This window comes from Hyperolius riggenbachi, chromosome 1 (assembly GCF_040937935.1).
Source record: "Hyperolius riggenbachi isolate aHypRig1 chromosome 1, aHypRig1.pri, whole genome shotgun sequence".
Taxonomy (NCBI): domain Eukaryota; kingdom Metazoa; phylum Chordata; class Amphibia; order Anura; family Hyperoliidae; genus Hyperolius; species Hyperolius riggenbachi.
The window spans coordinates 513921870-513993958 of NC_090646.1; the positions used below are offsets into that span (position 1 = coordinate 513921870).

Consider the following 72089-nt stretch of genomic DNA (forward strand, 5'->3'; position numbering starts at 1 on the left):
CTACCTCTGATGTGGCGAGAAGCGTGCGGAATACATTGCAGTAAATGGGACAGACCTCCCAAGCAGCAGCAGAGAGAACACCGCACGGAGGGACTCAGCCAGCTTCTCCTGTTTCCGCATGCATATGACAGCCTAACGCACGCCTATCACAACTAGAAACATTTTTATGAATTACCACCCTGAAGGCTGAAATACCGACAGCGGTGTTTCCCCGCTCGACTTTACCTTACCGACAGCACTTTTATGAATCGAGGCCAATGTCTGTTTACAAATTACACGTTTCCAAAGTGTCATTTATCATACCCAGAAAGCTGGCATTGCATATTATTCAAACTGCTTTTTATTATATATTAACATCTTCTAATGAGCTTTTCTTAAAGCGGACCCAAACCAAAACATTTTTTCATTCAAAATATTATGTTGCACCACTCTGACACATACAAAGATAAATAAACTCTCCTTCAAGCCTATGATCATTTCAGTGCATGCTTTTCACCCTTCTCTTTTCTCAACTAGGGTTATACAGGTGGCAGCCATTAGCAATTCCTCCTTTGGCAGACACCTTCTACTCAACCAGTTTGCCGGATTCTGTCCCGGCAATATGAAAGGAAGGGAGGGGTTCCTCCAATAAATGTAAAATATTTTATATTTGTCATCATGCAGCTGAAAAAAGGCTGCTATTTATTATTATAATTTAGAAAATAGATTTTATTTCTGAAATCTTGTATTTTTAATTTGGGTCCACTTTAACCACTTGAGGACCCACCCTTTACCCCCCCTTAAGGACCAGCGTTGAATTCTGTGATCTGTGCTGGGTGGGCTCTACAGCCCCCAGCACAGATCAGGGTGCAGGCAGAGAGATCAGATCACCCCCCCTTTTTTCCCCACTAGGGGGATGATGTGCTGGGGGGGTCCGATCTCTCCTGCCTGCGTGTGGCTGGCGGGGGGGCACCTCAAAGCCCCCCTCCGCGGCGAAATTCCGCTTCCCCCTCTCCTACCTGGCCCCCTGGTGATCGGGGCTGCACAGGACGCTATCCGTCCTGTGCAGCCTGTGACAGGACGTCCCCTGTCACATGGCGGCGATCCCCGGCCGCTGATTGGCCGGGGATCGCCGATCTGCCTTACGGCGCTGCTGCGCAGCAGCGCCGTACAATGTAAACAAAGCGGATTATTTCCGCTTGTGTTTACATTTAGCCTGCGAGCCGCCATCGGCGGCCCGCAGGCTATTCACGGAGCCCCCCATCGTGAATTGACAGGAAGCAGCCGCTCGCGCGAGCGGCTGCTTCCTGATTAATTAGCTTGCAGCCGGCGACGCAGAACTGCGTCGTTGGTCCTGCAGCTGCCACTTTGCCGACGCGCGGTATGAGTGCGCGGTCGGCAAGTGGTTAACTGTGTGTGTGTGTGTCTGAAGCACAGAGAGCTCCTTTCCACTTGTTACACTGTGTTTACACACATTGTACCAACATTGGAATGTAATAAAATATACTGTTATCTACAGTTTGGATGCGGATTGAAGCTGAATAGCAGGACAACGTGTTTTTGTTTAACCACTGCAGTGATGTTCTCAGTTATGAGGGGAAATGTTGGTGCTAAAAAATATTGTTCCCCTCCAGTAGTGACCTGGATATCCCCCCCCCACCCATAGTGGCAGTTAACATCGACAAATATTGAGGCTCCCAATCTTCCGCACCCCACCCCCCCCATATTTTATGGATATTGCAGCAAAGGTATTGTGGATATTGGCTGTGTTTTTTTTTGGGGGGGGGGGGGAGGGGAGGAGGTGGTTGGGTAGAGTTATGCTTGGGTTAGTGGTTTGGTTAGGGTTAGGTATCGGTGGAGGGAGAACTTATGTGAAAATAAGGTCAGGCTTAGCATTAGTAAAATATTGGTAAAATTTACCAATATTTTACTATCAGAATTACCACTACCCAATAGCAGTATATCAGTAATTTTAACGATATTCTACTAGCAGCAATATCCATGTTCCTACAATTCTCCAGTGCACTTTTTGCATGTACGCGGTTTGGTCTATCCCTGATACCCATTATGAAAATCTACAGTTTTTCACCACCACTGACTCCACTCATATAGTATCTGTGTAAAATGTACAATACCTTGTCTTAATAATATTTTCCAGGGCTCCACACCAGTCAGATTGTTACTCACATGCATGGCTACAGTCTAAACAAAGTGAGATAATTATTGACTATTTTCATTCTTTCAACCTGTGTGATTTGTGAAACAATAAGGAGTTTACTGACTGCACTGTGGGAAGGTAGAGAAAGTAAATCAACACCCTCTGATCTGATCAGGCCTGTTTGTTCCACCTTAAACGATGCTTGCTTTGAGAACAGATTGCACATTAAGTTCTAAAAAGAACTGATTCATTACATTAAAAAGAATTACCGGATAACTAGCCTGTTTAATAATAGTATTTGTAGGTTAATATATGAAAGCCTATCATGCTCATTTTACAGAATAGTGACATTAATCAGATTATACCACCCACGGCAGACATCTTATTTCAATAATAACTAGATGTGCCAATATACAGAGATAAATGTCATGCCAGGTGATGTCTGAAACCGAGATTAATCCCTAATTATACTTGGCAGGATGTTCCTTGGCACGGAAATGTATTAAGTATATTTTGCATATAGGATATAACTTTCAAACCATGCACGTTGTGAAATCAGGTTAATTGCCAGGTATGCAGAAAATGATTACAGCAGCTTTGTATAGTTTCTGACTCGTGATTAAATTTTTCCTAATGCTATAAGATTAGGAAATGTAAAGGAAACACTACAAATGGTGCAGCATAAGTATACTGTAATATTTTTAAAGTTTATCTTTCCATTGCAATTTGCAATTTCCAAAACTGAAAGCAAGCTCAAATTGCCCTTTGGCAATTATCATGGCAGTAGTGCTCTTGTTTGGTATAGGCTAATGGTGCCAATAAAAACGTTCAATTTTCCTGTTTAGTCTACCAAAACGATCATTTTGAATGAAAGTTGAAAGTAATCTTTTTCTTCGATCAAGAAAAGCAAAGGATTAGCCTATTTTGTTTTCAATAAAAATACGATTGGATGAGTTGGAAAAATCTTTATATTCGATCTAATGACATAATTAAACAAAATGATCTAATTGAAAAAAGAAAAAAAATTGTACCATGTATGGGCACCATTACACAATTTACACTTTCTATAGAAGAGTTAAAAATGTACTTTTAATAAATATATCCCGATCAGTCTGATTGTCTGACAATCGTTTAAATGCGCTCTGGGAGGGGATAAAGTAACAAATGATATGTTAGTATCTCGTCAATTAGAACAACCAGTATGGTAAAACCCTCTAGCCCAGATCAGAATAATTTTTACAATTATGAACATGTCACCCCACTACAACCCAATATGTTTCACCTTATATAAAAAGGGGTTTCATCAGGGGTACACATAAACAAACAGGTGCTAAAGTGCTGACGAAGCCCCATTTTATATGGGGTGAAACATGTTGGGTTGTGGTGGGGTGACGTGTTCATAATTGATAACATTATTCTGTTCTGGGCTAGAGGGTTTTACCATACTGGACGGTCTAATTGACACTATACTGATACATGCTTTATTACTTTATACCCTCCCGGAGCGCCATTTAAGTGACTACTGTCAGACAATCAGACTAATTGATTTTAAGTATATTTATTAAAAGTTAATTTTTAACTCTTCTACACAAAGTATAAATTGTGTCAGATTCAGAATCAGATTCTGTGTTGTTGGACTGGAGTATAGACTTCTTAGAAACCATTATCTTGAGATTTTATGGAAGAGACAGTTTGGGTAGATTCCATTCTACTTTATATGACTTCAGGCTTGGTGGACCCTGTATCCTGCTCCAGTGCTCTTGCATTGATTTATGAGTGTGTACAAGTTAAAATAATGCTTGCCATTAATCCTACAGCTTTATAGAGCGAAACCAACATATTTTAATTGCTGTCAACAAAAGTGAAATATTCATTTAAATTGCACTAACGTCTAAATGGCAAACGCTTCTTTTAATGAAATTTAGAGAGCCCCATGTTCTCCCACCAAATACAATTTTTCATGCGAAACACATTTTTCATTTTTTTCCAAACAAAAATACGCCCAGACACAAAATCTCAGCAGAATCTCTCCGTTTGAAAGTCTATGTAACTCAGACCCATTATGCAAAAAAGTTCTCTCCATCCTATATGTGAGCTAAAACTGACCCCCTCAAGCAATTAAACACAAATATATGTTACGTGGGGGAAAAGAGGTCTCACTTAGGCTTCTACATAGAACCTAGTACCTGAACAGCTACGCAGACTGGATCCATCAAATTCCTTTCTATGCTTCTGCTGTTATGTAACGACATGTACTCTTTGCCATACCCAACTGTTACTAGGCGATAAGACCACACACATGAGATATCTGACTATCAAACAAACTTTATTATTGCAGCGGCAGCATAAACCACAAAAACAGCCCAATGGCTTCAAAGTGAATTGAGTATCTCTTGACTTATCGAAGAAAAAAACCCCCACAATCATGATTAATGAAAAGATTGCCACTATGACTAATGATAGCATGCCACATTTGACAAAGATTTGGACTCTTTGGATTATCTAAACAAGAGGTCAAAATATCCCGTCTAAATCTAATGTCTTCTATAACACTATGCCAAAGGCCCGTGAAACACAGTACCATTCCACTCAGTGTTGTTTCCCCCTACTGTACTTAATTTTGACTACAAAATGGTGCTATTTCACTGTATCTGTACCATGTTGTTCTTTCTAGTTATGTTACCGCAATGTTCAATTGTTGTATGTACCAATAGAAGGAATTTGGGTAAGTCCATAATAGCTAGCTATATAAACAGTAAAATGCTCAAAAAATTATTTTTAAAACTAAAATGCACTAACTTTCCATTGGCACTCATAAACATAAGAAAATTTCTTAATTCTCCACAAAATATAAACAACGAGATATATAGATAGATAGAAGGCCTAGAGGCTTGCAGGCTCTGTTGCTATGGAGAAGGAACAAGGAAAGATGCACAGCGCAGCGCTGGGCAAATTCCGGTGGCTGGCATAAAAGAACAATGAAATCGGGGGTCGCTCAGTCATCGGGCTTCACTGAAGATCCAACATTTCAGACCCTTAGATGATGTAAGGGGGTCCCCATACAAGTGGTAGGATCTCTCTCAAGGCAGTCTTTAAATCTAGTTTAATCCAGCATGTGTACTAGTCAGTGGTGTAGCTAAGGAGCTATGTGCCCCGGTGCATGTTTTACATGGGGCCCCCCCCAAGCACTCTATACATAACAATTGATATGGCGCACCAAATCTGCCAAGGACAACCACAGTGTCAGAGTTGCAAGAAGGGGAGGGAGAACAGTGTGTTAAGGATTACTACTATTCAAAGCATCTATAGAAGTGATTATTACAAGCACAGGACCAGTAGAGAGTTAATACTGTGATAGAGGGTGGACCCTTCGGGGTCCCTTTGGCCCAAGGGCCCCGATGTAGTGGCTACCTCTGCACCCCCTATTGCTATGCCACTGGTACTAGTTTAAGGTCCTTTTCTGCAATTGTTTGCACCGACCTCATTCACCTGTATAGTTTCACTTTAGCCTTAGCCCTTTAGATGATGCAACAGTACATTTCTGTGCATAACTAGCTGTATATTTGGTGACTGTTAATTTGTAAAATTTGATCTATACATGTTAAATTCATTCTTTCCTTCTGAACTCAAACAAGTTTATATGCTAAGCAGGTCTAGTCCTACTTTATCCAGCAGACTGCATTACTAATCCGAGCCACTCACCACATTACGCCACCCACTGGGATAAGCATGGTAAAACAGAGGTGTGCCCCATTTAAAAATCCACTATGAGTTCCAACATAAACTTCTAACATCGTTTGGCCCATATTAAATCCATACCTCGTCTGACATTTTCTCTCTCTCTATCTTGGCACTGTATTTTATTATAATGTATGTGTTTTGCTGACTTCTCTTACGGATCAGAAGACATTGTACTGTTTTTCCTCTATAATTAAGTCAGCGGAATACTGTGTTTGATTAAAGCTCAAAATCTCACTTGTTTGACTTCTTTTAGAAAGCTGCCAACAGGCTCTGTCCTTAAAATTAACTCCTAATGAAATTGAGAAGATTAATTACCAGCTTACATGCAGCATCTGTTTAATGACATCTCTGTCAAAACTCTTACCATTTCTTGATGAATCAAAGGGGAAATAAAATAAACAATGCTGTATCTTCTACAAGCTAAAGCTGATTTATGGGGTATTCAGCACTGGAGACAATATTATGCAAAGTTCTTAACGTACTCTAAATCCAGATTCATTTGTGAAAACAGCAGGTTTTCATTTCAGAAAGAACAGATACGGGTTGAAACCTCAGCCTCAGCTCCATGCGACCTTGAGTTACCATGCCTGCGACACTTAAAGAGAACCTGTACTGAGTAAAAATATTTAAAATAAACACATGAGGTAACTTCAAATGAACATAGCACAGTTACTTTGCCATCAGTTCCTCTCAGAAGCTTACCATTTTCTTCTGACAATGATCCCTTCCAGTTCTGACAATATTTTGTCAGATCTGAAATATATCAGTTGCTGTCAGTAAAATATCAGTTGCTGTCAATTATAGCTGAGAGGAAAACTGATGTACCAGTAATGTCCATGTTTCCCTATGGCTCAAGTGGGCTATGTTACAGTTCAACTGTGTGCTGACCAGAAAGCTGTTATGGGTAATGATCATTTTCAAAATGGAGGAAGGAAAATTCCCTTGATCACAGTGAACAAATAGGACGCGGGACAGGAGAAAGAAACTGAGGAGTAGACCACAAGGAAGGTAAGTATGACTTGTGTATGCTTATTTTGACTTTAAATTTTCAGTTCAGGTTTTCTTTAAGGATAACTGTAACAAGAGAGATATAGAGGATGCCATATTTATTTCCTTTTAGGCAATACCTGCTGCATGGCTATCCTTCTGATCCTCTGCCTCTAATACTTTTAGCCATAAACCCTGAACAAGCATACAACAGATCAGATCAGGATCAGTTTCTGACATTATTGTTGTTGTTGTTATTGCTTGTTCCAGGTCACTGCTACAGCCAAATAGATCAACAGGGCTGCCAGGCAACTGGGATTGTTTAAAAGGAATTACATATGGCAGCCACCACATTCTTCTCATTTCAGTTGATCCTTTAACACACATGATGTCTTAATGCAAGCTCATGGTGCCACTAGAGATGAGCGTAATGGCGTAATTACGATTTCGCGAAATTTCGCGTAATTAGTGTAATTACGTTTATGGCCGTAAGTACATAATCGTAATGAAGAAGGATTTCGCGAAATTTCGCGTAAGCGTAATTTTCGCGTAATTTTCGCATTGCAACGGGTATTACGAAATTAATGCGTATGGCCATGCTCCCGAAGCGGAAAAGTTGACGCATGGATCAATGTTAGGTAGCCGCCGACTTTAAGGGTTAATAGCAAAGCCCTCTTAAATGCTAAGAGCCTCAAATTTGGAGAATATATTAAGGAGATCAGAAGGAATAAGAGGAAAAATTTTTTTTTCAAAAAGACCTTATAGTTTTTGAGAAAATCGATGTTAAAGTTTCAAAGGAAAAATGTAAACATTTAAAAACCCGCCGACTTTAACGGTTAATAGCAAAGCCTGCTTAAGGTTTAGGAACACCAAATTCCCAGGGTATATTAAGGGGATCAGTGGGAATAAGAGGGAAAAATTTTTTTTCAAAAAGACCTTATAGTTTTTGAGAAAATCGATTTTTAAGTTTCAAGGGCGAAAATGTCTTTTAAATGCGGAAAATGTCAGTTTTTTTTGCACAGGTAACAATAGTGTATTATTTTCATAGATTCCCCCAAGTGGGAAGAGTTTTACTTACTTCGTTCTGAGTGTGGGAAATATAAAAAAAAAACGACGTGGGGTCCCCCCTCCCAGACCTCTTTAACCCCTTGTCCCCCATGCAGGCTGGGATAACCAGAATGCGGAGCACCGGCCGCGTGGGGCTCCGCACCCTGACTATACCAGCCCGCATGGTCCATGGATTGGGGGGTCTCGGAAGGGGAGGGGCAGCCAAGCTTTCTCCTCCCCCTCCGAGCCCTTGTCCAATCCAAGGACAAGAGGCTCTTCTCCACCTCTGATGGGCGGTGGAGGTGGAGGCCGCGATTTCCTGGGGGGGGGGGAGTTCATGGTGGAGTCTGGGAGTCCCCTTTAAAAAGAGGTCCCCCAGATGCCCACCCCCCCTCCCAGGAGAAATGAGTATAGAGGTACTTGTACCCCTTACCCATTTCCTTTAAGAGTTAAAAGTAAATAAACACACAAACACTTAGAAAAAGTATTTTAATTGAACAAAAAACATAACCACGAAAAAAGTCCTTTAATATTCTTAATTAACCACTAATACTTACCTGTCCCTTTAAATAAATGATCCCTCGAAATAGCCTCGGAAATGTTCTATCAGTTACAATGTAACAAAGTTATTACAATGTAACAACTTTGTTACAATGTAACTACGCCGCACCCGACGTCACTCGCCGCTCAGCCGCCGCAGCATACACTTACGCGTCCGTGCAGGACGCTAAGTCCCCGCAGCTCCCGCTGTCCACCCCGCCCACATCTGTCACCCACATGTGGGTGACATGTGGGTGACATGTGGGAGAGGCAAGGAGGGCAGCGGAGCCGGCGGGGACTTAGCGTCCTGCAGGGACCCGACAGAGCTCTGAGCTATATAGCTCAGAGCTCTCTAAAGCATCTTTGTATTTTGGCTCCAAGGAGCCCCATTGGTCCTTAGCAGACCAATGGGGTTCCTTCTGATTTGAAGGAACCCCATTGGTCTGCTAAGGACCAATGGGGCTCCTTGGAGCCAAAATACAAAGATGCTTTAGAGAGCTCTGAGCTATATAGCTCAGAGCTCTGTCGGGTCCATGCAGCGCAGACGCGTATGCGGCGGCGGCGAGTGACGTCGGGTGCGGCGTAGTTACAATGTAACAAAGTTGTTACATTGTAATAACTTTGTTACATTGTAACTGATAGAACATTTCCGAGGCTATTTCGAGGGATCATTTATTTAAAGGGACAGGTAAGTATTAATGGTTAATTAAGAATATTAAAGGACTTTTTTCGTGGTTATGTTTTTTGTTCAATTAAAATACTTTTTCTAAGTGTTTGTGTGTTTATTTACTTTTAACTCTTAAAGGAAATGGGTAAGGGGTACAAGTACCTCTATACTCATTTCTCCTGGGAGGGGGGGTGGGCATCTGGGGGACCCCTTTTTAAAGGGGACTCCCAGATTCCACCATGAACCCCCCCCCCCAGGAAATCGCGGCCTCCACCTCCACCGCCCATCGGAGGTGGAGAAGAGCCCCTTGTCCTTGGATTGGACAAGGGCTCAGAGGGGGAGGGGAAAGCTTAGCTGCCCCTCCCCTTCCGAGACCCCCCAATCCATGGACCATGCGGGCTGGTATAGTCAGGTTGCGGAGCCCCACGCGGCCGGTGCTCCGCATTCTGGCTATCCCAGCCTGCATGGGGGACAAGGGGTTAAAGAGGTCTGGGAGGGGGGACCCCACGTCGTTTTTTTTTTATATTTCCCACACTCAGAACGAAGTAAGTAAAACTCTTCCCACTTGGGGGAATCTATGAAAATAATACACTATTGTTACCTGTGCAAAAAAAACTGACATTTTCCGCATTTAAAAGACATTTTTGCCCTTGAAACTTAAAAATTGATTTTCTCAAAAACTATAAGGTCTTTTTGAAAAAAATTTTTTTCCTCTTATTCCCACTGATCCCCTTAATATACCCTGGGAATTTGGTGTTCCTAAACCTTAAGCAGGCTTTGCTATTAACCGTTAAAGTCGGCGGGTTTTAAAATGTTTACATTTTTCCTTTGAAACTTTAACATCGATTTTCTCAAAAACTATAAGGTCTTTTTGAAAAAAAAAAATTTTCCTCTTATTCCTCCTGATCTCCTTAATATATTCTCTAAATTTGAGGCTCTTAGCATTTAAGGGGGCTTTGCTATTAACCTTTAAAATCAGCGGCTTTTTTATATTATGCGGAGCGTTACGGTTTAACGCGATATTACGGTAGCGTTTAATGCGAAATTACGGCATGAACGAAACGCGAAATTACGCGTTGAAAATTACGCTTACGGTATTTTCAATTACGATTTTAATGGCAATTACGCTACTGTAATTTCGCATCGTAATCGCAAATTTCGCATGCGTAATTTTAGTAATGCGAAATTACGAAAATTTCAGCTCAACTCTAGGTGCCACCAGGATAGGTTGTGAAATGTAGGAATAAGAGGCCAGTGCCCGCAGGATTATTTTAACAAACTTTCAGGGAAATGGCTGTTTTTTTTTACATGTGTTTATATTCAAAAGAAGAAAAAGGAACAGCCATTGTGGTATGGCAGACTTACAGTTGTCATGTGCTTCTGAGGCAAAACCAGCTACATTTTCTAAAAACAATATCAACCCACAGACTAATGGGAAAAGACTGCCCGAGGGATGTCAATTTTAAAATGATAATTAAGTGGACCACAACTATCACTGATGACTGCAAAAATCAAACAACAAAACAAACTGCAACAAAAATCACTACAAATATAGGTTGTTTAAAGAGGAACTGTAATCAAGGATTGAACTTCATCCCAATCAGTAGCTGATAACCCCTTTCCCACAAGAAACCTTTTCTGGAATAGATCATCATGGGATTCAATGTGAGCTTTATGTAACTAGCAGCCTGTGATTCTGCACCCCCAGTGCCTAAGTATGGCAGTCATCACACCAGCAAAACATGGCCGTCCTTTCCCTACTCACAAACACAAGGCCTATAGAGACCTCCCTCAATCGACCAACAAAATGTTATGGAGTCATAGGCCCTTTTCACACTATTAGATTTGGACATGTTGTATTTGCGGGAAAAGTAGATGTGCTTGCTTTTATATTATTATTATTGACTTATAAAGCGCGAACATATTGCGTGGTGCTGTACAGAGTGGGAAACAAACATGGGGTACATGATAATACAGACACAGGTAATTGTCACATGATACAGAATGTGACAAAATATAGGCATTGTCACATGATACAGAATTGGTAGACATAGTTATTATAGTGACAAAAATAACATAATGAACAAAATGTATAGCAAGACACAAAAGGGTGTGAGAACTCTGCCTTTATGAGGTTAAAAGCTAAAGGAACAAGAAGAGAAAATGAGGTGGAGCAGGATACAACATTTATACCTAGAGTAAATTTGTCATTAGGTTACACAGTATTTACTAAGGAGTAGTGTCTGTATTTGAATTGGGAACCACGTAGTTTGGCACCCGAACAGCCGCATTCAGCACCAAACAGCAGGACAGGCAGGGCTGGTTTTAGACAGGCACATATGAGGGAGCAGTCAGAAATGTGAAGGGAGCTTCATGTGTACACATGTTCGATCACATTTTTTCCCCATGTGCTTGGTGTCGAGGAAAGGCACCCTGTATGTATTTAGAGAGTTTAGTCTCAGCCTGTCTAACTCCCTCTCATCTGTGTCTAATCACAAGTTGTAACTCTCGTGTCGCCTGCCTGCAAGTCCCATAACAGATAAGCTCATTTGAAAGCTCAAGATGTTAACAATATGTCTGATTCCATGAAAGCAGGAAGTAGAAATACTGCAGATTATTGCAAAATTTGTATCAGCTGTATCAAAGAAATGTTTTTCTTTAAAGGTTATTATGCTGTTTGCTGTGTATTTTTTTAGAGCAAAGAAGAAGTTCTGAGTTCAGGACAGCCAAGTTCAAGTAAGGACATACAGCAGGTCCACTTTAAATCATTTCAGCAGCGGCACCTCGGCCGGGGAACAAACAGACTACTGGACTGGTCTGTCTATCAGGCAGCAAACAGAGTGGTGGCAGTCTAGCAGACTAGAGGGCATAGGCGGTGGCGCCCATGTGACTGAGCACAAATCGGAAGCCGCAGCACAATGCTGATTGCCCTTCTCTCTCTCTCCGTCTGTGTGGGACAAGCGTAGGTGCGCCGCGCGTCATTGCGCATAGAGGAAGGAAGCCGGCTAGTGGTCATGTGACTGCTCAGCGAAGCAGCTGACGTCTCTCGTGTAACTGCGTTCCAACTTCCCGGAAACCGGCAGTGCAGCGGCAGAAGATGAGCAAAGTTTGCACCCGTTATATTTGAGGGGGCGCTGCACAGGGAGCATTTCATTTAGGTACAATACTTCTTGCTTCCTTCCATTGGATAGGAGGTCCACTTTTTGAATACATTTTTAGCAGCAAATAGATTTTGTGCGGATAAAGCAATGCTGCCCTATTTCTGAGACTGGGCTCACACTTAGCTCTCACTATCCTTTATAAAGGATAACAGCTTGTGCAACATCGCCATGTAACTTTTTTTTTTTCTAGTTAAATTCATAGATCTTTGAAAAGGCTTCAGCTCCAGTTAAAAGATGTGAAACCTACTCCAGAATGTAAGTATCTGCCTCACTAGTGTTCTGTAGTATACCATAGCAGACACTTTTTTGAATCAGGATGCTAAAGCAATCAACCAGATGACCATTGACCCTCATGCAAATGACTGCGATCATTTAAATAATTATTCATGTCCAGTGTGTTTCAGCAATGTGTAGTTTTGAAAGACGGATCGGAGAACGTTGCCTCATTGGAATCAGGGCTGGGTGACCCAGGATGCCGAGTTAGGCAGGTTCCTCAGGCAGCAATTGGCCCTGGGGTGGCATCCTGACCGGCCCCTCCCCTCTCCGAGGCATCCTGCCTGCGTCCCCTCCCTCCCCGCGGCCGCCCCCAGCTCAGAGCTCCTCTCCTTGGTGGAAGAAGGGAAGGGGGAGCGGGAAGGCACTGGGGGAAACTATACTAGCTACCTATGCTGGGGGGGGGGGGGGGGGGGCATCATCAAAAGTTTGCCTCAGGCGGAAAAAAGTCTAGAACCGGCCCTTATTGGAATGTGCTTATGCTTGTGTAGACCCTGATAATCAGCGCTGTGGTTTACTACTATAAACTTTTTGTAATTGCTCAAATCATTAATCTAAATAATCACTGAGATTGCCCCCCCCCCCCCATCTGACTTGGGAATAATGATCATCAGTATTGTCTATTTGCTCATTACTTCCTGCCAGACCATCTTCTCAGATCAATCTATCACAGGACAAGTAACATCAAGATTCCAATCTGATTTCTGCAGATACCTGGACATTGCTTTATCAAGTGCAGAGCTGCTCTGGTCTTTGAAGCGGACTCTAAGCATTTAAGTACGTATAAAGATATTTAAATCCACCTCCCAAATCAAATAAATATAATATGTATTTTTTTCTAATTACTTTTTACTTTTGCTTTGTAGTAATAGAAGCCTATCCATGTTCCCTACTTGTTTCATAGCTTCTGCAATGTGGCGTGGCTTGTAGCCCTTGTTGTTGAACTGTTTTAGGGGTGGATTATTGCCTGCTACGGTATACTTTCTTCCAGCCTCTAATAATAATACCTGCATTATTGTCATGTTCATGCCATTCCCAAATTTTGTATTCCTGATTGTTATTTTTATTATAGTTGTCTCTAGCTTTTATACCTCTGGCTGTCCCTGCCATGTTGGGGAATACATTTAAAGCTGTATTTGTATTGTTTTATGCTACCAGGTTTCAATACACTTCTTTTGAGGCTAAATAATGAAACAGTCCATGCCTTAGGGCCTGAGCCCACTGCCAAATTTGTATCCGCTTCTGTCCGCTTTTTAGCATCTCTATCATTGATGTGTAAGTGAAAAGCGGACACAACTGCACCAGTGGGCTCAGGCCCTTAACCAATGCTGGGAATACACAATGAGGTTTTTTTTGGCAGATAGATGGCTCGATAGATAATTTACGACAGGTCCGATCTGATAGTCTATCTTTTTCTTATTGATTTGTATAGAAGTGATCAGAAAATTGATCAGAAAAATGATGGAAATCAGATCGGACCTGTTGGGAATTATCTATCGAGCCACCAATCTGCAGAAAAAACTCATTATGTTTTCCCAGCATTACACAAGTGAAGAACTGCAAAGTCTAATAGGTAATTGGATATAGAAAATACCCCAATTGCTAAGCAAGCACTCCCCAGCAAAAAAAAATGTGGAGATTCTTCTGGTCACCCGGGGGGATTTAATAAGCAGCCACTCCAGATCTTGCCACAATCTTAGGTTTCCTAATAAATATAGCACATCACCAATTTTACAGAACTCATATTCTTACTTATAGCCTTCTTATTTATAGGCTTGATGTGACTGGTGCCACGCCCAATGGGCACATGCTTATTAATATAACTGAGCCTGGAGAGGAGCTCAATACTCACAGGGTAGTAAACAAGGAATTGTCTGCTATCCCCAGTCTATCAAAATCCTGCTACCCAACACAATTTACTGCAATACTCTTTTAATGCAATGTTATTGAATTGTGGATAAAAAATTTGTATGGATCCCCACCACACTTGAAAGAGAGTGATACATTTCTCATACCTAATTCTGCTGGGCAGTGGCATCCTGATCCTGACCCTGCCCACTGCTGCTGGTAAGTGCCACCTCCAAACCATTGCTGATTAGGGACACCCCCCCCCCCCTACACACACACACACACACACACGCACACACACGCACACGTGTTAGCCCTTAGCCAGTGATATCTATGTGACTTTCATAAAGAGTGATGGTTGAAAGAAAAAATTATAAGAAAAAAAATTGTATTATGTGTAATAAACTTAAAAGAAATTGGACTACAACTAAGCTTTTGTGATTTCTATTGAGCTATGATATCCTTATAATGTAACAAGTGTTCGTATTGGGTGTGGTATTGTGATGCTCAGGTACTCAGGTACCCCCAATCACGGATTTGAATAAATCCGGCCACGGCATTCCCAAAATCTGGATAAACCGTGATTGTGATCCGGATTTGAAACTGGCTTACAAATTCGACTTGGATTTTACCTGTTATTACCTGTAAAATCCGTGTTCATGGCCATGATCACGGATTAGACTTTAACGCTAATAGCAAAGCCCCCATACAGGCTACAATCGCCAAATTTGCATAGAATATAAAGGTGATCAGTGGCTACAAAGTAAAAAAAAAATATTCAAAAAGACCTAATAGTTTTTGAGAAAATCAATTTTTGAATTGCAAATTACAAAAGTATTCATGATTAAAAACATGCCGACTTTAGCGGATAATAGCAAAGCCCCTTTACTTGCTAGAAACACCAGATTTGCAGGATATGTTAGGTAGAACAGTGGGAATAATAGGAAAAAGGAAAGGTCGTTTCAAAGGAAAAAAGTATACATGTAAATGGGTTAAATACGATAACTGTCATTAAAGCATTTAAATGTATACTATTTTCCTTTGAACCTTTAAAATCGATTTTCTCAAAAACTATAATTCCCACTGTTCTGCTTAACATATCCTGCAAATTTGGTGTTTATAGCATGTAAGGGGGCTTTGCTTGTAACCACTAAAGTCGGCGAGTTTAACCACTTTACCACCCGCGGTCCGAATTTCTCCGTCCCTTTTTTCCCTCCTAAAAAACCAGGGACAGAGAAATCCGTATCTTCCGCGCTACCACCGCTGTCTGCGCTCCCGCCGCTCGTGCGCGCGCTCCCGCCGCTCGTGCATGCCGCCGCCCTCTCGCCCGGAGATCAATGAACGGGAAAATCCATTCCCGTTCGTTGATCTAAGGCCCCGCAATGATCCGCTGCTTCTATTAGAAACAGCGCGATCATTGTGATTTATCCAGCCTCGTACTGCTTCCTGTAAGCGTCCTTCCGGACGCTTACAGGTCGCATGTAAACAAACACACTGTGGCCATCTTGTGGCCAAATAGTAAAACTACACCCTATAGCATTTTACATATACAAACACATTACTTTTACACAATAAATTAACTCATTACCTCCCACGCTCCCCAATTTATTTATTTTTTGTAATAAAAAAAAAATACAATAAAAAAAACATAAATAGTAACCTTAGGGACTGAACTTTTTAAATATTTATGTCAAGAGGGTATAACACTGTTACTTTATAAACTACGGGCTTATAATTAGGGATGGATGCAAAACTGAAAAAAATGCACCTTTTTTTCCAAATAAAATATTGGCGCCAAACATTGTGATAGGGACATAATTTAAACGGTTTTATAACCAGGACAAATGGGCAAATACATTTCATGGGTTTTAATTACAGTAGCATGCATTATTTAAAAACTATAATGGCCAAAAACTGAAAAATAATAATTTTTTCCCACATTTTTTCCTATTTTCCCACTAAAACACATTTAGAATAGAATAATTCTTGGCATAATGTCCCACCTAAAGAAAGCCTAATTGGTGGCGAAAAAAACAAGATATAGTTCATTTCATTGCGATAAGTAATAATAACGTTATAGACGAATGAATGGAAGGAGCGCTGAAAGGTGAAAATTGCTCTGGTGTTCAAGGGGTAAAACCCCTCAGTGGTGAAGTGGTTAATCATGGATATTTTTCCGTGATCACGGGCCGAATACGTGGAATAACGGCTGAATCCGTGATTGAATTCCGTGATCGATGCCCGATCACGGATTAGGATCACGATGTCGGATAGTGAAAAAATGCTCGAGAATAACGGCTAGGCCGTGATCGTGGATTGTATCCGAGCAACACTGGTGCGGTAGATCACCTTATAACAATATAGGGTTTTTTTACTTTTCTGATTCTTAACAAAAGAATACCTCACAAATATTATATACTAGCTGAAGACCTGGCGTTGCTCAGGTATGTATTTGGTTGTTGTTGGTTCTGCCCACTTTTTCTAACCTTGACACAAAGTCAGTCAATGACCAAGTTTATGAGCTTTGGAGTCCTTGGCATCAATAATTTGACAATGGAAGCAGATTAAATCTTTTCATCAAAATCAATGACATCAATCTGATTGCCTGTTTGTTGCTCCACCCCTTTTCTGAATTTGAACTCCAATCACCCAATGAACGACTGTAGCAGGTTTTAGTCCTTTGTCGTTACCAGTGTAAGAATGGCTGCAATTTAAATATTCTCTTTAAAAAATTAATTAGTGAATATTGATTGGATTTTGTAGGCTCCACCCACTTTCCTGAATATTAATCCTAGTCACCCATTGCCCAACTGTGCCAAGTATTGAGAACCCTGCCATTAGCAGTGCAAGAATATGTGCAGTTTACATTTTCCTGTTGAAAATGAATTGCTGAAATTTCCCTGAAATTTTTCACCTCGGTCACCAAGTGACCATCTGTGCTAAGTTTTGGGACTCTGGCTTTAAATTAGTAATTTTTTACATTGATGTGAATGGGTGTAATTTGATTGGTTATTTGTGGTTCCACTCAGGTGTACTGGGTAGAAGCAAGACCCCCAGAACATATCTTCTCAGGTAGTAAGGCATATGTATACAAAGTTTAATGAAATTGGTCAAGGCGTTTTCGAGTAATGGCAATTCATACACACACACACAAACATCCGATTTTTTATATATAGATTATCAGATTCAGTAAGGCCTTTTCCACATTGAGTGCGTTCAGAAATGTTGAAAAACACATGATAAAAAACACAAGCTTTTGTGCGCGTTTCAGTGCGTGTTTCAGTGCGCTTTTTTAAACATGTTTTGCTTATTGTAACAGTTGTCAATAAAGATTTGTTTTTGCTTTTCAGCTCAACACACAGAAATGCATGCAACACAACGTTTTTGTAACGCAGCTCAGCACAGTGCATAGATGTACATAAGGCACATTAATTACATGGGTAAATCAATACCTTGCAGAACGCACAGCGCAATGCGTTCTGAAAAGCGCACAAAAACGTACCTAGTGTGAACGAGGCCTTACTGGTAATCCACAGTTTCAGCAAACACCCGAATAATTTGCCATGGTACCATAAATATCACCTAATTAAACTACAAAACTATCCTCATCATCTATGCTCTTAATTCATTTTACAGCTATTATTATCATTTACACATCTATCTATCTATCTATCTATCTATCTATCTATCTATCTATCTATATATTCATCTTTTTACCTATCCATCTTTCTACCTGAAAGCTATCTAAGCTAGGCAGACACACAGCAAGCAACAGCTTTGACGTGAGACTTTGCCGTGAGGACAGCTATAGCACCTGACCAGCAGGTGACTGACAGTTATGGCAGTTGGAGAATTGCCAGCGAGGAAGAAGCCAGGGATTTGGAGGACTCCTCACTAGGATAGATTTTTCCAGCTTTCACTGCGATTTATTTTAGCTTTCACTTATAAAAAAGCAGACAAACACACACTAGGAGAGAGACAGACACACAGGGAGGAGCAAGCGCGTGCACGTGCGAGCTCACACATCTGTGCGTTTGCACACATACCGGTAGGTATACACAAACACACACACACAGCTCACTGCCGCTAACATATTACTATCTTCTAGGACTTCTGCCATCTTGCTAGATCGTATTACAGCGATGGCCTTCAGGTAAGCAGAAATTTTGGTTATGGGAGGCTGAAGGCCTGAGCCCACTAACGCACTTGTGTCTGCTTCTGTCCGCTTTCCAGCATCTGTAACATTGATGTGTAGCTGAAAAGCGGACACAACTGTGTTAGTAGGCCCAGGCCCTTACAGATATTTTATAGTGGCAAATTTGGTCTTTGTAAAATGATGGTTGCAGTCTGTTCATGGTCCCACCTATCCTTTCTCTAGAGGGTTAAGCCATATTGAGGTCCAACCTATCCTTTTTCTAGAGGGTTAAGTCCTATTGAGTCTCATTCCATCCCTAATACATCCTTGCTACTCAGGTGTCCCTCTGCCAGGTCTTATGTACTGGTTGTTACAGGTAAATCTATTAAATACATGCTGATTTATTAAAAGTGGCACAAGAGGAGGCAGAGGAAATGTGAAGCCGTTGCAAAGGGCAACCAGTTAAAAAACATATTGGTTGCTCTGGCCAGCTGCTCCAATGATGTGTGCAGCAGTTATTATACATTAGATCCTGTGATTTTTTTTTCCTGGTATGTTTGCTTGGCAGATGATAACCACTGTAGACAGCGATAGAGATCTCTAGATTTGCTTTCACATTTCTGAGGTGGGTGTATGTTTATTATATCAAAGGGTCACTACCATGAAAACCTTTACATGTAAAACACACACACACACACACACACACACACACACACACACACACACACACACACACACACACACACACACACACACACACACACACGTATATGTATATATATATATATATATATATATATATATATATATATATATATATATATATATATATATATATATACATATATATATATATATATATATATATATATATATATATATATATATATATATATATATTGATAGATATGTATATATATGACATGAAAATTATAAGAGGTACATACTGTATGTCCTAGAGTGAAATGCACTATGCTGTATTTTTGCCTATATAGCCACTCACAGTAGGAAGTATTAATGTGACCAGTGACGTATCTAGGGAAGATGGTGCAAGCACTGAAACTGCGCCCCTTTGGGAACACCTGCTCACATGCATAGCAATAAGGGCTCACACCCACTAAGCAGCCTTTTCTAAGCTCTAGTGATTTTAAAAACCTCTTGCTAATGGAATGCTAGGGGAGATTTTTATAAGATCACATCGCTCAAGTGGGCTCACACCCATAGCAGTACATTAGCAAGAGCTTTTCAAATCACAACTGCTTAGTAATGGCTTAGTAACGTATTGCTAGTGGGTCTCAGGCCTAAGAGATAATCAATGAGATGCAAATCCTTTTGAGATTATGCCAGTTTTATGCAAATTTACAGCATTTATGGCCTGTTATTCCAGCCAGGGTGTAATTTTAACTACTCTCACCGCACGGTCCCGCCGCTCTCGCGGTTCCTGATACGCTGACGGAGCTCCGCTGTGGGGTGCGCTCAATTCAGTGATCACAGCACAGTTTTTCCCCTCAAAAAAGGTCTCTGATCCCTAAGTAGCCAGAGTCCAAGTCCAGTCCTCAAAGGGTTAATAATAGAAAAATCAAATACTGTATAATAACTTTTTTTTCAGGCCCAGTTCTTAGTTGCACAAAGGTGGCCATTAGCAATACAGTCCTGAAGCCAACTAATAGTTTCTTATTGCCATGGTAATCGATTGGAAATAATCGGTTGTGCCCATTAAAGGCCAAGTTCACGCTAACCAATCTGATCAGATCAATGGATTCTATCTGAAGAATGGATCAATTCTATTAATCTGATCAAATTGATTAGTGAGAATTTGGCCGTTAATGGGCGTGACTGATCACTTTCGATTACCGGTTTCAACCGATTGGTCACAGGATTCTATCATTAATGGCCACTTTAACATGTGCATCAATTCCAAACTATCATCATCTCACTCACCATCTCGAGTAGAAATGGTCAGTGAGATGGTAATCATTTTGTCTTGCATGCAAATTTCATACAAACTGTCTGCTGTTTAGAACTGGGACAATCAAATGTACTTAAAATGTTTTGATTGGTCACACAGTTTGCATTAAATTCGCATGCAAGGCGGAAATATCTATCTCACTGACCAGCTCTTATCTGTAATGGCGATAGGATAGCGTATAGTCTTTCCCAGATTGCAGACAGCCTGCCCCCCATAAAACAACCATCCCCATTCCCTACAAACAGCTAAGCAGTAAAATCAATTCAGCCAGTATATATATATATATATATATACATATATATATATATATATAGTCCAAAAATAGCCCCAACATAGAAAAAACTTGATGATAACCTTCAACTATAAGTTTTACACACACAGTACATCCCCAGCATGCACTCTGTACCCCACTCTCATGATGAATCCTCTACTCCCCCCCTGAACCTCAGTCACACAATACTTCTCCTATTTGTTTCCTCCTCTGCATGATACTGAACACACACCTGAGACTTTCCCTATAATGTTGTTCAAAAATAATCTGAGTAGCAAGCAACATTTCCTAACCTGAGAGTGTACTTGCAAAGTCTAGGTAGTTACCGGTACTAAGAAAAAAAGCAAAGAAAAAAAGATAAAGTCAAGAATAGAAGACAATACTAAAGGAGGAGTGTGAGAGAGAGAAGAGGTACAAAAAGAGGAGAGAAGAAAAGAAAAGAAGATTCGGGGACAACACTGAAAGAAGGAGGAACCGCTGTCACCAAGAGGGGCCCAAGGGCCACCCATATAGTGAAAGAGTAACGGTGGCCACACATGTTACAATTTTTCAGTTTGATTTTACTCCAATTTGATTAAAACAATCGTGGGTGTGAAAAAATCAAGAGAATTTTTGATTTGTCATTTTTCTCAATTAAAATATTGTATATTGGAGGGTAGGAAAAATAAGATAAATTTTGTCAGAAATGTAATGTTGTGTGATGGGGGGCTGCATGGCACCGCCAAAAACAGGCCTGCGGCAATCCCCATCTGGCGCACATCCAAACAAAATACGGAAGTGCACGGAAGCGCATTGTAAAAATACGCTTCTCTGCATGCGCACCACCACTGGCATCGTTTTTTAAATTCCTGCGTCGCCATGGACTAACATGACTTCCAGTCCGTCGCAGGTCATTGCAGAGGTTGCGCAGCAACGTCGGTATTCGCTTGCGGTAGATCGTTGACTTCCGGTGCACCGCACCACTTGCTGTATGAAAATGCCCATAGGCTTTCAATAGCATAGCGGTGAGGTGCAGTAAAATGACCCACCGCACCACATTAGTATGAAAGGCCCCTAAGGGTAAAAGTGGTTACAGTCAGTGGTAGACTTTTATACTGAAGGGAAGGGGTAGTGGGGAGCCATTAAGTGTGGGGTGGAGCCCTTCAAAGATCTCCCCTAGTTACACTCTTGCAGTCACATCAAGCAGATGCCCGGTCACAAGTGCTTTGCTTAGAAGACTGGTTTGTCCTGTCTGTTTAAAGGGACCTTGAACACAGGATAAAAATAAGCTTCCCCCAGGCCCCCCGTACAATGTGAGGTCCCTCGGCGTTTTCTGGGTCCCCTGCGTTTTCTCACCCACAGCTCTGGTAGCGCGTAACGCCAGGTGTTGTGCACAGCTGCGCATGCACGCCCCATCCACGTGCCCGGCTCGATCACACACCTGTCAACGTACGTGTTCTGCGCAAGCATGGTTCATTCTTTTCAGAACGCACATGCGCTGAACGCTCATGGCAACAGGTGCGTGATCCTGCAGGGTGCTTGGATGGATTGCGTATGTGCGGGTGCGAACGACTCCTTCCACTACCGGAACTGCCAGCAGGGGAACAGAGGGGACCCAGATGATGCTGAGGAAGCCTCAAGTAAGTTCAAATACTATTTTTACCCTGTGTTCAGGGTCCCTTTAAAAGTAAATGTTACCTCTCCAGTTAATAAATAATTCGGCAGTTGTTTTTTACCTTTTACAAGCCAAGAAATGCAATGCTTTAAACCAGTTGTTTCTGTCCATTTTGATGACCCATGCCAGGCACCTTTTGCCTGCTTCAATCTTGTGAATAGGAAGGCCATAGCCTACACTGATTAGTTTTGCCAGTATCAATGAGAAATTGAAAATTTATATACAGTATATGGATACAGAGGATCTGATTTACTAAGACATCTACTGAAATTAAACATCCTCTGCAAATGGAAACTTCAGAAGTGACTCAGCAGCAGGGTTGGATTTCTGGAAAGGCCACAAAGGAGTCCAAGGGGGCACCTGAACACGAAAAATGGGTTGTTACCAAAATGCAGGCAACCATGCGCTGCGATTCAGTGGTGAATCACAGCGCATGTATAGAAATATCAGAGAGCACAGTGTATGCACTCTCTGATGTCCCTGTGATCACTGATCGCGTTTCCATAAGCGCGACTGAAAGCGCACATATGGAAACAAGCCCTAATGCTGTTTATGGGCCCTGTTGTGCTTAAAGACTGGGTTCCACAACTCCTCCAAGGTTAATATACTTTCAATTACTGTATTTTAACATTTACAACAGACTTCATGGTATGTATATATTGAGTGGGGTACAGCACTATACTTGCTGGGCCTATTTTTAACATGGAGTCTCAAGCAACCAGAAAGTATTTTGCCTGATATTCCTATAAAGGAATGCCCCAAAAAATTAAAATCGCATTGCAAAAATCACAATCGCTAAGCACTCAACAATTGTGATTGCATTTTGCAGTGTGAACTAAGCCTCAAGATGGTAATAACAGTGTTGGAAAGTGATTTCAAGGCTGGGTTCACACTGTGTGCATTGCATAATATATGTGTCATACATGTACTGCAATGGACTCTGGACACATTATAATGTGTGTTTACTGCAATGGACACTCAATTAGTAGTTATAAAAGTATGTGTATGGCAATGCACACGGCATGCATTATAATCACCTACTATTGAATGTAAGAAATGCCGGTTGACACGTAATACACTGCAATGTAAAATGCGTCTATACTGCGCTGAGTTGTGTGCGCAATAGTAGCTGATCAGCAGTTAGTAGCCAATCAGTTAATATTGGGCACTGAATAGTGTATTATCTGGCAACCGAGACGTGCACCTAAATGAACTGCTTGGTTATAATATCGAGCTGTGCATGGTGGTAAATGATCCATTCCAGGTGGACAGGATAGCAATGTTATAGAACATCTTATAATGTATGCCTACCTTTAGCCATATAAAAGGGGCTGCATAGATGTACATCTTTATGTGTATACACTGATTGTATAGGATATATGTTTACCTAGCTTCTATGATGAGATTTCATATGTGAACCCATCAGTTGTATCATGACTCCAACGCTATCCACTTGCTGGATACACACAGTTCTGGAGCATGTGACTGGCCTTCCCTCTCCAGCTCCACTGAAAGAAATAGGACCATGGTGGTGTAGTAAAGTCTGTATTATAAAACACTACTGTGAACAGTCATCATTTGCTTTAACATATTCTTTAAATCACCATTAAAAAGGTTATTAGATCTATTGTTCTATACTAGTATATGAATAGTTTCAGATAATTGTGAGTTGTACTGAACATCATATGTCTTCCTGATACAGGACTGGAGGAGAGGACGCCTGCCCACCGGAGAGGTCCAGAAAGCGCCCAGCTCCCAATGACACTGAAGAAAGACCGTAAGTACAAATATCAAATATTAATTCCGCTCGTTTATTCTATGGTCCTCCCCGCCGGTATCGAGCGCGGAATCGATCCGGCGGGGTATCGGACACGTCGGAAATGATCAATTGAGCCATCAGCGGCTCGATTGAGAAGAAGAAACGCACCGTGTTTCCCCAGCATTACACTAACCTCCCCCTTTTCTACACCTAACACTTACCTTAGGTTATTATCAATCATAGCAGTGGCGTAGCAATAGGGATGCAGAGGTTGTAACTGCACAGGGCCCTCCCTCATCCATCTTATTAGCTTTTCATTAGTGCTATGCTGGTAATGAACACCTTCATATGTGCATTGCATAGTAGTAATCCTTAAATAACGGTTTCCTTACACTGATTATACTTCTCTGACACTGCAGATGTCCTTGGTAGGTTTTGAAGCTCTATACCAATATAGTGCTTGGGGCCCCATGTAAAAACTTGTACTGGGCCCCAAGCTCCTTAGTTATGCCACTGATTGATAGGGATACCCATACAGCTCAACTTGACCCAGAACCCCCTGGGTGGTCACTCATGTGACTCATAGGGCTCAATACACAGTAAACAACAGACCATTAAATACCACATTCAGTATGTTAGACTTTTTATTCCAAAATTACTCAGATTTTAACACGTGATAATATAACAACAACAGCATAACATTTGTAAAGCGCTTTTCTCCTGCAGGACCCAATACAGTAAACCGCATTATCCAGCACCAACTGGGATTGGCTGATATCACATAAGTGAAGTTCCTGGTTGCTTGAGAGTCAATGTTACAGATAGGCCGCCTAGCTAAAAAACAGTGCTATACCCCAATTTATATAAATACCATAAACTTTGTATTCATATTGAAATACAGTAATTAAAAACAAATTATGACAAAGGACTTCACTTCATGTAACAAAGGTTTATTACTGTATAAAGAATTGTAAAAGTAGATTTATGCATCCTGCAAGGTCAGGGATTTTTTTTCTGATTGCTAGAGACTTCTGGTAATCTGGTTAACTGAGTTCCGGATAACGGGGGTTTACTGTATACTGTGTATACTGTATACACAGATACAGACTTTATTTAACACTTATTTTGCTTCCTTTAGGCCCAAACTTCTGTTCACCAGCACAGGCTACATATGCATAGCTTCCCTCAAGTCTACTATGGCTTTGTTGTACCATTCCAGTTATTTGTATACTGTTCTCAAATGATGTATCCAGTTCAATCGTAGAGGGCTGATTTTGTACATTTGGAAAATGCATGTCTTCCATAATTCTTTGTTACCATTACTCTTACAGAGAGAAAAGATGGGCGAGCCAACAGCAGCAGCCAGTGGAGCCAGAGGTCTGGGCGGCTTTCTGTGGGATCCTGGAGGATGACTGCATCCAGCGATTCCTGTCCAGAGACCGGTGCCTTAGGATCTCAGACAAGTACCTTTTGGCCATGGTACTTGTCTACTTCGTTCGTGCTGGCCTGAGGATAGAGGAATTCAAGGGACACTTTTTTGCTGCCCTGTAAGTATTGTGCTTGTATTTTTTAACTACAGGGAGACTACATGATCTTGGCCAGAGAATGCAGCTTGAGTATTTCTAAGGCCTTGTCACAGGAGCCCTCAGTGGCTGACCGCCCTTAGCCTTCTAAACGGTGCCAGCGCACAGATCGTGCGAACTCTGGTCGCAGTCAATGCGCAGGAACCGTTAGAATTAGCCGCAGACAACTCAGAAGGGAGCCTGTGAGTCACGGGTAATTACAACGTCACCTACTGGTTCAGAGTAAACTGCCACCACCGCGGTTACTATGGGACCGTGGGGCCCACTAACTGACTGACTAATCCTGCGAATAAAACGGTTAAACACACGATATTCTGTCTAGCCAACAACAAACAAACAGTAGCGTATCTTCAGAGACCCGGGATCATTTCTGTGTGTGCTGATAAGCAGGGTAGCGAAACAGTGAATGACTTGGAGAAAGTCGTTTATTCACGCAATATAAATAATTAATATATACAGACAATTACTAAAAATCACAATTATTAAGACAGTAATAGCCAGTATGAAAAATAAAAGAAGGGAGAAAAATACTTATGGTTTGTGGAAATATGTCCTTTTGTGGGAAAATCGTCAAGTTCAAGCAAAACGGTTTCAAGTTCTTAGAGTTCTTTGTTGCAGAGTAAAGTTCAGCAAGATTTAGAATCCAAACAAAATAGAGGATGTCCTTTGTTTTAGCTCTGGCAATAGGGCCACCACTTGTTCCTCATAGTGGCCGTGTGTCCTGAAGATGGTAAAGGGAGGAACTTCTTCCCAGGCAGCTCATTCACTTTTAATGGAGCTGAGATCAGAGGCGGGCTTCCAGAGTCGGCCCCCCAGGCCGGACTATGGTAATCACATCTGGGCAGGGGCTTTAGCAAACTCATAATCCTGACAGGTTCCCTAGGCAGACCTGCGCGGCCGGCACACAGATAATAATTACATATTCTCGATCCCCAGAACCTACCGATTAATATGATATCAAACTTGGGCATGTTTGCATGCCCGGTTAAAAAAACGGTGGAATTCCCAGCGTTCTGGTTAGGCTAGGGGCCCAAATTTAATATCAAAACACTCACAAGATCCGGACCAGCAGAATGATATAACTTCCACATTTCTCCGATGTATGGTACTTCTAAAACATGCATAAAGATCATAACTCTATGTTTCCCTATCCTGGCTGAATGGTTCCGCTAAGTCTGCCCCCTGCTGGGATTAGCTTCTTTGGCTCTGAAAAGACTCCTGGTTTGTTAATTAACATCTGAGTGTTACCCCTCTGGCTTCATTAGCAAGTCACAGGGCACAGGCTTCATGAAAAGAACTAGGCTAACTATTTCTCTGAAGACAGCAGAGACCCCCCAGGCTGGACTGCCTGGTGTCCACAGACATGAGATTCTGATTGGGGCAGCGCAACGACAACCGAGGCAGGAAGTCGGTTGCGGCTGCGTTTTCTGCGCACTGACGGCTCGCCCGTCACACCTCCCCTTTCTGATGCTGTGTAGGGGGTTGTCACCAAGACATCCTCCGTAGCAGCCATTGGCGGTGTTGGGTCTAGTTCCCCCTGACACCGGGACAGCCCATCGGCGTTTTGGTGTCGGCTGCCGGGACGGCGGGGAAACCCATTGGCGCCTGCGGCTCGGTTCACCTGGACAGGTCGCTGTCCGCTACCCTCAGGGTTAACCCGACATGGACCGTTCTGGACAGGGCGTTTGCGCCACTGCAGTCGGACGTGGTGTCTGCCGGGACTGCTGACAACGGGCAGTGGGTTGGTTAGGTCAACAGCCAGCCCACGCAGGGTTCCCCTGCTAAGTGGCTGTGGACCTAAGGGAACCCCGCGGGAATCCCTGGACCTTCCCCGCTCCTGACAGACGGCACATGCCCTGCAGTAGTTTGCTACATCCCTGTTCATTCGGGGCCAATAAAACTGGTTCCGAATACCGGCAAGTGTCTTGCGGACACCCGAGTGCCCTGTCAGAGGATTACCATGTGCGGATTTCAGCACATGTCCCCTGAACGCACTCGGGACCACAAGCCATTTGGTATTCGCGTGGGATCTACCTGTAGGGGGCTGTACAGACTCACTGTACAGTCTTCCACCTTCCCAGTACACCTTGAAAGCGGCCCCGTCTGCGAGGGGCTCAGCGGCTAGCTGCCTGAGCACCTTCAGGCTTGGGTCACTTTGTAGTGCGGCTGAGAATACGGCGCTGTCAGTTTCAGCCAACTGGCTCATGTCACACGAGGCCAGCGGCTGAAAGGTCTCATCCCTGTGGTCAGAGAAGGGGGAGGAGGCCGGAACCCCCTCCACCTGTTCTGAGCTCGGGTTCTGAGCAGTGCAGCTGCGCGGTACTGCTAGCACAGGTACACTGTCAGAATGGCACAGACGGACATTACTCAAATCATCATTGCATGCAGTAATGACATTGACAGGTATAGACATTTTTTCATTACAGACAGGTTGTACAGTAAACTCAGGTACAGTTACAGCATCATCACAACAGACAGTCTGTACATCAAACTCAGGTGCCTTTGAAGCAGGCACTATTGAACCTGGTACCCTTGAACTGGGCACATTCAACCCACCTCCCCCTGGTGCTCCCCCAAGTGTATAAAGTACCTGGTGGTGGGTGGAGAGTCCGTCTCCTTCCGTGAGCGACAAGGCGGTCGTGGCAGGTTCATAGTAGGACACAAGCTTGCCCAAATCAGTCCCCAGCAACACAGGGACTGGGAGATCCTTCATAACCCCAACAACCCTTTCTTGGATTCCTCCCACTCCCCAATCCAGCTTCACTGTCGCGTGGGCTATGTGAAAAAGGGTGCCCTCTACTCCAGTAAGGGCAAGGGATCGGCTGGAGCTGATGCTCTCCTTTGGCACAAGATGTGAGTGAACTAACGTGATGTCAGCTCCGGTGTCTCGAAATCCGGTGACAACTTTGCCGTTCACTCTAACAAGTTGCTGCTGGTCGGTTCGGTCGCGGATTTCCTGTCCGCGTGCAAACAGGACAAAATCTGATGATCCAGGCTGTGGTTCGCTGGCGGGTTGCCTCTGCTGTGGGTGAGGTACAGGTGATGCAGATGATCCAGGTGCTGGTGGTGTCTGTCTCCGCTCCGGACAGTCGAATTTCATGTGTCCGGGCTGGCGGCAGTAGTGACAGGTGACCTCTCCAGGCGCTGCAGGCCTGGGTGCAGCAGCTGCGCTGGGTGGCCTCTGTGGCGGACGGCTCACAGGGGCAGGAGGGTCTGCCGAGGTATTGGGCTGACCTCCTCTCCAGCTGGATGGGACAGTTCTGCGGGTATCAGCCACCCGGGTAGTTGCAAAAGTCTCAGCAAGGTCTGCAGCGACAGTGGCTGAAGCCGGCCTGCGTTCTAACACAAACTGTCGTACATCAGCAGGGCAAATGTTCAGAAATTGTTCGAGGACTATCAAGTCCTCCAGGACGCCATAAGACCCTTTGGTGAGGCCTAGCGTCCACTGGCGGAGTGTGGTGAGCAAGCTGCTGGCCACATCTCGGTACGAATCAGAAGACTTTTTCTGCCAGGCCCTAAACTTTTTCCGATAGGCTTCTGGCGTCAGCTGGTACTTAGTAATGATAGCGTCTTTTATAGCAGCATAATCATTATCCTTTTCCGCAGGCAATTCTGCGAAAGCATCAAGCGCTTTGTAGCGCAGCAAAGGTGTCAGATGTCTGGCCCACTGGTCTTGGGACAGATGATACTGACGGCATGCTTTTTCGAAAGATCGCAAAAACAAGTCAATGTCTGTGTCTTTCTCGATATTAACAAATTTAAATTTTGCACTTACGGGTGGTGCAGCTCCTTCAGCAGGGAGGCTGGGCGGTGAACTCCGGCTGGCCTGTTGCACTTTTGCCATGTTTAGCTCATGCTGTCGTTGGCGTTCCCGCTCAGCGGCATCCCTCTCCGCGTGGCGTTCAGCAGCAGCAGCAGCTTGCCGCTCCCGTTCCTCCCGCATTTGGCGCTCTTCACGCATGTACTGCAGGTACTTGTCCAGGTCAGTGTCCATCAGCTTTTGTAACGCCTGCTGCATTCGCGGATCAGTACAAACGGACAGTCCAGTACTGGCCGGTTCCAGGCGAGTACTTTCAGAAACTCTGGGATTGGGGTCCACACTGACATTCTCCGGCGTAACTGTTGATGCAGGGCCCTCAGGATGCACAACCTCTGTACGGTCAGGAGTCTCAGTCTCTGGTTCCCCTCGATTGTCAGATGGGCTGGTATCCACTTCAGCGGACACTCCCGGCTCCCGCAGTTGCTGGGTATCCCATTGAAACAATTCCGTTACCAGGTCCTGTTGTTTCTTGCGGCCGACCTCAATGCCTCTCTCTTGGCAAAGATTTTGCAGGTCCGCCAGGCCCATTTTCTTGTAGTTCCCGGACATTTCCATGCCAAATAAAATAAAACTTTTGGGGAGGGGTACTGGCTACACTGTCTCTCTGTATATATAAAAAATATATTGCCTTCCAGCTACACCAACGAATTAGTTCGTTTCTCGATAGCGCTAGCGCTATCGTAGATACTTTCAGCACAACACAGGTCCCAACCGCTGCCTAACACTGTCACAGGAGCCCTCAGTGGCTGACCGCCCTTAGCCTTCTAAACGGTGCCAGCGCACAGATCGTGCGAACTCTGGTCGCAGTCAATGCGCAGGAACCGTTAGAATTAGCCGCAGACAACTCAGAAGGGAGCCTGTGAGTCACGGGTAATTACAACGTCACCTACTGGTTCAGAGTAAACTGCCACCACCGCGGTTACTATGGGACCGTGGGGCCCACTAACTGACTGACTAATCCTGCGAATAAAACGGTTAAACACACGATATTCTGTCTAGCCAACAACAAACAAACAGTAGCGTATCTTCAGAGACCCGGGATCATTTCTGTGTGTGCTGATAAGCAGGGTAGCGAAACAGTGAATGACTTGGAGAAAGTCGTTTATTCACGCAATATAAATAATTAATATATACAGACAATTATTAAAAATCACAATTATTAAGACAGTAATAGCCAGTATGAAAAATAAAAGAAGGGAGAAAAATACTTATGGTTTGTGGAAATATGTCCTTTTGCGGGAAAATCGTCAAGTTCAAGCAAAACGGTTTCAAGTTCTTAGAGTTCTTTGTTGCAGAGTAAAGTTCAGCAAGATTTAGAATCCAAACAAAATGGAGGATGTCCTTTGTTTTAGCTCTGGCAATATGGCCACCACTTGTTCCTCATAGTGGCCGTGTGTCCTGAAGATGGTAAAGGGAGGAACTTCTTCCCAGGCAGCTCATTCACTTTTAATGGAGCTGAGATCAGAGGCGGGCTTCCAGAGTCGGCCCCCCAGGCCGAACTATGGTAATCACATCTGGGCAGGGGCTTTAGCAAACTCATAATCCTGACAGGTTCCCTAGGCAGACCTGCGCGGCCGGCACACAGATAATAATTACATATTCTCGATCCCCAGAACCTACCGATTAATATGATATCAAACTTGGGCATGTTTGCATGCCCGGTTAAAAAAACGGTGGAATTCCCAGCGTTCTGGTTAGGCTAGGGGCCCAAATTTAATATCAAAACACTCACAAGATCCGGACCAGCAGAATGATATAACTTCCACATTTCTCCGATGTATGGTACTTCTAAAACATGCATAAAGATCATAACTCTATGTTTCCCTATCCTGGCTGAATGGTTCCGCTAAGTCTGCCCCCTGCTGGGATTAGCTTCTTTGGCTCTGAAAAGACTCCTGGTTTGTTAATTAACATCTGAGTGTTACCCCTCTGGCTTCATTAGCAAGTCACAGGGCACAGGCTTCATGAAAAGAACTAGGCTAACTATTTCTCTGAAGACAGCAGAGACCCCCCCAGGCTGGACTGCCTGGTGTCCACAGACATGAGATTCTGATTGGGGCAGCGCAACGACAACCGAGGCAGGAAGTCGGTTGCGGCTGCGTTTTCTGCGCACTGACGGCTCGCCCGTCACAGGCCTCTTTTCCATGCTAAACTGCTTTTCTGTCAAGCAGTTCAGCCACCTGTGTGCCGGCCACAATTACATGCAGGTGAATGGCAGTGTTTGGTAACACCACATGTCATGTTTGACATGAGATGATATTGCCCCGTGGTGAAAATCCATCTCATGTCCCATCTGAGCACGGAGGCAACTCCATGGAGTGCCGCTTGGCCACTGCCTGTGCTGAGCTCTAGCAAGTGCTCGTCCGGTATACAGAAGCAGCTGACTGGCTGTGAATTCACCGCCTTCAGCTGCTCATGGAAAAAAGTATTGTCATACCATAGTACTCATCTATAACCTTTGTGTTAGCGTGAAGAAAGAACTGCTCTGGCCATGATCCTGTACCACCAATGAATTAGTGTGGTCTGTATGTATAAATCTATTTTAATTTACTCCTGTTGTCATTTCATTATTGTAGGTTCTTAGCCAACCAGGTGGAGGAGGATGCCAGCCACTACCGGCAGAACATCTATCCCTGGGCCCTGGGCTGCATGTGGGAGGAGAACAAGGACACGCTCCACAAATGCCGGGATGACCTCCTGCGCAGGATGAAACACCAGGCCAGGGTGTCTCGTAAGATGTGTGACCAGGTATGGGAAGATAATCAGAAAGAAGTGTGAAGTTATGTGTGTAAAGGGTTAAATCAAACCTGTGAGATCCATACATGTAAAATGTAGATACTTACATTGGTAGAGGGAGGCCTCTGGATCCTCCAGTGGCTTCCAAAGTCCTCCTCCCGACCACAAATCTAGCACTGGGACTCTCAGAAATTAGAGGCTGTGCTCCCATACGCAAATAACGTGGCTGCACTGCGCAGTCAGGCTCCATGCTACCGCACAGGTGCAATGCAACTGAGCTCTGTCAATAAGCCCTTGTCCATGGGCTTCAGGGTGGGGGGCCCCAGCACTGGAACAGTGAGGAGGAGGATGATGGGGAAGCCTCCGGATTGTACAGAGGTTTCCCTATACTCCAGCTAAGTACCCATGTGGGGCACTTTTTCCACTATAAGTATGCGTCATATAACCTGGGGGAAGTATTAAATTTTTATGGGGAATTAAAGCAAGCGTCTTAAAAGTTAGGTTATCTTGGTAGGGTGCTTTATATTGGCACCATTGTGTTGCTGTTGTTTAGCCCAAATGCTGGGCACTGAAAGCAAAAATAACCCCAGCATATATCAGTTAGGGTTAGGCCCGGTTCACATTAGCGTTCCCTGTCCGGATCCGCCTGATCGGATCCGGACCGTATACTGTACAAACGGAACGTACGCTCCGCATAGCAATGCAAAGTCTATGCGGACGTTCACACGCGTACGTTCTGTACAGAACGAAGCCGGATCGGATCCGGACTCCGGACACTTTTCCAACATGCGCTATTTTTCGGGTCCAGATCATCCGGCCCACGCACCCGGACCGGAGCCTGACTGCACCATCCGGAAATAGAAACCTATGGGGAACGGAAAGCACAGAACAAACAGGATACAAACACCTGATGTTCTACCCCACTTCCCATGCGTATTCTAGCGGCCATTTCGGATGGGGACACATGGGCAGCAGTGGAGCAGGCAGCAGTGACCTTACGTGCTGGAGCTGTTTGGCAGATGTCGGAGGTGGAGGTGAGGCCTAAACAGCGGAGGACCTGATTCTACAGGTGCACCAGTTGCACCTTCTTCTGACCCCAACAATTTTTTATTTTATTTCGCTGTTTTTACCACACGGATCCAGATGGCAGCCTGATGCATGCCTGATGCAAATGGACCGGATCCGGATCGGATCCGGATAGGAACCGTACGGTTCCGATCCGGATCAGGTCCTGATCCGATCTGGATCCGGTCCGTTTGCATGCCAAAACGCAAGTGTGAACGGGGCCTTAGGCAAATGTTCGGAGAGTTGGCCATACATCTATAGACTTGGCGGCCATCAGATTCAGTAACTATTATTGAATCTGATTATAATCGGTGCCACCAAGAGCATACCCAATCAACAATTCTACCAATTTTGGTTGGTAATAGTTTGAATGTATTTATTGGAAAATCTTCTGGAAGATTTTGTTGAGTCATGCTTGATCAGGTGCGCGGGAATGTAACATTGTGCGATAATTGCAAATGCAAATGCAACAAAACCCCCAGCTGCTCTACCCCCTAATATTTTATGTCCCCCCACCCCACTCCATGGGCAGCACGGTGGAGTAGTGATTAGCGCTCTCGCCTTGCAGTGATGGGTCCTCGATTCGAATCCCAGCCAGGTCAACATCTGCAAGGAGTTTGTATGTTCTCCCCGTGTCTGCGTGGGTTTCCTTCAGGCACTCCGGTTTCCTCCCACACCCCAAAAACATACAGATAAGTTAATTGGCTCCCCCTAAAGACTGGCCCTATACTAGAATACATGCACTACATGATATATACATACGATTATGGTAGGGACTAGATTGGGAGCTCCTCTGAGAGACAGTTAGTGACAAGATAATATACTCTGTACAGCGCTGCGTAATAAGTCAGTGCTATATAAATACTTAATAATAATAATAATCCCACTGCCCTGCTGTTATACTTTACCTGTCACACCATCCGCACTAAGTGTCCATGCCCTATTTTCGCATTTGGGCCCCACATGACTACCGGCATATAGCATGTCAGAATGAAGGGTGGAATCGATATTTTTCTGATCTTTTTTCTGAACAATTTTCCAATCACTTCTGTACAAAATCAATGAGAAAAACGGAAATCTGATCAGATCTGTCATAAATTATCATTTCGACCTGTCAATCTTTTGGGAAATTGCATGGTGTGAACTGGGCTTTAGAGGCAAAGGATCACAGCTAGGCAATTTGCATTACTTAAAAAGAAATAAATATGGCAACCTTCGTATACTTCTCACTTCAAGTGTCCTTTAACATTGGGGAGAGGTAATTTGAGATTAAAGACGTACAGAATATACTCAGGTATAAGTTGACCTCATGTATAAGTCAACCCCACAATTTGACCCCTTAACAAAGTTATATAGGTAGGAGAAGAACATGAATTCTAACTGAGCTGTTTGTCTCATTCTAGCTCATCGCAGAACATCCGAGCTACTGGGCCTGGAAGAGGTGCCGCCTGGATCACCATGGAGGAGCCATCCGTGAGTATACAGTAACTATTTTAGAAAAGCTCTTGTATCCCGCAGGTCCCAGATTCGTGCCATGCCCATTCTGTGACTCCTTCACACTCCATGTCAGCCAGTGGAGAAGATGCTGCCCCTCCTCCAGCCAGGAAGTCCCTGCAGTCATCGTCCTGGATCCATAGGTCAGTACTGCACCATTACCATCTCATGTGCAGCACACACACATGGTCGGGGGGTTGTCAGGTATTATAGCCTGGGTTTTAAGGGATGCACACATCGTCTTGTGTGGGGAGGGTGTATCTCCCACAGCAAGGCCAGCGTCACTACCAGCCAGGCCAGCATCACCATCAGCCAGGCCACAACTTCACCACCAGCCCGGGCCAGCTTCACCACCAGCCAGGCCAACATCACCATCAGCCAGACCAGCATCACCACCAGCTAGGCCACAGCATCACCACCAGCCAAGTCAGCATTGCCACCAGCCAGGCCAGCATCACCACCAGCCAGGCCAGCATCACCACCAGCCAGGCCACAACATCACCACCAGCCAGGCCAGAATTTTCACCAGCCAGGCCAGCATTCCCACCAGCCAGACCAGCATAGTCACAGCTAGGACAGCATCACTACCAGCAAGGCCAGCATCATCACCAGCCAAGTCACAACATTACCACCAGCCAAGCCACAACATCACCACCGGGTGGGCCAGCCTCACCACCAGCCAGACCACAACATCACCATCTGCCAGGCCAGCATCACCACAGCCCAGCCAGCATTTCAACCAGCCAGACCAGCATAGCCACAGCCAGGCAATCATCACCACCAGCCAAGCCACAACATCACCACCAGCCAGACCAGCATCACCACCAGCCAGGCCAGCATCTCACCTAAGCCAGGCCAGCGTCACCACAGCCAGGACAGCATTTCCACCAGCCAGGCCAGCCTTACCACCAGCCAGGCCAGTGTTACCACTAGCCAGGCCAGTATCACCACCAGCCAGACCAGCATTTCCACCAGCCAGACCAGCATAGCCACAGCCAGGCCAGCGTCACCACCAGCCGGGCCAGCATCACAACCAACCAGGCCACAACATCACCACCAGCCAGGCCAGCATTTCCACCAGCCAGACCAGCATAGCCACAGCCAGGCCAGCATCACCACCAGCCAGGCCAGCATCACCACCAGCCAGGCCAAAACATCACCATGAGCCAGGCCACAACATCACCACCAGCCAGGCCAGCATCACTACCAGCCAAGCCACAACACAATCACCAGCCAGACCAGAATTTTCACCAGCCAGACCAGCATTTCCACCAGCCAGACCAGCATCACCACCAGCCAGGCTGGCATCAGCACCAGTCACGCCACATCATCATCACCAGCCAGGACAGCATTACCACCAACCAGGCCACAACATCACCACCAGCCAGGCCACAGCATCACCACCAGCCAAGCCAGAATCCCCACCAGCCAGGCCAGCATCACCACCAGCCATGCCACAACATCAACACCAGCCAGGCAACAACATCACTAATAGCCAGGCCAACATAATCATCAGCCAGACCAGTATCAGAACCAGCCAGGTCACAACATCACCACCAGCCAGGCCAGCATTTCCACCAGCCAGACCAACATAGCCACAGCAAGGCTAGCATCACCACCAGCCAGGCCACATCATCACCAACCAGGCCAGAATTTTCACCAGCCAGGCCTGCATTTCCACCAGCCAGACCAGCATAGGCACAGCCAGGCCAGCATCACCACCAGCCAGGCCAGCATCACCACCATCCAGGCCAGCATTACCACTGCCCAGGCCACAACATCACCACCAGCCAGGCCACAACATCACCACCAGCCAAGCCACATACTCACCATCAGCCAAGCCAGAATCGCCACCAGCCAGGCCAGCATCACAACCAGCCAGGCCACAACATCAACACCAGCCAGGCCACAATATCACCACCAGCCAGGCCAGCATTTCCACCAGCCAGACCAACATAGCCACAGCCAGGCCAGCATCACCACCAGTCAGGCCACAACATCACCATCAGCAAGGCCAGCATCACCACCAGCCAGGTCACATCACCACCAACCAGGCCAGAATTTTCACCAGCCAGGCCTGCATTTCCACCAGCCAGACCAGCATAGCCATAGCCAGGCCAGCATCACCACCAGCCAGGCCAGCATCACCACCAGCCAGGCCAGCATCACCACCATCCAGGCCGGCATTACCACCGCCCAGGCCACAACATCACCACCAGCCAGGCCACAGCATCACCACCAGCCAGGCCACAACATCACCACCAGCCAGGCCACAGAAACACCACCAGCCAAGCCAGAATCGCCACCAGCCAGGCCAGCATCACAACCAGCCAGGCCACAACATCAACACCAGCCAGGCCGCAATATCACCACAAGCCAGGCCAACATCACCATCAGCCAGACCAGCATCACCACCAGACAGGCCACAGAATCACCACCAGCCAAGCCAGAATCACCACCAGCCAGGCCTGCATCACAACCAGCCAGGCTACAACATCAACACCAGCCAGGCCGCAACATCACCACCAGCCAGGCCACCATCACCATCAGCCAGACCAGCATCACCACCAGACAGACCACAACATCACCACCAGCAAGGCCAGAATTTCCACCAGCCAGGCCAGCATTTTCACCAGCCAGACCAGCACAGCCACAGCCAGGACAGCATCACCACCAGCCAGGCCACAACATTACCACCAGCCAGGCCACAACACCACCATCAGCAAGGCCAGCATCACCACCAGCCAGGCCACATCACCACCAACCAGGCCAGAATTTTCACCAGCCAGGCCTGCATTTTCACCAGTCAGACCAGCATAGCCACAGCCAGGCCAGCATCACCACCAGCCAGGCCAGCATCACCACCAGCCAGGCCACAACATCACCACCAGCCAGGCCACAACATCACCACCAGCCAGGCCACAGAATCACCACCAGCCAAGCCAGAATCGCCACCAGCCAGGCCAGCATCACAACCAGCCAGGCCACAACATCAACACCAGCCAGGCCGCAACATCACCACCAGCCAGACCAACATCACCATCAGCCAGACCAGCATCACCACCAGACAGGCCACAATGTTACCACCAGCAAGGTCAGAATTTTCACCAGCCAGGACAGCATTTCCATCAGCCAGACCAGCATAGCCACAGCCAGGACAGCATCACCACCAGCCAGGCCACAACATTACCACCAGCCAGGCTACAACATCACCATCAGCCAGGCCAGCATCACCACCAGCCAGACCACAACATCACCACCAACCAGGCCAGAATTTTCACCAGCCAGGCCAGTATTTTCACCAGCCAGACCAGCGTAGCCACAGCCAGGCCAGCATTATCACCACCCAGGCTACAACATTACCACCAGCCAGGCCAGAATTTTGCACCAGCCAGGCCAGCATTTCCACCAGCCAGACCCAATAGGTGGTGGGGGTGTCCAGTCTGGTGAGGGGAGTTACAAAATACAAGATAAATGCATGTATACGATACAAGTATCACAAGTCTTCCACAATGCTGGGACCCTCTGATGCCTGTACCCGGCACAAGCATTTGTCTTGTCTCTAGGAGATAAGGTAAATTCTCCCATCTCTTCTGTACATGCTATACAAGACAGTCTCCACTTTTCCCTGATTTAGGGGCTAATCCCACCTGTCATTACACAATCCAATCCAGAGCTTGTACTGGCTGCTGAAGCTCTGCCATTGGACTGTATAATAGCAGACCTTAGCCCCAAGTCTGGAGAAGCCAAGGCCATCCTGTATGACATGTGCCAGAGCAGCAGCATTATCAGTCACGTTTGTGATCTGCAGTCTGCCTCCAAAATTATGAAACTAATCCGGTCTCATTGGGGCTTGGGAGGTTTACTTCTACATTGTAATTCTGCTTTAGAGGGGCAGGCCTGACTTGCTGGATGAGCCTGCTGGGCAGTGGGGGAAGAAAGGGCCGGCTCATCCAGCACATCACGCCAAATTGGTGTTTTTTCTGCCATCACACCCAGTCAGGTTTGAAGCACTTCATACAGATCTGTTCATTTTTCTGGCTTCCAATGCTCCACTTCCTGCACTCAGACTGAGGCACATAATTAGGACTTCCCCTGCATGCTCGCCTCTGTGTACAGAAAGTGGCCCAGCGAAAAAACTGAACAGATTTCTTTAAACTGCCTGAAACCTGACTTAAAGTGGGTCTCTGATGTGGTGGTTGAGCTGCTGGGGGGGGAGCTCAACCAACATATTACAGCCTGGGGTGGTTTTCTTCAAAATGTAAGGACTTTAATTTGAAATTTTTGATGATTTGGAGCTAAGCCCCTCCATCTGGATTGAACACTACAATGCTAGAACCTGCTCTGGCTGCTCAGGCTCTGGTATTGCATTGTGTGGTACCAGAATGGGGGTGGGGCTTAGCTCTGAGTCATGGAGAGTGGTGTTCCTCTTGTTTGGTGTGTCCAGGATTCAGACACTTCCTGTGAGCACAGCCATCATCACAGCAGGTATTTGCAGGCAGCTGGAACCTGCACTCAGGTGTTATTGTTAGCCTAATACTTGTGGACCCTTTAAAAATGAATTGTACTGTAAAAGTAAACCAACCTCACTAAATTTAATTTCAAATTCATTTTACATTTAAGGCAGTGGTTAAATTCTATATTTTCTCACTTATCTTTCCACCACCACCTTTTAAAATTAATTCCCTGCTTTTAAGAAGCATTGAGTGTTTTTTCTTTTCCTAAGGGGAAGTCTAATTCTCAGACTTTCCCTTAGGTTTTGCTTTTTATCCAATACTGTTGGGGGAAAAAAAAAAAAAAAAAGCAAAAAACGTTGGTGTTTGGCACTCCTGCCTGTCAGGATGGGGTTCGAATCCCTGCAATGTTTATCAGCTTATTTCTCCTACAGTATCACCCATGTGCACCACTAATGCTCTTACTAGCAGGGATGGCAAATACATATATTAATTTGTGTTTGGCCTAACATGCAGGGACAGGTAGCAGTGGCGTAGGCATCACGATAGAAGCCAGAGTGGCTGCTATGGGGCCCATAGCCCCTAGGGGGCCCTGTGGTCCTAGCTGTGCTGTTTTTTAAATGATATCCCCCCTAATGCATGTTTCAGTGAGGCATAGCACGTCCAGGCTAGAAGGGGTGGAGCCACATCCTGCTCTGAGTCTCTCTGTTCCTGGCCAGAACCATGAAGATATTCGGCTGTACTATTAACCAGCAGGGAGGCGTAAGTATAAAATAGTCCCCTTACACTCGTCGCAGTGCTTACTGCGCATTAATCCAGCCGACAATAACGTCATCGTTCCAGCCTGGAACAGAGAGGCAGGAGCAGGGCATAGCTCTGCCCCTCCAGGCCCTGGCTCCACCCCTGCCAGCCCTGAGTGTAGCTCCGCCCCGCGGGCTGACGTGTCCCCGTCTCCTCCCATTTCTGGATGTGTCTCTGCCCCTTTCCTGCAGCCTATTCACTGACCACAGAGAACTGAACACTGGAGGAGGTGACACTGGGAAAAAGAGGGAGACAGAGAGAACTCTCTCATCTGCCCTGTGCTGTTCAGCTTGGCATATTTTGAGTCTGCTCTGTGAGTACAGTATGCATCATAAATGATAAGGCAGTTTATTATGTTCATTAATTAAAGCAGACCTCTAGCGTGTATCATACATTCCCCTTTTATAGCAATTTATAATTACATGTTGCGTATTTACCCCAACCACCGCCCCCCCCCCCCCCCCCACCCCAAATCCTTCCTGCCCCCCACATCCCTCTTGTAGCCTGGGGCTACCAACTTCTGATACTGCAGCCCTGCACCTTGCTAGAAAGCTGTTTGCTTTGGTTACTATAGCGCAAACACCGTGGTGCTTTTTAGCAGAGGGTAGGACTACACGGTGGAAGTCGGCAGCCCCAGGCAGCAGGAGGGATTCAGGCGGTGAAGACACAACATGTTGTTATAAATTGCTATAAGGATGGGAACCTTGTTGTATAATATACACTGGAAGTCTGCTTTAAAAGCCGAACACTACTCTGTGATAGTTTTGAAGTTTTTATGCAGTTTAACTTCAAAGGACATACAAGATAAAATGATCATTAAAATGGGTATGCACTGACATTCATTTATGTATCCCCGTCTGGCATTCCATCTGTACTAGGCCCCAACCATTACTAGTCAGGACCTTTGACCTGGAACTTGCATGCACCACGTATGTGCGGTAGTAGCTTTGCAGACACTACATCCATATTATCGGCACTCATGGCGGCTCTCCTTTCCCTGCGAATTTGTTCACAGCACTCTGATTAGTGTATGTGAAGCCAGAGCATTCACAGAGCTGCTACTGTGCATGAGCGGCACATACAAATTCAGGGTCAAAGGTCCTGACTAGTAATAGTTTGAGCCCAGTATGGGAGGAATGCCTGAACAGAGGATTACATGGCTGAACAGAATGCCCTATACAGCAGGGGATACATCAATGAATGCAAGTGCAGGATTTAAATGACAAATTTTTATCTCAGATGTTCTTTAAAGCAAAACTGACAAAAGGCAGTCCAGCACTGGAGGACTGGGACTGCACTGAGTGGGGACATAGGCGGACAGACACAAAGACACTGATAGACCCATGAACCCATGGTCAAGGACGCCGTTAAAGGAGTCCATTGCGGGCCCCTTCAATTGCAGAGAAAGCGAACCGAGCACTGCTCAGAAATTACATACCTCTCCAGGCTCCATGATAATCTTCCTTCCTCCTAAGGTCAGAGTCTCTCTGGCTACAGGGTCCTCTCTTGTTATGTAATTATAGATATTCTGATGCCAGGAAGAAGGAACATCAGTGGAGCCCAGAGAGGTATGTAACTTCTCTCCAGCACTCTACTTGCTTACTCTATATATTAGGGGAGGACTGGCCAGGGGGGAGGGGGGGAAATTTCCCCCCAGGCTGCCTCTCATTTAATGTTTTAGGGCTGGTACAGTGCTTGGTACATGTTTTTGTATAAGGCAATGTGAACCACTAGAATGGCCGAGGGAAGTCAATGCCTAATTACAGAGTAATTAGAGGGTGGGCAAGTTGGTAAATATAAACAGCATGATGCAGAGCAGAGGCTTTCCTGCAGGTCCGTGGGAAAATATCTGTCTGATTTCAGGTGGAAATTGGTTGAAAGTATCGATCTGAGAGGCTGGGCAATCTCGGACTGATGAGGTCGATCCAGTGTGATAATCACGAACAATGAACACGACGGAAACCCCGGCCATTGTAACTCAAAATGTTTTATGTGCCCCCCCCAATTGCCAGTGCATTATACTTTACTTGTCACGCTGTTCCTCATTTGTCCTTGCTGTAGTTCCCATAAGACTTTTGGCATATAGCACGTGGGGCACGTGTGTGATGTAATTTAGGGCCCGGGCTGCCGTGAAAATGGGCCTCTAGTTTGTGTTTTCCCATATGGAGGTGCTACCTATACTTCAGAGCGGGGGAGGGGAGGGTACTCTTGCCACCTATACTGGATGGGGAAGCTAATTTGGCTACGTGTACCTCTAGCTACTTTTATTGTTTCTACCTATACTGGGGCAACCTAATATTGGGGTTATCTCTTGCTTCCTATTCTGGAGGGTTACCTGGAGCACAAAGGTACTTTTATAACTTTTCTTGAGAGGGGGGGAGGGGATCAAAATGTTGCTATGGGGCCCCATGATTTGTAGCTACGCCCCTGAATGTGGCAAGGGCCGGCCTTAGATTTCACAGCGCCCTGAGCAAAACCTGATTTTTGTGCACCCCCCTTCATCCTCTTCGCGCATGCGAACACATGCATGCACGCCTGCACACACACACACAGGTCCATATGCCATTCACCTTTTCACCTGAGATATCTCCTAGGACAGTGGTTCCCAACCTTTTTGACGTCGACTCATGACACATCACGCCAAATGCCCAGATCTCCATGACACGTCGCATATGTGTAATAGAAAAAATACTATTAATAACCACGAATGGATGGAAAAAGTGTATTATCTTCTATTTCTTTTCTTTTCTTTTCTTTTGTTTCTCCCTCAGAACTTGACCTAGGGGGGAAGAACGAAATATTAACCGTCCTATTTGTCTTAATTCATTGGTTTTTATCAAATGGTTTTTAAATTCATGGGGGCGGGATGAGGGGAGGTATGGGAGGAGGAGGTAGTGGGGTAGGTGGGAGTTGTTTTTGAATAATCTATCCATGATTTTTGATCAAAGGTACTTGATGGGGATGCATTCAGTGAAGCATGGTCTTATTCCAATGAAATAGAAATTATTGATTTATTTTGTATTCCCCTGGTGTTCTTTTGTATCAGAAGGCACCAAATGAGTCTAAATCAAAGAAAATTCGCTGTGGATTTTTTCTAGGAAACCTCCCTCTCCACTCCCCTCCATTGCGGGCATCCCCCCTTTTTCTTCCTCCTCTGTCCCAGCCCCTTTGGACTATTTTTAATTCCATAAGAGAAATACCTCCTTCCTCTGTCCCGCAGTTGTTAACTGTATCGCTATTTAGTCGGGCATTGTGTTTGCCTATACGACTTCATGCTATGCTGTTTGCTGCCTTAGGAGGACCTTTGGCTCCACCTAGTGGTTGCTGAGTCGGCTGGACGCATCTGAAGCAGGTGCGCAAGACCAACAACCACGGTGGATTCCCCTGAGCTTCCGGAGGACGTCATGACGTCATATGCCGGAAGCAGGGGACGGGCAATGGCCTGCCGCACGCCGGATCACAATGGGTTTTTCCCTATATAAACTTTACAGCGCAAGATGTCCGGCGTGCGCAGAGCCTCAGAAGACGCTCATACGAGCGAAACGTGCGTCAGGCAAGCCACCGCTCCCACCTCACCCCACCGGACATTGGACTGGGTAGGAAACTACATAACCACAATGAATATGTGTTTCGTGTTACTGTGATTTACAGCCAGACACAATAAAGCTGTGTTTTAATAAGGAGTGCTGCATGTGCCAATCCTCACTTTCTCCTGGAATACCTAATTACAGAGTAATTAGAGGGTGGGCAAGTTGGTAAATATAAACAGCATGATGCAGAGCAGAGGCTTTCCTGCAGGTCCGTGGGAAAATATCTGTCTGATTTCAGGTGGAAATTGGTTGAAAGTATCGATCTGAGAGGCTGGGCAATCTCGGACTGATGAGGTCGATCCAGTGTGATAATCACGAACAATGAACACGACGGAAACCCCGGCCATTGTAACTCAAAATGTTTTATGTGCCCCCCCCAATTGCCAGTGCATTATACTTTACTTGTCACGCTGTTCCTCATTTGTCCTTGCTGTAGTTCCCATAAGACTTTTGGCATATAGCACGTGGGGCACGTGTGTGATGTAATTTAGGGCCCGGGCTGCCGTGAAAATGGGCCTCTAGTTTGTGTTTTCCCTCCAGGCCAAAAGGTCCCAGTCCTCCCCTGCTATATATGGAGGTGCTACCTATACTTCAGAGCGGGGGAGGGGAGGGTACTCTTGCCACCTATACTGGATGGGGAAGCTAATTTGGCTACGTGTACCTCTAGCTACTTTTATTGTTTCTACCTATACTGGGGCAACCTAATATTGGGGTTATCTCTTGCTTCCTATTCTGGAGGGTTACCTGGAGCACAAAGGTACTTTTATAACTTTTCTTGAGAGGGGGGGAGGGGATCAAAATGTTGCTATGGGGCCCCATGATTTGTAGCTACGCCCCTGAATGTGGCAAGGGCCGGCCTTAGATTTCACAGCGCCCTGAGCAAAACCTGATTTTTGTGCACCCCCCTTCATCCTCTTCGCGCATGCGAACACATGCATGCACGCCTGCACACACACACACAGGTCCATATGCCATTCACCTTTTCACCTGAGATATCTCCTAGGACAGTGGTTCCCAACCTTTTTGACGTCGACTCATGACACATCACGCCAAATGCCCAGATCTCCATGACACGTCGCATATGTGTAATAGAAAAAATACTATTAATAACCACGAATGGATGGAAAAAGTGTATTATCCTGAATAAACTTAAAAATGAAGGCAACAACCTTTTTAAAATATTAATAAAAACAATCAATGGGTACCTGACCCCAGACCGTCTTGAGAAATTTTGCCCAACCAATAAAGGGTTACGCTTCAGAGAATGCGGCCAGCGGGGCACCTTTATAAACGTGTGGTGGTCTTGCCCGAGAGTACGCAGGTTCTGGATCAGAGTTTACCAAGTAATTTACACTACCATCCGAGCGAAAGTACCTAAGCTACCAGAGGTTGCCCTCCTAGGTAATAAACCCCCTGAACTTACAAAATCCCAGCATAAACTACTAATGCATATTTGTCTTGCCGCAAAAAGAGTGATAGCGGGCCCCTGGAGGACTCCCTCACTCCCCTTTAGCTCATTTAAAACTAAGCTTAGTTATGCGCTCTGTTTTGAGAAGATGAAAGCTATCCTGGATGATTCGCTACGGCAATTTGAAAAGGTGTGGAGGCCATATTTTACCTACTACACACATTGGCTCCCAGCTTCCCTCACTAATGTCTGAGCCTACTGCTCTTGTTTCCTAGGGGGGCTGGTGGGGTGGTGACGGAGCGGCGAACGGTTTCTTCTTTCCTAACCTATTTCTTCCTATTTTCCTTCTCTCTACTTTCTTTCTTCCTCTAAATGGTTCTGTCCCATTTGCCTAGCAATTCCTGTAGCCTTATAGCTAGGAGACTAATGGAGTCTGGGATTACTTCTTTTCAGATTGAGTTGCCAACTTAAACAATTCCCAGTTTACCCAATAAGAAATAGGGTACCTTTAGTCGAGTGCTACTGGACCACCAAGACTAAGTGGTGGCCATTGTTATATTGTTTGATTTCTAGCTATCTGTCGACTTTTTGGGGTGTTGGTGAATGTTGCCCTGTGCCGCCGACACCTATGTTAATTTTATGATAAATTTCTGCGGTTGCAGACTCTGTTGTACCTTATGTTATGCATATTTCAAGGCAGATGTATATTTCATATATGTCTTATAAAGAGCTGTACACTTTTATTTTGAAAATAATAAAATTTTATGTGACAAAAAAAACCCAAAAAAAAATCAATGGGACAGTTAGACGCCCCCGCCCCTCCCATTTAGAAGGATAGCACAGCACCACAAACTCAGTTTAGGTAGGTAGCCAGGTATGGGTGCCTCTGTATAGGATCTCATATGTAGGTGCCCTCAATATAGGTTGCTGCCAAGCATAGGTGCCCCCAGTATAGGAAGTCAGTTGAAGGTCTCCATTGCCCCCATAGGTAACCAGGCGTAGGTGCCTCCAGTATGGGTAGCCAGGTGTTGGTGCCCTCAGTAAAGGTAGCCAGCTATAGGTGCCCCCAGTTTAGGAATTCAGGTGTAGGTGCCCTCAGTATAGGTAACCAGCTATAGGCGCCCCCTTGGAAGCCATCGCCCTGAGCGACCGTTCCAGTCGATCAGGTCAAAGGCCGGCTATGAATGTGGCTGATATTGCGGTCAGTGTGATGTCATGACCATGGGCATGGCAGTTTCCTTCCTGTTAACCATGTTGCATTGTGGGAAATATCATTTCCAACTACAAACCAACCAATATCTACCTCTGTGCTGATTTATAGCTATAAAAAAACAACCTTTTAGCGTATATCATATTGTTAGGGGGTGTGGTTATAGATAATGGCAGTTGGTTCTGTCCAGTTTATTTCTAGTACGGCAAATTGTAGATCACACACTTTATAACTTCTCGCTTTGCAATGTATTGATTTATTTTTCCCACCTACTATTATTTTCCGGTAAAGCTCCTCTCAATTGATATAATTTGAGCTTCTTGAGAGGTTTGGTCATTGAGCACCTTTGTTATCAGTGTATCTAGTAGTCAGAGGTATATTTACTACTTGCCCAAAGGGTGCTCACACTTTCACAATGGTGGCAGTTCAGGGCTGAGTTCTGTACTGACACAATGAGAGGCTTCATCCCATCAATGTGTTTTGTTGCCTGCATATGGAAAAAAAAACAAAGAGACATGTGCTCTGACCTGACTATACACTGGCTGCATAATTGTCTATTGATTAATTAAAATAGCATAGCATATGCTGGTGGCATATGCTTGCCAGAATATGCAAGGTCTAAAACTAACTCACCGTGTTCCCTGCAGGAGTTGGCCCGTGCTAAAACTATTGCATCTCAAAAGGAGTACCGCGTGTAGGCCTCCCATGCTCCCAGGAAAAAGCGAGCAGTGGTGACACTCCACGAGCATCCACTGCCCAGGAGCACCGCAGCTGCCCCCTGGGGGGAGCAGAGAGTCGCAGACAGCCCATCCCCAGTTCTGGCTGGAGCGCAGGGAACCATCTGCGTTACCCCCTAAAGGAAAGACTACTTACCATTCGCATAGTGCTGCCACTACTGGGGGTGACATCTGCACCACCCCCCACACCCCTGCCCCCCCCCCCCCGAGAGAAAGAATATCAACTGCACAAGAGTAAAATAAAGAAAAAACAAAGTCTATAGACAATTACGCAGCCAGTATATAGTCAGGAGAACCTGGACAGAGCACACATCTCTTTTTTTTTACATGTGCAGTTGCTGTTCTGGGGGCAGAGTGTGGAAGGAGAAGCAGATGGTACCCCCAGTGGTGGCAGCACTTGGGGGGGGCCTGTCTGCGCCTTCCCTTCCCCTGCCTCACATTTCAGTGTGGTCGCATCCAGGACATGCATTATCTTGCAACCAAGGGCAAAGGGCGAGTGGTAAGTAGTCTTTCCTTTGGGGGGCAACATGGATCATCTCCCCTGAGCTCCAGCCCAGCCTGGGGAAGGGCCGGCTGGGTCTCTCTGCTCATCTCTCTGCTCAACTCCTGGGGGGCAGTTGCAGGACTCCTGGGCAATGGATGCCTGCAACTTTGTCCCAGTGTTTTATTTCAGCCCACTGTGTATTTGATTTTGACACCCATCAGAGGCGGCCTTTGGGGGGGGGCAAGTGAAGCAATCGCCCCAGGCAGATTCCTCTCTGACAGTACCTTGTCATGGGGCACCAGCAGCACCAGCCTTCCATTAGCCAATGCTGGTGTTGCTGCGGCCATCCAATCATAGAGGAGGGAGGGACAATATTTTAAAGAAGTGCCGCTCAGCTGATATGCAGCGGCCTGCAAGCATTGCAACATCAATAGAGTCCCCCTGTGCTGCCTAGCCAACCTAAGAGGAGACCCCCCCCCCCAGATGCGCTGCCAACGAGAAGGAGTTCCAGGAAGAGCGAGACCACCAGCAATGCTGCAGATGTGTGCTTCCCGGCTACCATGTTTACATTGCTGAGCAATGCGTCTGCGGGTCTGATATGACTGATAAAGTGCCGGGCCCTCAGCGAGGATGGTCGGAGCACACAGGTAAGATCGGGGAAGGGAGCCTGTATGTGGAGGGAGCTCCTGTGTGAAAGGAAAGGCAGAGAGATTGTCCTCCCCTCCCATAAGGTAATAGACAGGAACAGCTACTGTGCAGGGAAGGTGAAAGGTCATGTTCTGAATCGGCCGCTGGCAGAAGATAATTGACCTCAGCCCGACAGACTCTGGAGTGTGTGTGCATATATATCCACAGCATATCTGTGTGTGTGTATCTACAGTATATGTGTCTCTAGGCTCCGCATATGACACTTGCTCCAGTCCCCGCGTACTCTAAGGCTGCCTCTGCACCCATGCACTAGGGTAAGTACAAGCTTTAGGATCAAGATCCAATAAAGAAGCCTATAGCCTCACAATCAGTGTGGTATAGACAGAGTGGTATTGCTGTAACCGCTCCAGTCATTGTGGTGATACTAAGGGGGATTAGAAAATATTATATTATAAGTAGACTTTGGCTCTCTTGAATGATATGTATTTAATCTAAACTATTTTTTATTAGGTTTTTATTTGCAGCTGTCAAATGAGTGTTACGTGACCTGGAGGTAGGAGGTTGCTGTTTTTGGTGTAGATTTTACTCTCCTCTTGCTTCAATGTATTAGAGATGAGTGAGCAAGAAGGCCAACAGTATATTCAAAGTAAGATGTTTAACTTGAATAACATTATTGTGAAGAGAGTTGAAATGGAGATGAGCCCTTCTTGATCAATGGAAGAAGCAGGAGGTTACTGTATTGAAGGATATAATCAATATTGGTAAATAGGCTTCAACAAAAAATATTTTATATATTTAGGTTGATTATTTTTTAGACATAGTGGGCCATATCTTATTGCTGAACTCGGCAGCGCTAAGCGCTGGCGACTTCTTAATTTTGGAGTTGGAGCATCGCCTAATCCTATTAAACTTTTCTGGTTCTGGATGCACAATTCACCTCTGTGGCATAAATACTAAAATAACATGGTTTAATGGAAGCAAATGTGTGTGAATACCTGTATTCAGAAAACAGGATTGTACATATTGTATAAATAGGAACAAGGGATGTAGCAATAGCCATAGCAGCCGTAGCAGTTGCTATAGGGCCCTGGAGTAGAGGGGGCCCAGGAGGTACTTAAAGTATTCTCCATTAACTTTTTTTTGTTTTTCCACCCCCTGATGTTGTCTCAGTGCCCATGTACTATATGCAGTGTAGATTGCATGAGAATGTAAAGTGCCCAATTAACTCCTATCCATAAGGGAGGGGCATGTAGCATTGCTTAAGACTGCCTCCATCTGAGGGCCCCATGCACGTTTTGCTATGGGGCCCCATAATCTCTAGCTATGCCACTGATAGGAACTCAAAGTTCAGAGAATCATTCTGTTTCCAATACTTTTATATAACTAGAGCCACATTGTAATGATCGCTGCTGCAGCAGGTGTTGCTGGAAGTAGTAGTGCTGCAGCTCAGGCAGTTCTGATGTCTTTCCATGCAAGCTGCATAGCTTTGTCTGTCTTTCCCTGCTGTCAGCTTGTGACTGATTATCATTCACCTGTGTGGGAATCTGCATGTCTGCTCCCATTGGATGACCTCAGTATAAAGATCTGCTTCCTGCAGGGTTTCCTTGGGTTTTCATAGCTTCAGTTTAAGCCTGCTTTGCTGTCGCTTCAGCCCCCGATCGTGTTTCTTGTTCTAAAGATACTTTGCTGGTCTTTGCATCATATATTGGTTCATTGCCAATATATATGCATACCAGCACGTTTATTATTTTCCTTGTATTCGTGTTACGTTGATACATCAGTGTCGCTGATGTATACGTACACGAACTGTTTATATCCTGTGTGCAGTTAGTCAGCTTTCCAGCACGTTTTGGTAGGTTGCGCGTACCGTGACCACCCGTGCTGAGGTAGTTACCCTGCTCCTGGTTCTGTTTGTGGATTGCGTTCATCTCTGCGAAGAGATAACGAATCCTCCTGAATCCTGTTCTGTTACCGTTTGTGGATTGCGTTCATCTCTGCGAGGAGATAACGAATCCTTCTGAATCCTGTCCTGTTACCGTTTGTGGATTGCGTTCATCTCTGCGAAGAGATAGCGAATCCTTCTGAGTCCTGTTCCCTGTATCGTTCCAGTCCTAAGTCAGCGTTCCTGCTTATGTCATACATCGATTCATTGCCGATATATACATATGTTAGTCAGACGTTACAAATAGTTTCATTGATAGCTGTAATTGTAATACGCTAGGAAAACATACTTATTGTATATTTGTCTGTGTTACGTTCATCTATCTTGATCCTGCTATTTCCTGACTATCCTGTCCTGTCTTTGTGAGGCACGCCATCGCTGCAATCGCATTGGCTGCCTCATTCCAGTCTGTCTTGTTTTGGACGCTTGCTATCGCTAAGTAGCCGCTAGCTAGCAAGCGTTCATCCTGTCTACCTGTCCTGATCTCCTCAGTTCTGGTTTATGCGCTCAGCGCTACTTTGCGCTGAGACGTTATAACGAAAGCATTGTTTGTGGCTGTCAGATCTGCACCGGCTCTGTGCGCCACAATCTCCTATTGAAGTCAGTCCTCCCCTCCACTATACTAGGGATAGCCTGTTTCCTTGTGCTGGTGTGTGTACCTCCTCCACGCCAGCTCATGCGTTGCATGCTGACTGTGGAGAATACACCACCAAGCCTTACATTATGAAAACCCCATTACCAATCCCCATTGTGGGGGGGGATTCCCAGAAAGTATGACACTGTTAATTATGGTTCCTGTTCCTTTAAGAAATTTGAAGAACTTAGCTTTGAAACAGAAAATGAGTTTTTCTCTGAATGTGCCAGGTTCCTGGCCAATCCCGATCTCCAAGCGACTCCTGTTTCAATCTGGGCACTCCAACTAAGTTATATTTTGTTTAAAGGGGAATTATTCCAGTGGGCATTTGATGTTCTCAATCATTCCGATTTGAAAGAGAGACCGCTGGAATTTCTAGCGTTTGTGATCCATAACTGGTTGCGCATAGATCCATTGCCTTTTCCTCTTAATGAACTCCTGGCAGCAGGCCAATCAGCTTCTCCTTCAATTGCTTGCAAAAATGTTCAGCAAGCAGAAAGTGTTACTGATAATTTTCCTGCAGCCTTGAATAAATCACCAAAAACAGATAATGAAATGCAATTGTCTTTCAGGGGAGTTAAATGGACTTATGAAACTACTAATGAACTTTCCTCCCTGGCTAGGGAAAATAAAGATTTTTGTTTAAAAGAATTATCTGAGTATGATTATGAGGAGATATTACAGAGTATTGAACAAATCAACTTATTTGTGAAGCAAGGAAAGTTTGCATACACTACAGTTCAGCACTTGCTACAGGTATTGGAGATTCTTAGGAATAAGGAATCTGCCAATCACCTGCTAATTAACCCAATATATGTCCCTGCTACAATCATATCTGCAAACCATGATCTGCCTGTTAAGTATGCTTGGAATCCTCCATTTGAGAAAGGAGAGATGGAAGCTCTGGTCAATGAATGGAAGAATGATTCAAGTTCATTTTGTCAATTTTACAGTGCAAAAAGTGAATTAGTATTGAATGCATGCATTAAGTCTGCCTATAACCTAATAAAAACTGGTGTGTGTGGGTATGACTTTGTGGCTCCATTGATTGATGTGTGGGAACTGATTTTGGATGATTTTTATGTGACTCCGAATTCGCAAATTTGGCGTTCTGACCCGCCTGCTTCAGCACCTTTGGCTGATTCAGCAGGTGATTCGGAGCTCTTTTTGTATGAAATTGAAGTTCCTGCAATTCCACCCTGTACCATGGATAACTCAGTGTTACTTACCAGTAAAACAGAAGCCACTGATACATTCTTAACCTTGCCCTGCGCAAATTTCTCAGCAGAGAATCCAGAGGTCCTGCTGACTTCCGAGTCCAGCCTAGCCAGTACTCATGACTCTTTGTTCAGTGAAACAGACACCAGAAAAATCTCGCCTGCCTCTGCAAACACTTCTGCAGAAATTACCTGTGTTAATAAAGTTCAACTCCTGTCTGATCCAGCAGATGCCAATAGATGCACTACATCAGTTTCCGAGTCCCAGCAATCCTGTCTAGAAACCTCAGAACCCCAGCATCTGAATTTTCCAATTTTACAAATGAATGGTGATTCAGATGCGCAAACATTGTGTCTTGATCTTCCTGTTTCTACACCTCGCTCTAGTTTCGTGAATAGCTCAGAGCATCTGCTATGTGAACCTGAAATCGCAGAATTATTACCTTGTTCAGAAAATATTCCAGTAAATTTGCCCTGTACCATGAATTGTGCAGTAGATCTCTCCAATGAAACTCAGGTCACAGAATCATTATGCTGTCCAGCAGGTGCTTCCATGGTTTTGCCCTGCAATATGGACTGTTCAGTGATTCTGTCCAGTGAAGCTGTGGTCGCAGAGTCTTATGCTTCACCCAGTACTTTGGATACTTCAAACCCTCTAGCAGAGGAGTCTGAGGCACTGCTTACCTCAGTTGGTGTTGCAGTAATATTCACTTGTCTAGCAGCTGTTTTGGAATTACAGTCTGCTCTAATAAAACTTGATGAATTTCTGCCCAGCAAAGCAGAAGCCATTGAAATATTGTCCTCGTCAGCAAGTGTGTTAGATACCTTGCCCTGTACACAGTCTGATTTAACCAATGTTGTTGAGTCCCTCTCCAGTGTTGTAACAGCCGAGGAACTCCAGCCCTGTCCTCTGAATGTTTCAGAAGTCTTGCCCTGTAACATGGATAATTCTGATTCTCTGGTCAAAATAATAGAAATCTCAGAATTTCAGTCCGGTCTGATGAGTGTTCCTGAAACCCAGCCCTGTATCCTGAAAGATTCTGGTTCTCTGGCCGCTGTGGCAGAGGTTCCAGAGTCCCCTTCCTGTCCAGGGAATTCCTCAGTTTTGCCTAGTCCAGTGGGGGCTGCTGCAATACTGATTTGTTCTGCAGCCCCTCATGAGCTCCAATCCAGTGTATTAGATGGGTCTCTGTCCAGTCCAGAGGAAGTTGTGGAGTCCCTATCTGGTTCAGTGCATACATCAGAAGATTTGTCCTGTCTTGTTAGTGCCCCTGAATCTGATTTGTTACTGACTTTGCTGGAATCAGCGACATCTAAGTCTGATCCTGCATTCTCGTGTAAAAGTCCAGTAGTTGCGAAGTCTAGTCATGATGATTTTTTTTTGGCCAGTCCTGGTTTTGGTCCTGTCTTGGCTGACCCTGAGGCTCACAGTTCCTTGACATGCCCAGAGGTTTCTCTTGTGCCAGTGTGCCCAGATGTTCTTTGTGTGCCAGAATGCCCAAGTGTGTCTAAGGTGTTAGCGTGCTCTGATGCTTCCTTAGTGGGAACATGTTCTGATGTTGCCAGTCTGCCTGCATGCCCAGAGATGGTTCTGGTCCCTGAAAGCCCTGATCTTGATGTTTGTCCTTGTGGCCCTGACTCGGGAATTGCCCTAGGTTCCATAGGGGTTCTTGATAGTTCTCCATGTGAGCCTAAGGGGCGTTCTGACCTATGGGGATCTCTTTGGAGCTTCAAGGTGTTCTGGGAGGTCTCTGAGAAAACTTGTCCTGGTGCCTTGGACTGGTTCAACAGTGGGTTTTGTGTTGGTAAAGACAGTCCCGGTGGGCATTGCAAAGGCGTTGGCGTTTTTGAACGGTTCCTGGAAGGCGGTGGGTATCGCTCAGGGAGTTTCGGAGGGCTTTCTTCTGGAAATCATGGTTCTGATGGGTGTCACACTGGGGCTTGTAGTACTGATGGGCATGGTTCTGTAGGTTCTGGTTCTGATGGGTCCAGTCTTGTGGGGACTGATTCTGGAATTCGGTCTTGCAGGGCTGTCCCGGTCATCATGAATTATCAGTCAGACTATTTTGTTGGGAATTTCAGTTTTGAAAAGCGTCTGGAATCCGCTTTTAAGGGCGGGGGTACTGTAATGATCGCTGCTGCAGCAGGTGTTGCTGGAAGTAGTAGTGCTGCAGCTCAGGCAGTTCTGATGTCTTTCCATGCAAGCTGCATAGCTTTGTCTGTCTTTCCCTGCTGTCAGCTTGTGACTGATTATCATTCACCTGTGTGGGAATCTGCATGTCTGCTCCCATTGGATGACCTCAGTATAAAGATCTGCTTCCTGCAGGGTTTCCTTGGGTTTTCATAGCTTCAGTTTAAGCCTGCTTTGCTGTCGCTTCAGCCCCCGATCGTGTTTCTTGTTCTAAAGATACTTTGCTGGTCTTTGCATCATATATTGGTTCATTGCCAATATATATGCATACCAGCACGTTTATTATTTTCCTTGTATTCGTGTTACGTTGATACATCAGTGTCGCTGATGTATACGTACACGAACTGTTTATATCCTGTGTGCAGTTAGTCAGCTTTCCAGCACGTTTTGGTAGGTTGCGCGTACCGTGACTACCCGTGCTGAGGTAGTTACCCTGCTCCTGGTTCTGTTTGTGGATTGCGTTCATCTCTGCGAAGAGATAACGAATCCTTCTGAATCCTGTTCTGTTACCGTTTGTGGATTGCGTTCATCTCTGCGAGGAGATAACGAATCCTTCTGAATCCTGTCCTGTTACCGTTTGTAGATTGCGTTCATCTCTGCGAAGAGATAGCGAATCCTTCTGAGTCCTGTTCCCTGTATCGTTCCAGTCCTAAGTCAGCGTTCCTGCTTATGTCATATATCGGTTCATTGCCGATATATACATATGTTAGTCAGACGTTACAAATAGTTTCATTGATAGCTGTAATTGTAATACGCTAGGAAAACATACTTATTGTATATTTGTCTGTGTTACGTTCATCTATCTTGATCCTGCTATTTCCTGACTATCCTGTCCTGTCTTTGTGAGGCACGCCATCGCTGCAATCGCATTGGCTGCCTCATTCCAGTCTGTCTTGTTTTGGACGCTTGCTATCGCTAAGTAGCCACTAGCTCGCAAGCGTTCATCCTGTCTACCTGTCCTGATCTCCTCAGTTCTGGTTTATGCGCTCAGCGCTACTTTGCGCTGAGACGTTATAACGAAAGCATTGTTTGTGGCTGTCAGATCTGCACCGGCTCTGTGCGCCACAATCTCCTATTGGAGTCAGTCCTCCCCTCCACTATACTAGGGATAGCCTGTTTCCTTGTGCTGGTGTGTGTACCTCCTCCACGCCAGCTCATGCGTTGCATGCTGACTGTGGAGAATACACCACCAAGCCTTACACACATATCTTCTAAATCAAGCCTTAAAGAGAACCTTAACTGAAAATTAAAAGTCAAAATAAACATAAACTCGTCATACTTACCTCCCAGGTAGTCTACTCATCAATCTCTTTCTCCTCTCCTGCATCCTGAAATTTTCTGTCCTCCATTTTGAAAATGGCCATAACCCTGTAACAGCTTCCTGATCAGCACACCATTAAACTGTAATATCGCCCACTTGAGCCATAGGGAAACATGGACATTACCTTGCACATCTAGTTGTAACTGATAGCAGCTGATATATACAGTGTGATGCAAAAGTTTGTGCAACGTTGTTAATCGTCATGATTTTCCTGTATAAATCGTTGGTTGTTACGATAAAAAATGTCAGTTAAATATATCATATAGGAGACACACACAGAGATATTTGATAAGTAAAATTAAGTTTATTGCATTTACAGAACGTGTGCAATAATTGTTTATATAAAATTAGGCAGGCGCATAAATTTGGGCATTGTCATTTTATTGATTGCAAAAATCTTTAGAATTAATTATTGAAACTCAAATTGGCTGACCTGCATACACAGGTGAATCCAATTATAAGAAAGAGTATTTAAGGGGGTCAATTGTAAGTTTTGCTTACCTGAGGAAAATGTATGCGTGCTCTAACACCAAGTTTTAACCCTAGCAAGTCTGGCTCTGCAAATCTGGCTCAATTGGCTAATTATGAGGCAATGCTCATGCAAATATGCATTTGCTTTCGCACGCCAAACTATGCAAGGTCAAAAAACGAATACCGCAAAGCGGTCGCCCTGCGGGAATTAGTTCATGCCACATTAGCACTATCCAGGAGCGCCACGGGGAGGCTTCCCAATGCCCCCATACAACCAGGGGACCGCGGGGTCCCAGGCACTCTCACTGCCAAGTTAATGCGCATGTAGCAGAACGCAATGGACGTTAAGGTAAGTGCCTGTTTTTAATATTGGGAGGTTGGAGCGGACGGCTCCCCCCGGCGCTGGCCACGCTTGGGGGGGGTCGCCTGCGCCACCCAGCCTCCCCCTCCGGGGTGCTGCTGTGGTTCCCAGGCAGTGAGAGTGCCTGGGACCCCGCGGTCCCCCGGTTGTATGGGGGCATTGGGAAGCCTCCCCGTGGCGCTCTTGGATAGTGCTAATGTGGCATGAACTAATTCCCGCAGGGCGACCGCTTTGCGGTATTCGTTTTTTTACCCTGCATAGTTTGGCGTGCGAAAGCAAATGCATATTTGCATGAGCATTGCCTCATGAACAGCCAATTGAGCCAGATTTGCAGAGCCAGACTTGCTAGGGTTAAAACTTGGTATTAGAGCACGCATAAATTTTCCTCAGGTATGCATTTTTTTTTGCAGTTGCATCCTTTGGAGGCAGGTGGAAGATGGCTTGCTCTGGTGGTGTGAGCCCTGGAGTGAGTTGTTTGCACCTGTCCTCCCCCCCCCTCTGGAGTGATGTGTGTGAGCCAACCCTGAGCTCTAAAGCTTGGGGTGACCCATGCTTCACTCCTTTCTCATGTGGTGCCCCCAAGTTAATGCGCATGTAGCAGAACGCAATGGACGTTAAGGTAAGTGCCTGTTTTTAATATTGGGAGGTTGGAGCGGACGGCTCCCCCCGGCGCTGGCCACGCTTGGGGGGGTCGCCTGCGCCACCCAGCCTCCTCCTCCGGGGTGCTGTTGTGGTTCCCAGGCAGTGAGAGTGCCTGGGACCCCGCGGTCCCCCGGTTCTATGGGGGCATTGGGAAGCCTCCCCATGGCGCTCCTGGATAGTGCTAATGTGGCATGAACTAATTCCCGAAGGGCGACCATTTTGCGGTATTCGTTTTTTGACCCTGCATAGTTTGGCCCGTGAAAGCAAATGCATATTTGCATGAGCATTGCCTCACGAATAGCCAATTGAGCCAGATTTGCAGAGACAGACTTGCTAGGGTTAAAACTTGGTGTTAGAGCACGCATAAATTTTCCTCAGGTAAGCATTTTGTTGCAGTTGTATCCTTTGGAGGCAGGTGGAAGATGGCTTGCTCTGGTGGTGTGAGCCCTGGAGTGAGTTGTTTGCACCTGTCCTCCCCCCCCCCCTCTGGAGTGTTGTGTGTGAGCCAGCCCTGAGCTCTAAAGCTTGGGGTGACCCATGCTTCACTCCTTTCTCATGTGGTGCCCCCAAGTTAATGCGCATGTAGCAGAACGCAATGGACGTTAAGGTAAGTGCCTGTTTTTAATATTGGGAGGTTGGAGCGGACGGCTCCCCCCGGCGCTGGCCACGCTTGGGGGGGTCGCCTGCGCCACCCAGCCTCCCCCTCCGGGGTGCTGTTGTGGTTCCCAGGCAGTGAGAGTGCCTGGGACCCCGCGGTCCCCCGGTTCTATGGGGGCATTGGGAAGCCTCCCCATGGCGCTCCTGGATAGTGCTAATGTGGCATGAACTAATTCCCGAAGGGCGACCATTTTGCGGTATTCGTTTTTTGACCCTGCATAGTTTGGCCCGTGAAAGCAAATGCATATTTGCATGAGCATTGCCTCACGAATAGCCAATTGAGCCAGATTTGCAGAGACAGACTTGCTAGGGTTAAAACTTGGTGTTAGAGCACGCATAAATTTTCCTCAGGTAAGCATTTTGTTGCAGTTGTATCCTTTGGAGGCAGGTGGAAGATGGCTTGCTCTGGTGGTGTGAGCCCTGGAGTGAGTTGTTTGCACCTGTCCTCCCCCCCCCCCCCCTCTGGAGTGTTGTGTGTGAGCCAGCCCTGAGCTCTAAAGCTTGGGGTGACCCATGCTTCACTCCTTTCTCATGTGGTGCCCCCAAGTTAATGCGCATGTAGCAGAACGCAATGGACGTTAAGGTAAGTGCCTGTTTTTAATATTGGGAGGTTGGAGCGGACGGCTCCCCCCGGCGCTGGCCACGCTTGGGGGGGTCGCCTGCGCCACCCAGCCTCCCCCTCCGGGGTGCTGTTGTGGTTCCCAGGCAGTGAGAGTGCCTGGGACCCCGCGGTCCCCCGGTTGTATGGGGGCATTGGGAAGCCTCCCCATGGCGCTCCTGGATAGTGCTAATGTGGCATGAACTAATTCCCGAAGGGCGACCGTTTTGCGGTATTCGTTTTCTTACCCTGCATAGTTTGGCCCGTGAAAGCAAATGCATATTTGCATGAGCATTGCCTCATGAATAGCCAATTGAGCCAGATTTGCAGAGCCAGACTTGCTAGGGTTAAAACTTGGTGTTAGAGCACGCATACATTTTCCTCAGGTAAGCATTTTTTGCAGTTGTATCCTTTGGAGGCAGGTGGAAGATGGCTTGCTCTGGTGGTGTGAGCCCTGGAGTGAGTTGTTTGCACCTGTCCTCCCCCCCCCCCCTGGAGTGTTGTGTTTGAGCCAGCCCTGAGCTCTAAAGCTTGGGGTGACCCATGCTTCACTCCTTTCTCATGTGGTGCCCCCAAGTTAATGCACATGTAGCAGAACGCAATGGATGTTAAGGTAAGGGCCTGTTTTTAATATTGGGAGGTTGGAGCGGACGGCTCCCCCCGGCGCTGGCCACGCTTGGGGGGGGAGGGTCGCCTGCGCCACCCACCCTCCCCCTCCGGGGTGCTGCTGTGGTTCCCAGGCAGTGAGAGTTCCTGGGACCCCGCGGTCCCCCGGTTGTATGGGGGCATTGGGAAGCCTCACCGTGGCGCTCCTGGATAGTGCTAATGTGGCATGAACTAATTCCCGCAGGGCGACCGATTTGCGGTATTCGTTTTTTGACCCTGCATAGTTTGGCGTGCGAAAGCAAATGCATATTTGCATGAGCATTGCCTCATAAATAGACAATTGAGCCAGATTTGCAGAGCCAGACTTGCTAGGGTTAAAACTTGGTGTTAGAGCACGCATACATTTTCCTCAGGTAAGCATCAATTGTAAGTATATTCCGTGCTGCTGTACAAAGTAAGAAACGAACATGGGGTACATAATAATATAGACAATAGTGTACACCAATATACAAGATACATAATTAAAGACAAAATACAAAAACGATGCAAAATACAGAATACAAGATACAGAATTGGTAATGACTGATAAAAGTAGCATGATACAGTGGGATGCAAAAGTTTGGGCAGCCTTGTTAATCAACAACAACAACAACAAATAACATTTGTAAAGCCCTTTTCCCCCAACGGAACTCAAAGCGCATAAGCATGGCTCCAACCATCGTGATACAGAGGAAGAATTTTATGAGTCTGGAAATGGCAGGCTAAACAGGTGGCTTTTCAGTCTGGATTTGAATAGCTCCAGGGATGGTGCTGTCTTTACTGAGTGTGGCAGGGAGTTCCAAAGAGTAGGGGTAGCATGACAGAAGGCTCTGTCTCCAGATTTTTTGAGGTGCACTCTGGGAGTGACCAAGTTTATAGAACTTGCTGATCTGAGGTTGTGAGAGGTGTGGTGCAGCTTCAGCAGGTCCTTCATGTATCCAGGGCCCAGATTGTGCAGGGATTTGAATGTCAGCAGTCCAATCTTGAACAGTATTCTCCATTCTACTGGTAGCCAGTGCAGTGAGCGAAGGATCGGTGTAATGTGACAGTGGCGAGGCTGGTTTGTTAGCAATCTGGCAGCAGCATTCTGCACTAATTGCAGGCGACGCAGGTCCTTTTTGGGGAGGCCAGCATAAAGGGCATTGCAGTAGTCCAGCCGTGATGTGATGGAGGCGTGAACTAGGGTTGGAAGATCCTCTGGGGGAATTAGATGTTTAATCTTTGCAATTTTCTTCAGATGAAAGTAGGAAGATTTAACTACAGATGAAATTTGGTTTCTGAAACTCAATTCCCCATCAATTAGTACGCCAAGGCTGCGCACAAGGTTGGAGCTGTTTATGTCTGAATTCCCAATCCTGATTGGTGTTGCTTTAGGATAGAGCTGTTTTGATGGCGAGTGCTGGCTTTGGACAAACAGGACCATCATGATTTTCCTGTATAAATCGTTAGTTGTTACAATAAAAAATATCAGTTAAATATATCATATCGGAGACACATGCAGTGATATTTGAGAAGTGAAATGAAATTTATTGGATTCACAGAAAGTGCACAATAATTGTTTAAATACAATTAGGCAGGTGCATAAATTTGTCATTTTATTGATTCCAAAACCTTTAGAACTAAATATTGGAACTCAAATTGGCTTGGTAAGCTCAGTGACCCCTGACCTACATACACAGGTGAATCCAGTTATGAGAAAGAGTATTTAAGAGGGTCAATTGTAAGTTTCCCTACTCATTTAATTGACTCTGAAGAATAGCAACATGAGGGTCTCAAAACAACTCTCAAATGACATGGAGACAAGGATTGTTCATCATCATGGTTTAGGGGAAGGATACAGAAAGCTGTCTCAGAGATTTCAGCTGTTTGTTTCCACAATTAGGAACATATTGAGGAAATGGAAGACCACTGGCAAGTTAAGGCTCAAAGTGGCAGACCAAGAAAAATCTCGGATAAACAGAAGCGACAAATGGTAAGAAAAGTCAGAGTCAACTCACAGACCAGCACCAAAGACCTACAACATTATCTTGCTGCAGATGGGGTCACTGTGCATCATTCAACCATTCGCCGCACTTTACACAAGGAGATGATGTATGCAAAGGAAACATTTTTCCGCCCACAGCACAAACAGAGCCGCTTGAGGTATGATAAAGCACATTTGGACAAGCCAGCTTAATTTTGGAATAAGGTGCTGTGGACTGCTGAAACTAGAATTGAGTTATTTGGGCATAACAAGGAGCGTTATGCATGGAGGAAAACAACACAGCATTTCAAGAAAAACACCTGCTACCTACAGTAACATATGGTGGTGGTTCCATCATGCTGTGGGGTTGTGTGGCTGGTGCAGGAACTGGGAATCTTGTCAAAGTTGAGGGATGCATGGAATCCACTCAGTATCAGCAGATTCTGGAGACCAATGTCCAGGAATCAGTGACAAAGCTGAAGCTGTGCCGGGGCTGGATCTTTCAGCAAGACAACGACCCTAAACACTGCTCAAAATTCACTAAGGCATTCATGCAGAGGAACAAGTACAATGTTATGGAATGATCATCTCAGTCCCCAGACCTGAATATAATTGAAAATCTATGATGTATGTTAAAGAGAGCTGTCCATGCTCGGAAGCCATCAAACCTGAATGAACTAGAGATGTTTTGTAAAGAAGAATGGTCCAAAATACCTTCAACTGAGGTTGTAAGTTCTGCAAAAGTCGGATCTACTAAATATTGATTTCATTTCTTTTGTTTAAACAAAATTTTGTTTAAACAATTATTGCACACTTTCTGTAAATCCAATAAACTTCATTTCACTTCTCAAATATCACTGTGTGTGTCTCCTATATGATATATTTAACTGACATTTTTTATCGTAACAACCAACGATTTATACAGGAAAATCATGATGATTAACAACGTTGCCCAAACTTTCGCATGCCACTGTAACTGACAGCAACTGGTATATTTCAGTTCTGACAAAATATTGTCAGAACTGGAATGTATCACTGTAAGAAGAAAATGGTGAGCTTCTGAGAGAAACTGACGGCGAGGTAAGTATGTAATATTCATTTGCAGCTACATCATGCATTTATTTTAAATATTTTTACTCAGTTCAGGTTCCCTTTAAAGGGATACTTAAGTGTGAGATAAAAAATGACTTTTACTCACCTGGGGCTCCCCTCAGCCCCCTGCAGCTTAACGGTGCCCTCGCCGTGTCCCTCCGATGCGCCTGGTCTCGCCAGCGGCAACTTCCGGTTTGGCCGTCACCAGCCGACAGGCTGGGAACGCGGCTGATTATCCGCGTCCCCGGGCCGCAATAGCATTATAGAGGGCGAGACCAGGCGCATCGGAGGGACACGGCGAGGGCACCGTTCAGCTGCAGGGGGCTGAGGGGAGCTCCAGGTGAGTAAAAGTCATTTTTTATCTCGCACTTAAGTATCCCTTTAAGTGACAGACACATAGTCATTTCTTCTTTCTGTACAATTCAGGAGACAAGAAACAGCTACCAAAATCTAGGCTCTCTGCCATGTCTCTCCTCTGCTTTTTATTCAGACTGGTGAAAACAGCTGCAGCTTTTCCTCTTTGTTTTCTGGGGAAGGTAAAATGCACATGTGTGATCCTGAACCAGAGAACTCACTCTTGGTGAGGTGTGATGCTGAGCTTAAAATAGAGACAGGGAAACCTGTGATAAATAACCGCTTCTGCACAGCACAACTTGCATAGATCTTGTAGTTATTTTCCATTGCCCGTAGTTTATTAGGTAGACCTTATAGTCAGTGGCGGACAAACACACATTGTTTTCTTGGATCACTGTTTCTGCTCTATCTTAATTGGGGAGAAAAAGTATAGCAAACTGTATAGGTATTTCTGAATTCTGCTTAAAGCGGAACTGTAATTACTTTTTAAACACATTGTTTCACTTACCTGGGGCTTCTGCAAGCCCCCAGCAGCCACCCTGTCCCTCGCCAGTCCTGCCCAAGCCTCCGTTCTCCCGCTGCCAGCTCCGTTCCGTAGCTAGACTTCTAAGTCGATGCCAGCGCAGCCCTGCCAAGCGTATCTTTTCTTCTCGTTCCCCTCTGCAATAGCAGGGGACATGGAGAAAGGATACGCGTGGCCAGAGCCGCACAGACGCAGTGGCCCGGCGGAGAAACCGAAAGTAGCTGGCGGCGGGAGAACGGAGGCTTGGGCAGGACCGGCGCGGGACAGGGCGGCTGCTGGGGGCTTGCAGAAGCCCCAGGTAAGTGAAACAATGTGGTTAAGTGAAACAATGTGTTTAAAAAGTAATTACAGTTCCGCTTTAAAAAACACAGACATTAGGGATATTAGTCAGGGGTGTCACTAGGGGCTTAGGTTCGGGGCACTACCCGGGTACCTTGTCAGGAGTGCCCCGGATATGGGGGTTCAGCGTGCCCGCTGGCTGTGCTCTAGATATTCGGGGACCTGCAGCCACCTGCTGTTACTATGCTGCAGATCGGAGGTGCAGGGGGCGGATGCTGTATAAGCCAGGATCACGTGGGGCCGGGCAGCCAATGAGGGAAGAGCCTCTCCTGCAATGTGAGGCTGTGTGTACAAGGCTCCATGTGAGCTGGAGCTCTCCTGCTCTGCTGCTACCCGGAGCTCCCTTGTTTTCTCCTATGCCGTGATACTGGACACTGTGCTTGCAGGAAGAGAGAATGTTAAAGAGAAACTCCGACCAGGAATTGAATTGTATCCCAATCAGTAGCTGATGCCCCCTTTTACATGAGAAATCTATTCCTTTTCACAAACAGACCATCAGGGGGCGCTGTATGGCTGATATTGTGGTGAAACCCCTCCTACAAAGAAATTCTGAGTACGTACTCTTGGCAGTTTCCTGTCTGTGAACCCTGTTGCATTGTGGGAAATAGCTGTTTACAGCTGTTTCCAACTGCCAAAACAGCAGGCAGCAGCTACATCACTTGCCAGCAGTAAAAATGTCACCATGTGATAAATGTCAGAATATAAATCAGGGATTTAAAAGATTTTACAATGGGCAAACACTGACTAAATCATTTATACATAATTATTGTAAAAATTAAGCACTTTTTTTATTACATTATTTTCACTGGAGTTCCTCTTTAAGTGCTAGAGATGGAGAGAGGACGTAGATTACTTGAGCTGGGGAGATAAGCAGACCGGATCCTGTGTGAAAGGAGAAGCTTGTGTGAAGGATGTTGGTAAAGCTGTCATCTGTAGTGATTTTTCTCTCTTACACTTGTGCTCTCTCACCCTTCGTTTTCCTATAATCCCTTTCCCTATATCTTGAACTCTCTCCCCCTCTCTTTCCTCTCCTATCACCCCCCCTTCTTCACCCCCAGAGGCATATCTACAGACCCCCCCAGGCCCCTTTGCCCACTGCCACCCACCAGCAGTAGCTTTCGATTCCCCCCCCCCCCCCCCCCCCCCGCCCCCCTAAAAAAAAGTTAGTGTAAGCTCCATTTCCTTCCCTCTTTATTTATGTAGGGCAGCAGTGGCACATTATACATTACCTGCTCTCAGCTGCAGGACAGGTCCTCTTCTCTCCTGTTTAGTGTTACTCATCGCCACTCCATGCAGCCAATCATCATGCGGCTCTTGATGCACGTTTTTGCGTGGCTTTTTATTGGCTGCAAGCTGCGGCGAAGAGCTACACTGAAGAGGAGTTAACAGGCCCTGTCCTGCAGCCAGGAGCAGGTAATGTATAATGGTCTGCTGCTGCTCTGTGGGGTAGCACGGTGGCGTAGTGGTTAGCGCTCTCGCCTCTCACCTATGTATGATAGACCCCTGCTAGATTCGTGTACATTTTACCACGCCCACTCTCCCATTAAATGGCCACGCCCATGTTCCCTCTCCCTTGGGGCCCCGGATCTCCCAAGGTCCTAGCAATGCCCTTGATATTAGGCATGATTCGTGTATGTTCTGTTGTATTTTTGTATAAAAAAAAAAAGAAAAGTCTGATACAAGTATAAGATCTGAACAATTCATATAAAGGTGCTTCTGGAGGCAATTTAAGTGGTAAAATAGGACAGTAACAGGGAACTTAAGGACATAAATGGACAGCAAGGGCCACAAACAGAGGTGAATGGAGTTGTGGACACAGGGAGTAGGCAAAAAGAGAAAAATGGACAAAGAAAAAGGGCAATGACATTTAAGGGTGACATATGGAACAAACCATTGAATGGAAAAAGAAAAGGGAGCACAATGGCTAGTGAGTGACCTCATTGTATGAGGTGTGAAGCCAGTGTCACTAATGCATGTTTATTATATTTTGACGTTAAATTACCCACTTGGGGGGAAAGGTTTGGCTGGGAGTCAACCTGCTTTGGCAGCTGGGGTTGGTTATTCAGCAGACAAATGAATGGACTTATGACTTTATTTAACCTGGTGGACTTGCCCGGTTGGCTAGTCAATTTATGTTTTGTTAACATGTTAGAATTTTGATTTGGGCTATCCTTTATAAGAAACTTAAACCCTTCTACAATAAAAAAAAATGTGTGTGTTATGTTTTATTTATGTTGATATAGCTCCTATGTACCATCCCATGAAAAAGGCACGTGTTAATTATATTTTGAAGTTAAGTTACCTGCTCTTGGCCTTTAATAAGCCACTTGTGCTGAACACAGTGGCTGTCTGTGGCTCTGACCTTCTCCTAGCAAGAATTAGGTTGGGTTGGCTCCTATCAAGGGCACTGCAGTGTCCCCTACCAGAAGAGGCATGACCCATTGTAGACATTTTAAAGGGAAGATCTGCGCATGATATAGAAAACAAACTGCACTTGCCTTGGGCTTCTTCCAGCTCCTGGCAGTCGATAGGTGCCCTCGCCGCAGCTCCTCTCCCTCCTGGCGTCCAGCGGTGAAGAAGCCGACCTCGCCATGTCGGCTTCCGGGTCGGCTTCATGTGCGCTCCACGGCGCGGGTCACGTGGTGTAAGTGACGTCATCTGGTCTCTACTGCGCAGGCCTACACCACGTGACCCCCCGCCATGGAGTACACAGAAGCCGACGTGGAAGCGGCGAGGGCACCGATCGACTGCCAGTAGCTGGAAGAAGCCCCAGGTAAGTGCCGTTTTTTTAATATCCTGCGTAAATCTTCTCTTTTTAATATCTATGCCTGACAAAGTTAGACAGGGAGCTTTCTATAACATATTGAAATGTTTGATTTTGTTTTTCACTTCATTTGGGCTTCCAGCAGTGCGTAATTCAGATTTATGTATGTGTCAACATTCATTCAGTTGACACCTTTCAAAGTTGCCCATGTGGATACATATCAGTGCATTCTTTATTTGTTAAAGTTAATTGTTGACTTTTGATATTTTTTTTCTCATTCATGTTTTAGAGTTTGAAATTCACTTTTTGACACTTTTAATTGAACCTTACTGTGAACTAGGAGCAGATTTTTAAAAATGTATTTTGAGGTATAAACTACACAAAAAAATGTAGTTATATAGTAGCTAACAAGGGCAAAAAAATTAAATACTGTAGAGAGCTTGTACAAGTTTCTCCTTATGAAGCGGGTCATACCTGCAAAACATGTCACATTGTGGAGTGTACAATAAAGTTTTAAAGAGGAGCTGTTAGGTATAAGGTCTCAGAGAAAATAAACACATATATCAGTAGCTAAAGATTGGCTGTACTTACATTACATATGCATTTCACTGTCCACGTTTGGATTTCACAGAATTTGTATATAGTATATGCAGAGATAGATGCTCCTGACAGCTCATGGCAGGCTCCATGTTTTTCTGTCAAATGTGTCGTCATGTCCTGCCTGCTTCCTGATCACAGATCAGCTTGTACTTGAACAACACAGTGTGCAGTGAATATTAATGAGCCATGTGGCTAGGAACAATAGCTGACTCCTGCAGAGTACTCTGCCCCGAGATTTATCAGTGCTACGCTCTGGACAGATTACAAGCTTCTGTAACGTCTCATTAGCAGCCGAGGGGAGGGCCCCAGAATGCTTTGCAGTTTAGTATGCGGCTTGCGTCCTTATGGGTCTATAACAGCCTTTAAGATAAGCACACATCAAAGGTAACTGAGATTTTTATCTTCACTAATGGCTTTTGGGCTTCCTTCTAAACTGTTTAACACAGGAGAATAGAGGTTTAAATTAGCTTCTGCAGCCTGACAGTTACTCTTTAAGAAATAGAAAAATAGAAAAATAGCTAAAAGTAAAAAAAACATTATTTGAAGTTTAAAAAACAGCATTTCATTATTTATGTATTAATAAAGATTCTTCTATTTTTTTTTTATATTCATCATTATCCTTCTTTCTTCTGTTCTGTTGAACCTCGTTTGGTACATGTGCATTGTTTAGCTGCTTCCTGCTGATTGCTAACCGATTCGGAAATTGATGAAAATGATTGATTGCCTGAAAAGATTGCCCACAGTCAGATTGATTTATATGTACACAGCCTTAAAGGATACCCGAAGTGACATGTGACATGATGAGATAGACATGTGTATGTACAGCGCCTAGCACACAAATAACTATGCTGTGTTCCTATTTTTCTTTTCTCTGCCTGAAAGAGTTAAATATCCGGTATGCAAGTGGCTGACTCAGTCCTGACTCAGACAGGAAGTGACTACAGTGTGACCCTCACTGATAAGAAATTCCCCTTTTTACCTCTTTCTTGCTCTCAGAAGTCATTTTCTGCTAGGAAAGTGTTTTATAGTTGGAATTTCTTATCAGTGAGGGTCACACTGTAGTCACTTCCTGTTTGAGTCAGGACTGAGTCAGCCCCTTACATACCTGATATTTAACTCTTTCAGGCAGAGAAAGAAAAAAAAGAACACAGCATAGTTAATTGTGTGCTTGGCACTGTACATACACATGTTTATCTCATCATGTCACATGTCACTTCGGGTATCCTTTAAGCTACGTATAGATTTTCAAGAACTGTCATCATAAAATGACATCTTTCTGGGTACTTTCTGGTACCAATCTTTGTATAGACACCAGCTTGGAAGTCTGTTGTGTCCTAAGGAATGGGAGTTGGCAAGAGGTGCCTGGCTGCAGGGACTGCAGAATGATAGAGGTAAGTTATTTTAACATGACACATCACTAAATGATCATCAGTAAGCTGGGGACAAACCTGTACTCACACTGGATTATCGAACCATCTTTCCACAATAGCCCCACAATCGGCAGATTCTGTGTACGTAACTTTATAAGACTCAATGCACAGGCAATCTGGGTGAGCAAAACAGGACAGCATACTGTATATAAACAGTGATTTTTTTCAACTACAATCGCAGGAACACAGTTTCTTATGACAGATTATTGAATTTCAGCCCAACTGAAAGCAGTAACAACCCATTTCCATGACTAGCCTTCAGGAGACTATAAATATATTGGTAGTGTTGAATATTTGCCTTTTTATTTAAAATCCCCACAGGACCCCTGATAGCAAACACCGGCTAGACTTGGCTGAAAACTAAAGTTATTGGCACAGTAGAAGTGCCTGCATAGTTTTCTCCTTCCCACTTATTTCTATCTGCATTGTCAACGTATTTGGCACAGAGCAGTAAAATGTGATATTCTGTAAACACAAGGTGGTGTCATAAAATGTAGGGCTGCTTAGGGTGAGATGCTGTATCTTTTTTTTTTCTGGGGCACAGATTGGTCTGCTAAGCATTTTTCTCACACAAAGTTATTTCCTGTATAGACAGACAGCGTTTGCTACAGACATTTCCTGAAAATATCCTGCTGGCCACTGTTATTTTCTCTGTAGCTAAATATAAAAAGTCATTTTTACTGAAGGATGTAATAGAACTCAAAGCCTTTGCCTTTGCTCCCTATGAGATTTCACGCTTAATGAAGGACAGATTTAATATGTAATGATTGGTCACACTGTTTTTTGCATTATACTCTTACGTTTTAACATTTGCTTACGAGAACATTTCTTGAACTTGCTTTGTTGGAATGGCAATTGGCTTACATTTGTGTGTAATGTAATTTGGAACATGCCAACTATAAAGAAAAGACCTTGAGAGGTCAAACACATAGAAGACCATTGAAAGGAAATGAGGAAATATCCTATTCTATTATTATATTACTACCAAGGGAAAATCCACTGCCATAGCAGTCAGTATTATTTTCACTAGACATAGAAATATAGATTTAGCATGCTGTTTTCCAGTAGAAAACTTGTTGTAGGCTTGCACTGGATTAGCTCCCCAAAGGTGGCATCAGGGCAGTAAAGCCAGTGTGTAAATACTATGTAGGGGGCCAATGACTGGTACTGGCCCACTGTTCAATTTTGATTTTAAATGTCCTTCAGGAGGCATAACAGCAGTCATCCAAAAGGACTGAGGGAAGGTGGGCTGGAATCCCTCTTGAGCTATAAGTGTGCGTATGTGTATGTGTGTGTGTGTGTCTGAAAGCTAGTCATTTTTTTAAAGGACACCCGAGGTGAAAATATACTGATGAGGTAAACAATTGTATTTATCCTCCTACTTCTACAATTACCCTTTTTTTAGAATCCCACAGTTTTATTTTCTGTGTATCAGCTTAAAAAAAAGTATGTTTAATGTTGTATTGTCTCATTTGACTGGTACAGTCTTTCAGTGTTCCAGAATCTAAAATATATGAACTACTGAGCTACTTTTTTTTTTATCCCTACCCTACACTTAGAAACTATTCTCTGCCAAGAAGGAGTTTTACATCTGTAATTCCTTATCGGTGAGGCTTAAGGCTCATACACACGTGCAACTTTTCTGCCCAAATATCGTTCAAACCTGTTGGTTGGACAATAAGTTGGACGTGTGAACGCCTAGACGAACAATTGATAAGCGGCAGTTTGCCCAATCCAACCGGCAGATCAATCTGAATGACTATCATGCAAACAACTGTTAAGTCTGTGTGTGTGTTACGCTATATTTCAACTTGTTTCTTGACTGGATAAAAACTGTAAGTTGCATACCTGATGTTTAACCCTTTTAGGAAGAAAAAGAAGAAACTGAACACAGCATAGTTTTTTGTATGCTTGGCAGTGTACATACACATTTGTCTCATTATGTCATATGTCACCTTAGGTAGTATTTAAATTATCATATTAATTGTTATAGTTCTAACTATATTTTTACAACATTTTTAGAAACATTTCCCTTTTCATTTCCACAGAGTTGTTAGTGTTATATTAGTATTAGGGGTTATTAAGATCAGGGAAGAATACAAGGATAGAACTAGGTTGCTTACTGTAAAGCTTAACATCTGTGTTAGTATCAGCCTAATGGTAAGGTTTGTACAGTACATACGCTATATCTGTGTTCCCCATAGTGATCATGGTTTGATTGTTAGGGCAACACAGTGGGGAACTAGCACTATACAGACATGTCACTTGACTATAGTTCAGCAGCAAGTATAGTTCAGTAGAGAGGGGAGGAGACACGGCAGGGTCAGATTTGTAGTTAAACAGTGTAAGGATCTGTGCATGAAGATCATTATTAAGACAAGACAGGAACAAGAGATCACTTGCAAGGAAATACCAAGGTCTGCACAGACTTGATTTAACCACTTTCCCCACCACTACAGTATACCTACGTCAGCTGTGGCACCCTCCAAGCCACAGCCACGTAGATATACTGACCTGCTTGCAGCCCTGTTGTGCACAATCGGGTGCGCTTCAGAGCGCACCCCCCTGGCACTGTCAGCTGCCTTACTAATTGGCAAAAGGGAACATGTTCCCTTGTAGCCAATTACTGACCACCCACGTATGAACAATCACTGCTGTAGCCAACAGCGTGATCATTCATCTCTCCCCCTCCGTGGTCGGATCGTAAAAAAAATGCCCCTGCAAGTTAAATATCTCACCTGAACTGGTTCCTGCAATCATGCTGCAGGTCCAGCCTCCATTCACCGCTCTTCACTCAGCCCTGTGACGCTGAATATCTGGGTCCCAGCTTGATGACGTCATCAAGCCAGGACCTGGTGTTCGGTATCACAGGGCTGCGTGCACCGCAGTGAATGGCAGCTGGGGCTGCAGGATGATCGCAGGAACCAGGTAAGGTGAGATATTCTACTGGCAGAGGCATTTTTTTAATGATCTGGCCATGGGGGGGGGGCGCTAAGTGTTAAGGGGGGGCACATCTGGCTGCCCATAACAGAGGGTGGGGGTTCTAAATCTGCAGGGGGGGTTGAATTGATTATTGGGGCCCATCAGGGTAACAGGGTGGGGGATTTCATAATGGAGGGCACATCTGGTGGTCCTGAGGGACATAACTTAATGCTGGGGGCACATATGGCTATAATGGGGTGGGGGCGCTAATCCTGGGAGCACATCTGGCTATAATGGGGAACACTGATCCTAGGGACACATCTGGCTATAATGAGGGGTGCTTTATTGGGGTACGCAGCTGTCTTTATATATATGGGGGGTAGCAAATGCGGGGACATATCTGGCTTTAATGGAGGCTGATATTGGGGGGCACATCTGGCTATACTGGGGGGGTCTGATACTGGGCACACATCTGGCTAGCTATCCTTGGGGGACTTAATACTGATGGCATGTCTTTTACCTACTGTGGTTAAAGGTGAAAAGGTGTTTATTTAAGAGTGCAATATACACATATGCACAAACACACAACAATATGTATACAATTGTTTAATGCAGAAAGACGGTGCACCGACTAATAACCCTGACTAAGAGGAGCAATGATCATGCTACATACAGGCAAAATCAACACACAGGAGAATAGTCAGACAGGCCAAGATCAATAACCAGTATATGCAGTAATACACAGTAATACAGACAGTAGGCAATAAGAATAGTCAGGTAGGCAGGAGGTCCGATACCAAGGATACTATAGCATGGGGCAGGGTACAAGGAACAAGACTAGATGACCAGATTCACAGAGCCAGATTCAAGGCTATCATCACAAAATGACCTAGCAATGTTCTCTTGCCAAACGCATTCTTAAAGGAATACTATAGGGGGTCGGGGGAAAATGAGTTCAACTTACCCGGGGCTTCTAACGGTCCCCCGAAGACATCCTGCGCCCGCGCAGCCACTCAACAATGCTCTGTCCCCGCCTCCAGTTCACTTCTGGAATTTCAGACTTTAAAGTCTGAAAACCACTGCGCCTGCATTGCCATGTCCTCGCTCCCGCTGATGTCGCCAGGAGTGTGTTATAAACTGTTCTTATCACCTTGCTTCGACACCATCGTCTCACAGACTGTGAGATCACTTGACTCTCCACACA

General features: G+C 45.1%; 1 long non-coding RNA gene across 2 annotated transcripts; it reads left to right on the forward strand.

Annotated features, from left to right (window-relative positions):
* The first annotated feature begins 18254 nt into the window (after window positions 1–18254).
* On the forward strand, window positions 18255–21385 carry LOC137556104 (uncharacterized). 2 transcript variants are annotated; one of them, XR_011028776.1, is made up of 2 exons: window positions 18255–18554; window positions 21090–21385. It is a non-coding gene; the product is annotated as an uncharacterized lncRNA (long non-coding RNA). The 2 variants fall into 2 exon arrangements; XR_011028770.1 differs by having other exon boundaries at window positions 21095–21385.
* The last annotated feature ends 50704 nt before the right edge of the window (window positions 21386–72089 follow it).